This window comes from Adiantum capillus-veneris, chromosome 9, assembly GCF_014529385.1.
Source record: "Adiantum capillus-veneris isolate H3 chromosome 9, ASM1452938v2, whole genome shotgun sequence".
NCBI classification, from domain to species: Eukaryota; Viridiplantae; Streptophyta; class Polypodiopsida; order Polypodiales; family Pteridaceae; genus Adiantum; species Adiantum capillus-veneris.
Genome location: NC_140939.1, coordinates 37,214,131 through 37,286,219, shown reverse-complemented (window position 1 = coordinate 37,286,219; position 72,089 = coordinate 37,214,131). Strand labels below are relative to the sequence as shown.

Below are 72,089 nucleotides of genomic sequence, written 5' to 3'. Positions count from 1 at the left end.
TTATTAAGGCCCAAGCCCTCCACTATGGACCCCCATGGAGACCAATGTCTAGCTGCGTTTTACAAAACGATTGCTTATTCACATGTTGTCTCATGTCTTTTGCAACACTATCGCACATTTGGCTGTTGTACCATTAAAGTTTTGTGAGGGTTTTTATTGCTAGGAATATTGAGGGAAAAGAAGTTTACGTGGGATTTTGAGATTTTATTAAAGAAAAAAATTTGATTCTCCGAAGTGATTAGAAGTGATTTTTGATACCATTTCCTAGGTGCAATTAATGTTTGAGATAGCCTTTTCCACCTTGATATTGGTTTAATCTTATAGAAGATTGTGCATAGCGTTAAAAATTTCTAGTTATTTAGCACTAAATTCCCTTATTTAATAATATGAAGTTTCATAGATGTCATACAACCTTCCCTTTGAAATATTTCCTTGCCATGATGTCACAATCATTGATATAAGTAAATGTTGAAGGAATGAGGCAAGGAGCCCGAGGCACACATGACCCAAGAGCAATAACTCAATAATGGAAAAGATGCTCTCACAATGGGAAGAGGGTCAAACGCCACATATATTCTAACTCAATAATGGAAGAGATGCTCATACAATTGGATGAGTGAAAAAGAGGGGTAAGGGCCACCTATATTCATAACTCCTATGGATTTTTAAAAAGTCATTTGTTTTCTTTGAATATTCCTTTGGAATCTTTTCGGATCTATCTCCAAGAATTCCAAGAATCGTATACTTTTTTAACCACCACCTAGGTACACTTACAATCCGCTTACTCTATGACAATGCCTATTTTCCAGATACCATGCTTGGCCACAATGAGGACAGATAGAGGCTACTTTTTCACATGGGAAAAGGTAGAGAGAGAGAGAGAGAGAGAGAGAGAGAGAGCATTGCACCACTCTCTTGATTCTTCAAAGCAAGAAACCATGGCATTAAAGAGAAAGCATTGCACCACTCTCTTAATTCCTCAAGCAAAAAACCATGGCATAGCCTTGGCCTCCATCTCTTGTCTGCAAACCTATATAGTGGCCTTTGAGTCACTCCGGTGTGTGTGTGTGTGTGTGTGTGTGTGTGAGAGAGAGAGAGAGAGAGAGAGAGAGAGAGAGAGAGAGAGAGAGAGAGAGAGAGAGAGAGAGAGAGAGAGAGATGGATGTATTTTACTTGTACGATTCTTCAAAATACGTCTCTACATAAGTAATGTTCAAAATTCTCCTGCGTTATGATCGTTGATTTAGCCTTGGTTATTACAATGGGAGAGGGTTCTCTCAAGCATGTCTATGGTGAGCTTTCAATGTATTCCTTCCTAACATTTGGATCAACATTTCATCCCTTATACTCTTACAAAGGGGCTAAAAACCCCTACATCCTGATCTTGTGTAGACCTAGATTCATATGCAGGGGGGGTAATAAGCAACAAAAAGAATTTTTTGGTGTTTGCATGCACATCATGTTTACTTTTTGAGAAGTGTTTCACCTATGTCCACACTTGCATTCATGCCATTAAATTTTTTTCAATGGATGTCTTGTTTGCTTATAATTTTCCTTTAGAGCATACACAAAAAAAGTTTCATACATCAACTACCTTGCACCCAAACCTTCAAACCATACTGTCTTGCACTTAAATATGCGTACATCATACATGTGATTGAATGTTTGATGCTCTGTGTCCAAGGACTAAGATATCTTATTCATTGATCAAAGTCCTACATTTTGATGCATGCATATAGGCTATACCCACATCATGGCTAGCATTGACAAGGTGACAAAAGTGGACCATTGCTTTGTGGAAGTGATTGTATGCATGAGCTTATATTGGTCAAGAGAGGATTTCATTAAAGGCCCTTTGTTGAGCTAATGGCATACATCGCCAAGTTCGTTGAGGCTTTAGGAGAGATTGAATTCCTTGGGAGGAGGATCGTATTGAGGACATGATGGCTTCCTCAAATTTCATGTAAGGTATGGCAAGCTCAATGCATATTTGTAGCTTTTTAGCAATAGCTTTGGCCATGCATTTGGAGTATTAGGATCAACTATCAGATAAGCTTTTTCATGTGGATGATTGCGCATGAATGATTGCTTGTTGGAACTTGAATTGAGATAACTTTCTACAAAACATAAAATCTACAATTTAGCAAAACATAGAATTATCATAAATTTTGGAGTTGCTCATCTCATGATAGATTGATAAAATTTTGCATCAGTAGTAATCTACAAAAATTTGATAACTAGCAAAACGATCAAAAAGTAAGAGTTATTATGTTTTCGAATTAATATGTGTTGAGATTCTTGTTGTGAATCTTTGATTTGGTTTTTTGCATCATATACAATTTGCCTTGTATATAAGAAATTAGATCAAGATTTAACTATAATGAATTTACATCACATTCAACTAAATTTGCATTAAGAAGTAGATGAATTGATGGATCTTTGTATATACACTTTATATGCATCACATGCAACTTGATGCATGTGTAGGAAATAGATCAAAGTTAAAGAGATAGACCCATACCTTTCTTGTATGGTTATCAATGAAGCTCACATAGTACATATATCCACCCATATATGCAGTCTTTGTCGGATCCCATACATCTGTATGGGATCTCTATTTACTAAATCCAATACATTTTTGCTTACATGCTTGTCATGAGGAAACATCGCTTTTGCGTGCTTCCCAATCTGACAAGCCTCACAAATTTTTTGTATTTCAGTAAATTTAAAGGTTGGAAAACTTCTAACCATCTCCTTTTTTGCATCGTCTTTAGCCTTTGTAAGTTTACATGACCAATTCGTTTGTGTCAAATCTACCTTGTGCAAACATGGTAACATTCACCTCAGACACATTTACATTCAAAATAAACATTCTGCCCACTTTCTTTTCTTGTGCAACCAACTTTCCACCCTTCTTATGCTCTTTGACAAAGAGAATATCAGAGTTAAACCTGGCCTATAAGCCAATGCTCAACATTTGTCCAATAGAAACTAAATTCTTTGTGATATTAGGTACATGCAATACACCATCAAGTACTTTACCATATGTCATAGTCAATAGTACAAGAAATTTCTTATATGCATAATGGGATGTGCAGTATCTTCGGGGGGAGAGAGAGAGAGAGAGAGAGAGAGAGAGAGAGAGAGAGAGAGAGAGAGAGGACTACATGTAAAACCTATATATCGTGTTTGTTCAAGTATTATTTATAAAACCCCTTAGCTATGAATTTCTCTTTGATAAAAGGGACCCTTTTCCTATTCGATATATATATATTTTTCAAGATCGCCTTTTAAACTCCTTTTGTATGTGAAATGTGAGAAAGTACATAATAGAATAATTCCTACTATTGATTCCACATGATAGGCATTTTTTTTGTTGTGATCAAACCCCCAATGTATCATTCCCAGTCTCTAATAATTGGGACTCTGTAAAATTTGCATTTCCTAGAATCACTCACCATGACTGGTCATGTGATTTGATGCACCCGAATCCATATACCAAACATTATCACCAAATTTTTCCATGTTTGTGGTCATAGTATTTAACATGTGCTGCACCACAAATACCCTCTCAGCCTCATCTACCTTCTTGCTAGTGGTTGCATAATTTTTTGGATGCCTGCTATTTGGGCAATCACGCTCAAGGTGACCATGTCTCCTGCAATCCCAACATACAACCTTCCCATGTTGACCTGCATTGTTACAGTGCACATTACCACGCCCTCTTGGACTTCCCCTACCTCAAAAGTTTCCTCAACTAGGTATATAGCGTTTTGTCTCTAAGCATTATTTTGTTGTTGTGCTTAGCGGTTACCTTGTCCTTGACTACCTTTATGACATGTATCACGTCCTCTTCTTCTTTGTCTATTGTTAAAGAGGACTTCTTCACAATTATTTATGCCCTATGTAGAGGAGTCTTTGTCAAGATCCTTCTCTTTCACAAATAATAAGGACACCAAGTTTGTAGATGTGGAAAAATTTCCTCAAAGATGGATATCAATCTTAAACTATTTGTATTATGGACCCAATCCTCACATACATACTTTCACCTTATCATCATCATCAATTTTAACACCAATTGATGCAAGGAACTCACATATGTTCTTTATATTTAGTGAATAATCATTGATAGACAAGTTTTTCTTTTGCACTATATGTGGCTTAGTCTTCAACTACAACTTCCTCACTTTTGTGTTGGTCACATCCAACAATAGTAAGGTGTCCCAAGAATTCTTAGGGGTATGAGTATCTTGTATGTGCACAATCATAGCCTCTTGCACACTCATAGAAGCCAATACATGACCTTTCAAGCTCCCTAGTTCCAAGCTTTAAACACCTTTGTCTGTGTAGTAGTTGCACCTTTCTTTGGTAATGTTGATGTTGTCTCATGCTCACCATCAATGTAGTCCCAATATCCTTTATCTATAAGGAAATCAGTCATACTAAACTTTCAAGCATGGAAGTTTTTCTTATTCAGTTTCTTGCTAATAATTTGGTTGTCCATCATTGTTGGACGACATGTTTCTAACACTTTCACCAAGTCTCTGAGTAGACTATTGAAAATAGTCAGTTACCACTTGTAACCACAACATGTGTACATACACATGTTTCAAAATACCAAACAACATTTGTGAGCAGTGCATCCAAAACAAAACTTTTTGCACTACCAAAAGGTAGATCTATAGAATCTCGAACCTTAGCGATTCTGAATGCAAACACACTCTAACTTTAAAATGGGGGCCGAAACACACCCAAAATGGAAATATTTCTGCAGACAAACCCCGAGTCACACAATATCCAAAAATAAGCATCTCAACCAAAGATCATTTGACGATGGCTCTCAAGAATCCCGACATTGCTACTTTTGCTACTCTTATTTGTTGCTCCAAGCTCCTCAGACACAATCACACTCTAATACCATGTTAAGAGATAGAGAAGGAGAGATCTTGAGCTCTTGTAAGCACACACATGCACATAGATGAAGGCATACCTTCTACTTCCTCTTCTTCACTCTCTCAAGTCTATAAAGCATAAATGGGAAAATACAGCATAAGGGAAAGTAGTACAACGGTCTAGTGTGAACCACTAGTGAGTGATCTGGATGGATAAGTGTGCCATCAATCTGATAGGTAGACCAAGTTGGTGTATTCAAGTTTTAGTATCACTAGCGACGATATAAGTATCCACCAAGGGACGCCAATGATAATGACTATCGGTGATAGTCATTTAGGAGTAGTACATGTTGAGCTTGACATCTCATCAATCTTCTAGAAAGAATAGATGCAGTATGAGTATAATTTTTAACTTTTTATCTAAAAAATTGAAATATTCATGATACATAATGCAAAAATGTGAAAAAATAATCACCAACGGACATGACATTATAGCTACTTAGAGTTAAAGAGAGTTTGCTTATGACCAACCAAGGAATGTTAATGCCTATGGACTAACTATGTATCTAAGGACTATGCAATAGGCTATACACTTAGTTTAGCATAGAGATAGACAATGGTTTTCACCACAATCTATCACTATTTTATGTATGTATAAATAGTGAAAGCTCAAGCACTTTTCTTATTTTTATATGTGTAGGCTAGAGCCAAACTAGATTACTACTCAAAGCACAAAAGTATAACTAATCTATTCTCAAAAAACATAGAAAAAGAATTTTGGAGATTTTAGCTCAAGTGCTTTTCTTATTTTGATATGTGTAGGCTAGAGCCAAACTAGAGTACTACTCTTGATACCTTCAAAGCAAAAAGTGTAAGTAACTTACTCTCAAAAAATGAGCAAAAAATGAGCAAAAAACATAGAAAAAGAATTTAGGATCATTTAGTTCTATCTTGTGTTGCTCAAGGGTAGCCTTGCAGTTTATGTGCAGGTGAGTCATACTCCTGAGGTGAAAGATACCTCTTGTTATAGTTGGTAGTATTGATCAACATTTTATCAATCGATATAATTATTGCTTGATACAATATCAATCAACATGTAAGCACTTTTGCGAGGTTTTAAAAACTTGGGATGTGTCTTCAAATGATACGATTGAACAATGGAAATAAACATTCAAAACAACCATTATTCACATATACCATGTACTATGAATACCATTTAATGCAAAATTAATAGGATTTTCCCTTTAGGTAGGCCAAAAAGACCTCCATAGAGACTTCCAAAAAGACAACCCTCTCCCATGAGCATAGAATTTGAAGATGGCCCTTTCCCCCCCAAAAGCTGCCTGAGTGCATATGAAGCTCATCAATAAATCATACTAGCCTGTTTTGTTCTAAGACATACCTACTAACTAGTAATAATCTGACCATTCTTCAACGAGCATTTTAATAAAAATACAGTGAAGTCCTCCTTTAATAGCTTTACATGATGAATTTTCCACACATAATTTCAATTAACTCCATCCTTAACCATTAGGATGCCTAGCTGCACTTGAAGGACCTTAAATGGGCATACATCAAGTATGCAAGAAATCCAGAACAAATCAAGGAAGTTTTGGCTTAATTTATTTATTGATGATCTTCATAATTATAATGAGATGAGTTAATCTCTTGCTAATTTAGATCCATTAGTTTATCTTTGATATTGTTAACAAAAGCACTAGGATTAGTCCTATTTACTTTTGTTTTAGTTGTTGGCTCCTTCATTGTTTTTGTCAAAAAGTTTTTATGACCACCACATGGGGCTAAATGTGTTGATTTTTTATCGGCACCCTTTCACTTCAAATTTCCAGGTTTGTAGGAATTTTTGGGCATTTTAGTGTATTTTTGAAGGGTAGCTCACATTTTCATCGATTGAAAATGAGCTAAATATCAACCCTTGGGTTAAGTGTTATTTTCAAGTCAGCTTTGCATGTACATCTGCTCTAAAGAAAATCCATTTGAGTTTCATGCTTTCATTGCACTATGGCAATCAAAGATTAAGTAGCTCATGGTTTAGTTTGAATATAAAGATCTATTTGTTTTGAAGTATGCTGGGCTATCCAAAAATCAAAAGCTGACCATAACCCATGTAGTAATTGTATTTTTTATTTTATCAGACGGGCATCTTTGTCAATAAAACTTTTTTTAGTATTAAAAGTTCTAGCATTTAGGATTTATCTTGTTTTTAGTGAATTTAAGAGAGCAATTTAGGTTTTGTAATAGAAGTCCTTCTATATGGTTTGCTAGATCTCTTGGAGTCAAGCAAGTGACAAGGTATGTTGATTTGTTAGCATGCATCTATAAGGTAAGCATAAGTATGAATCAGCCATGTGCAAGCATATGCTCATATGATTTTTAATTTTTTGATTTTTCAATATGTATTTTTCATAAAAGTGATGTCACATATCCATCAAGAAAAGTAAGGACTCAAATTTGGTTCTTGCAATAAATGACATGTCAGCATAGAGAGAGAGAGAGAGAGAGAGAGAGAGAGAGAGAGAGAGAGAGAGCAATGGAAAGTTTATTTTCTCCTTTTCCATACACTTTTTTCAAAAATCAAAATATCTCCTTTATTACAAGGTACTTGTTAAAAAAACCAAAATTTAATAAAATAATGAAAGCATTTCAAATGTGTGAACCTTCTGCATTTTTGAACACTAAACTCTATTCTTTGAGTGTTTCTGGATGTCTTTTCATAGCATTCCTATGCCATTTTTCCCCCAACTCCCTCCTGTGCCTTGTCACACACGAATCTTGAAAGTTCTTCCTCCATTGTTGTAACCATGAGCTACTTAATCTTTGATTGCCATAGTCATGTCTTGAGAGGCTAATAGCTTCTTCACATAGAGCTTCTACAAGGAATCTAAGAGATGTGTATCATATGCATGTAGAGCTCTCATGAGAGTATGAGCCCCTCCACAGAAAAACAAACAAAGTGCCATTTCTAAAATTTCAAAGGAGAACTTTAGTTCATAGGGCATGAAAAATGTGTACCTTTGGGCGGACAACAGAATGTATACCAAGCATCCCATCACAAAGTCCACTCCACATTTCAAGGATATAACCTCATTGGTGAACTATATGGGAGATGGCCACAATGGTTTGTATGGCTACACTAGGTAGTTGGCTACACACAAAATGGTATTATGTAGTGAGAGAGAGATATTCTTGAGACATTGCATGCAAAGAGAATGTGCACTTATACCAGGCAATCATGCAATGTGTTCAGAGATCATCAAGGAGCTTATGGAACAACTCAGAGAAAAAAACATTGCTAGGTCCTCAACAAAGAGAAAGAAGATTACAAGACATCGAGGAAAAGAGTACAATCCATCAAGTAACTCCATCTATCCTTCCCTATTTTAAGTTTATAGGGTCTCAGACATACCTCTTACTTTTGAGATGCATGCTGAGATCCTTGCTTCACCCGACAAGGAAGTAGAGCCCATCACAACCACTTCCACTACTCCTACAATCCTCATATTAAATTGGAGAAACATTGTTGGCCTCTTGGATGATGTATTGCTTTCTTCAATTCATTAGGCAAAAGAGGGAATTACATTGTTTGACTTGGATTACAAAATGAGACGAGAGGGTAAGTGGAAAGAGCTTTCATGTTGCTTACATGTCTTTGAGAGGTGGCACTACTTCTTGTTGGTTGCTAGATGAGGGTGCAATTTTTCACGTCACACCACATTGTGATTGGTTTAGCACTTTCTCTACTGGAAGATTTGGTTGTGTGCACTTGGCCGATGGCTCCACGTGTGACATTGTAGGAGTAGGAGTTGTATGTATGTCATTGACCAACGGTGCATCATATACATTTCATCATGTGCATTATGTTCCTCAGTTGAGAGAGAGTTTGATCTCAGTAAGATAGCTAGTAGATAGTGGATGTCATATATTTCTTAGAGAGAAATCTTTCCAGGTGCAGTTTGGATTTTTAGTGATTAGCAGGGGAGTCGGGAGTGGCTTGGTCTACCCTATGCATGTATTTGAGGTACAAGATAGCAAAGTCTTGATTTTGTTGTTGGCATGTGATCAGTGAGAGACAAGACGTGTCTCCTTCACGAGTGAGGTTCACCATGCTCACAAGACAAAACATATAGCTGTGCAAGACATGTCAGTGGACTTTGCAGAAGTAGAGGTGGAGCGAGATTGCTCCAATGAGACATAGCAGGTGTTGTCAAAGTTTGTGCAGATAGAGGTAGAGGAGGTCTACTCCCTAGAGATACAAAAGAAATGACGGATATGAAATCCTTTGATATACTCATGCTAGAGGTTGATCAGTTGATGCCATGATGCATAGTTCCACCTATGGATGAGAGGGATGTAGCCATCCTAGTGTGAGTATGACACATCTGTACGTGAGAGTAGTCTTGATGTTATGCAGTGCACATAGATAGCACTGAGGAGGCCAGTAGAGCCAGGGTTGCACGGATTTTGTTAGTGTCCGAGCATCTCATGTACCAGGAGCAGAGTTCAAATCCTATGCTCTAACTAGGAATAGAGCTCATGGGTGGACGCCAGCTATAGCAGTCAACTTCATTGTGCAAGGCTAGTGCAAAATAGTTTTTGCCTCACGGTGCGTGTAGGTCATCGGTCTTGAATAGGATACGAGTCCCAAGGCCTACCAAGTGGGCTAAACTCACTGCGACAAATTATGTATAATCGCTACTATGAAGCATTGTATATGATCAAAACACAATGGATACAAGATCTTCCATAATGGTTTTTGACACAATCTTCATTCTACTCTCAAGCTATATTGAATCTGTGAAGTTGTTATCTGGTTTTGAGTTCGAGTGTTGTGGGTCTTCTTGTAATTCAACTTCCACATCTATTATCAGATTCTCTTCTATTTCGTATATAGTGCATTGAGATACACCGACATTGAACTCTTCTTCATCTTCGTTTTGACAATCATACAACCAGACTAGCATTTCCTCCTTGTAGCCAACACTTTTGATATGATGCAATATCTTTTCATTTGCAAAACACTTATACTAATTTTTTTGCTTTGTCTATTAATAATATGTTGCGAACAGTGTAATGAACATACTTGTACTCCAGTTTCTCTCTGAATTTGAGTTTGTTTGCACATTGTGCTAGTACTTTCATTGCAAGGGGACGTAAGGTCGAGTAATGCTCTCCACCATTCATCATCCACCACTTCCATGCAGGTTTCTCTTTTGCCATTGACTGTACAAAATCATTTGCAAAAGGAACTTCTTTTAGTTTAAATGCACTCATTTCTTTGATACAATCAATTTGGTCCTAAACATTGGAGTAGAACGTGTTGACCACGTGATAGAAATCATTGACCACCTCTATATTGGACATCAGATCTAATTCCAATACTCCGGATCGAGTATGTAAGCCACACTATGGAGTGGACTATGAGCGCTCTTCCATCTTGCATGAAAATACTTGGCCAAGATTCTTCGTTGTTTGACAGAGAATGGTAGTCGCCACTCCTTCTCTACTACAAACTCTTTTAGCTCCTCAGGATTTTCAAGACTTTGTTGGACTGACCACCATGTCATCCACACTTTGTACATGTTTGGTGTTTTCTGATCAATGTTGTCAATTGCAAACATAAAGGGCATCATTACATGGTATGCATCCATTACAGTCCTCCACCAAGCAGTCTTGTTTATGGCCCCACATAGACATGTAATTTTTTCTTTCACTTTTTCTTTCTACTCAAGCTGCCATTTGTCACGGGCCGTGCAATTGAAAGTGTCAATCACAACGCACTTATTGCGTGATTCCAACGTATAAAAATGCGTGCAAAACCGAGTTTTAGCAAGAAATTTGAACATCACTGACATGCACGTTCTGTACAAATCGAGCACTCTTTATCGTTTCAAGATAAATTTCACAACTTATCGTGCTGTGTCAATTATTTTGGCGAACCATGTGGTTTCTTCACTAGTGTACCAATCCTTCAGCACCAAGTTTAAGATGTGCATATGACAACCATTGGCAAAAATGTGTGGAAAGCACTTCTTTGTTAATTTGCAAGAATTTTTACAGTTCTTTGCATTGTCCATGACTACTTGAATGACATGTTCAGCTCCGATTTTTTCAATCACATTAATCAAGACCTTAAAAATGTATTTTCCACTTTTAATTGCACCACAACTGTCAATCACCCTTTATGAACGTTTCTCTCCTTGGACAAACCAACATTACAATGATTAGTGGTCTTCTTTGAACATTACACCAACCATCACTCACAATTGTGCATCCTGAAAGCGAAATATTCCCAAGTATTATTTTTAAAACGCACTCTTTAACTTCGATGTAATATTTGTTCAAGAGAACATTTCGTATCGTGTTATACGAAGGGGCTGAAAATCATGGGCCAAACTCACCAATTTTCTTCCAGACAACCTTCCAATGATTGCTGTCTACCATGACTAGAGCACTTCCAGTGAAGAAAATCGCTTTGGTGAGTGTGGTTTGTGCTTCTTCTAGAGACTACATTCGAAAGCTTTGATGCAATGATTTTTGTTGCATTTACCTAAGTCCACCTTCATTGTGATGCTTAAAAGGAACACTCCTTGACATTTCCTCTCCCTGTGCAGACTGTTCTGCAAGGTTAGTTGGTGTCATCACAAGATCAGCGAGTTAATATTTGGCTATGACTGCTCTTGACTTGCATCCATAAGAGAGCTATGTATCTGCTGTCTCTTGCCACCCTTTTTGGTGAGCTCTTCTCTCAAATGCTTTGCAATTGAAGGTGCCTGAGGATGTTTACATTTCTTACAATTTTTTTTAATGCTACCCAAAAAATGGTCCCTAATACGTGGTGCACCGCCTGATTTTTTAGTGAAGCAAAATTTACATTCCAACTGAACCATTCTCTACCATCTTTAGATTGAACAAGCGCTTCATGAAAAATATCTTATTGGATGCCGATGGTTTTTTCGTAGAGGCCGTCAAGTGACTTCATCAAGTCCTTCGTGGTCTTCATCTTCAAATGTTGAAGGCCACCATTGACGCCAAGCTTAGCCAAATTGTTCCTAACGCCTTTCGATCAAGGACAATCCATGTTTCATCTGCCATTGTTGCGGGCTTCTTTCCAAGATCCTCTAGTGGCAAATAAAAGTCCTTATGGTAGAGATAGTTTTCAATCTATATCTTCCAGTGTTGGTAGTCTTGCCATTGAACTTCTTGATCTTGATCTTCCCTTCCTCCATCATTACTCCCACTCAATTCAAGGAATCCTTTCCTTGAGATACTTTAGCTACTATCAAACCTTGCTCTGATACCAGTTGTTAGGAAATAGGATGTAGCTAAGTTGATATTAGAGTAGTTTACTTAATGGAGAAAGATAATTTTCACACACGAGAGATCAGTGAGTGGAGATGGAGATGGAGAGAGAGAGAGAGAGAGAGAGAGAGAGAGAGAGAGAGAGAGAGAGAGAGAGAGCACAATATATGTGGTTCAGCCAATGTGGGCTACATCCACGGGAAAGCAGTCACTCAATGGATTTAGTATTTCAAACAAGAAGTAGGTTACAAAGGGATTATACCCTTAATGGAGCTCCCGCCTTGCTTCACTTTCACCACTTCACATCAACTTCACAATGCACCACAATACATTTTTTGTGTAGAAGAGGCCTCCTTTTATAGGCCAAAAGGGATGCCCTCTCTCATGAGAGGCAGCCGTGTGTAGTCGTCCTTGTGTAGACAAGTACAAGTTGAACTCTCCAATGCGCCCATGTGTGGCTGCCCTTGAGAAGACAAGTACGCCTTGAAATCGGCCACCAGCCATTGAATTTGGCCACCGACCACCACCCATTGACTTTTGACCATCGGCCACCAGTCATTGACTACTGGCCAACCTATCGGCTGTTTTTTGACCACTTTTCACCATAATATTCCGTCGAAAAGGAATATTCCGATGAGATTGGCCATGAATTTTTGGTTTTCTAGCGAGTGCTTTTTCTTCATGCATGATGGCTTCTCCTCATAACGGGGGCCTTACAATGTGCATTTTTAAAAATAATTACAAGGGGTAAATCAAGCTCCATACTTAACACTATTCTCATTCTAGGTGGTGGTTCTCAATTTGGAAGGATCATGCTACATGCTCACTGTAAGACCGCGGGGGACTGGACCATGCAACTCTCCACCTAACCGTGCCATATATAGACTCCTAGCCCCTAAATATAGCACCCCTTGACCGCATGCCCATCCTAGCCCTTGGCCCTGCCCTTGGCCTGACATTACTCCCCCCTTGGAGAAGCGTTTTCGTCCTAGAAAACACAAGTGGTAGTATCTTCGTAAGAACACTGATGTTTTCCTTATTGGCATCCTCTACATGGGCCAATTGTCCATATGACCGATACCTGGTGCAGTGAGGAGGTTCAATGAAACCAAGAGCAACATCTTGATTTTCAACATTGTTGTCCTTTTGCAACCACCCGTATCTAAATGGTAACTCATGATAACTCATGTGAGTATCTTGAAAAGCTCATAGCTACTGAAAGATAGAATAGGGAGTGTCCTCATGTCAGACTTCTGAACCTTTTGGAACACACAGAACCACATGTTCACCCCTAACAAAGGTTACATGCCAACATACTCTGTCAGCACACCTACTAAGTCCTTGACTTATGAAACTGTCGGTATCCAACCCCACCACAACAGGTGTTCAAAGTTGAAAACCTAACCGAAGCAAATTCTAGAATAAGGAGAGAATCACCTATTCAGAATGCATTGTGCTAACGTATGCTCTTAGCAGATCCTTTAGCACGGTTTACTAACGTATGCGCTTAGCATATCCTTTAGTACTAAATAGAATACTTGTAAGCTGCCCATCCAACGTGGGATGAATAACAGCAGTAAGAGTGAGGTACTTTCCCCAACCACTTAGAGACAGTCTTCCACGACTGACGACAAACTATGACTCAACCATTGAGTATCCAGCCATATACTCGATATGGAATGGAGACAACCAACTAGGTTGAATGTAGATTGGAGGTTCCAGCAACCAATCACTAACATCCATACTCAGCCATCACCTTGTATGGCAGGGTGTAAACTCATACAAAATCTGCAAGAGAGATTGCACTAGCAATGAAAAAGGGTGCAGAAAGAATAAAGTCCATGGATTTGCATGCCGCTCCAAATAAATTTGTGTTAAACACTAGGGCCCATAACACCTAGTGTGCATGCATTTAACACAAACATATCCAAACCGCAATTCCATGAGGAGACTTTCCACGATACTTACGTGAAAATCTTGCAACAAAGTTGGACCATAATAGAATGTGACAACCCGGTCACACCTAGGAACCAACCATGAGACCTTCTCATGAACGTAGCATACTTTGCAGCAAAAGTTAGACCATAATAGAATGTGACAACCCGGTCACACCTAGGAACCAACCATGAGACATTCTCATGAACGTAGCATACTTTGCTATATGTAGAAACGACCTTCCGTTAAGGTGGTTTCACAGCACTTGTAATCACAACAAGTCTGTACTTAGTACCCGACAATTTTTGGCCACTGAAATTGTTCCTGATACTGTGTGCGTCAATTGGTCTAATGAACGGATGCGACCAGCACCTAGGGACTTCGTCGCGACACATCATTTCGAATTGGGCGCCAGTGTCAGTCCCAGAGACTCATATTCTCCACATGTGGAATATGTCTCAAGTAAGGATGCCAAGAAAAGTGACATCCATCAAGTACGAGCTGTACTTGTGTGTGGAGGTAACTACGAACACTCTGCGACGCGAGTGAGAGGGACCCTCATTATCATGCTCCACACTGGCTAAACCAAACTCCTTGAGTTCCTAGACCATGTTGTATCCCATGTAACAACATGTGCCAAATCGAGCCCTACAAGTAGGTTCGCAACAGCATAAGGCAAAAAGGTAGATTGGACACTTGGCCCAAAATACTTTTTGCCGACATGCCCTTGGCATGGCTCTGTAACATTCAAGCGTACTTATACGTCTTGAAAAAAAAACAAGCAAAGTATACCAAAAAATGGAATAACACCAAATTAATAGATGCGTACCTGGAGGTTTGAACGGAATGTTCACTTACCAGTTTTCAAACGGAGAGGAGCACGTCTCCTACCTGAAAAAACAAACAGCATTGCACTGGGAACCATGGGTGTTGCCCTCGCAATCCAACCCCTTTGGATAAAATCCACATAGTCAAACCCTTTGGTAAGACCATCTGTAGAAACTGCTCAACTAGCAGGCAACGGTAACCAACATAGTTAACCGTGTACATAATGATTGGAATCAACTCGAAAAATTGAATTCGTCTGCTATCGTGTGGTAGATTGCGAAATTCTTTCCTTGAAAGTTAACTGGAAGAGATCAAATTGTGATCCTCGATGCCTATGGGGTGATTTAGCAGTCACCCTCCGGGTCGTACCCCAGACAATATGTCCGTAGACACTCTGTAGTGCTATAGAGAGAGCAGGGAATCCACACAAGTGAACTGCCTAGCTTTGGTGGACAGCCATGCTGTCGCAATTGATTGCTCCATCCATACTTCCTTGTAGAGATCAGCGGATGTGAGTTGAAGATGATAAAAAACTCAACTTGAGTGTCGCACTGAAAACATGTAGTGCAAAAATGACACTGTAAACATCCTGAATGACAAAACCCTTGCTTGTCCATTAACGTCGATGTATACTTCCCTGGGTAGATCTGTTCACTCTTGAAAACAATCACCCAAAGAATGCCAATAGTTGGGTCTTACCCTTGGCCTGACAATGGCTCTTAGCCTGTGTGGCTCATAGCCCTTGTGCAAATTAGTGTTCAATGGACGAACCGATGAAGACTAATTTGAGTAGCATTGTATCCATGTGCTAGGTGAGAGTTAGAGCCCCTTGGCTCAGGCTGACTCACGAGCAAAACACGTATCAAAAGCTTCGTAGAAGATTTTCATTAGCTATGCCGTGCATACATAATCTTAAGCCCTTGGCAAAAGTGATGGCCTCAAACGTGAGATCCCAAACCATAAGTGCCTTGCACAATCTAAACTGGTAGGAATTCTGTGAGGTGATATTCCCTATTTTGTGAGTTTTTTCAAACTCGTGTGCCACGGCCCTTGATGACAAGTCATTGGGCAGTTCCTTGGCACAAGGGAGAAGCCTTGCTTCATGTAAAATCGTCAAAGCACTTTGCTTTGCACAAAGCAGTAGTTTTCCAATCAAAGGTGTAAACATGGAAAAATAAAAAGAACATAAAATTGGCTAACCTGGTCGTTGCTGTAACCAGTTGGCCCGAGATTCCGTGGAAGAAACAAAAACTCGCGTAAAAATGGCTCATAGCCATATCTGCTACACGGGTGGGAGCTGTCGTATGTACATATATGTCCCTTGTATGATATACGCCCTTCTGTCACGTAATAAAATAACCTGCAAGCATATTGCCAAATCCTTCCCAAGTTTGTATGCTCATAGCATATGCCGAACGTGGGGAATCTCAATGCAAGATGCGTAAATTGAAGCTTTGCTTCACATAAATTGAAGCCTTGCTGATAGCCAATTGATGTTGCTGGTGAGATACAGATAGCATGACGGAAAGAATCGACCTTGTCGAGCGATTACAACTGAAATTAGCCATGCCTATCTCCTTGAGATACTGCAAAATTTGCCCTTGGCCTTGCCTATGAAGCAAAATGTAACCTTTGACGAGCATGATCTATCAAGGTACTTAAGAGAAGCCATGCTTCAGATAACTATGTCCGGTACATTGCCAATAAATGCTATTGACGACAGATGTCATAGCGAACAGAGTCAACAGTGTCGACCATGCACAGAGAATGGACCTTGTCCAATTGTACCTTTTATTGAAAAGTAGAAAAATACTTATATGCATACCTACGTAACTTGATTACGGAAAGCAAAGAGACTCCTATCTGTTTTGCAGGCTGTGATAATTGGTCGGCCATGCCGAGCACTTTGTCCTGATGTGCCAATGAAAGATAGGCGAGAAAGAAATTTGCATGACAAACTATAGGCCTTGCCTACACTTTCCGTACTGTAACTAGAAGTCGTCCTATGCACCCCCATGAAATGGTCATACCATACAATCGTAAAAATTTCCCCAATGAATATGCTCCTAGCATACTCCAAATGCTAGCAGGACAAAAATGAAAGCCTTGCTTCGGACATTGCCCTTGTAAGTATATACATGCCATGCATGATAAAAAGTCGCAAGGGTTAACTCTGGAGTGGTGTACTCAACACCACAGTGGTGTATGCACTTAATGAGCCTTGCTCAATGATCAGAACAACAGGTTGAAGACCAAGTGAGCCGTGTTTGAGCATACATTTAACAACTGCACACTGAGAATGAATCAAACAAGAAAAGTGCAACAAATCATCGTACCTTGCCTTTGAAGGTCAGCGACGAATATTATTTATGTCGTCATCATCGTAGCTTCTTGAACGCAGGAGCTACATCACCATTGATGCTTCGGCAACTTCAAAAAACCATAGAAATTCCTAGAAAACACGACCTTGCCGTGCATGATACTGACTTGCATGTCCTTACATGCCCCAATGATGGCGATCGTGCTTACCCTTGTAAGTCGGATTGGCCACATGGCTAGTGCTTTACTCAAGCTGCTGCCAGTCTGCCTTGTGAAATTCTGCAACCCGAATGACCTTCCTTGTCCAACTGAGTATTGTCGATATCGTGTTGCTCGCCTTGCATGCTTTGACAAGTCGATGTCTTGTCAAAATTGTGGTTGGTGTGTCAAATCCATGGTAATGATGTCCGAAGAACCAGAAAATTTGTTGAAGGGAGGATCGTGCAATATGAAGCCCCTCCTCCTAACAGCTCGAAAATAGTTAAGCTTGGCTTTGCTGTGGGTGAACGGCCTCTTCAACACTTAAGTCCTTGGCCCTTGGCCAAGTGTGAAGGTCAACCAAATTAAGCCAGCGATGGCAGCGGCTGCCTGCGCAGGAAAAAAAACAGAGAAGACAGCGCGCCATGCCGACTTTGTCTACTGACGATGCTGCAATGGAATGTGTTCCCCATGAGGAGGCGCTCCCGTTGAACCTAGCCATGCAGGCTTTTTTGCGGATCGACACCCTGCCCTGTTGTGTGCAAGGGACCATTCTCGCGATGGTTGGAGCCCCTATTCGGTGCAGCCCGTAGGGACCTTGCCCACGCCATGGTAGCCTAGCTCCAAGCAGATCGAGAGAGAGAGACCCTTAAAGAGACAGAGAGACCAATATGAGAACAAGGGGACGTTTGACATGCAAGAAGCAAGCCCCTTCTTCTTCCCTCCTCCATGGCCTTCCCCTCCCCTAGATCTGATACCAATGTAAGACCGCGGGGGACTGGACCATGCAACTCTCCACCCAACCGTGCCATATATAGACTCCTAGCCCCTAAATATAGCACCCCTTGACCGCATGTCCATCCTGGCCCTTGGCCCTGTCCTTGGCTTGACACTCACTCTCATAGAAAGCGGAACTGTCATACAAGAATAGAAAAGAAGATCAAGATTTTTACTATGGTCAAGGCTTTGCCAAGGACAGTCTCCATTTCCCTGCCTTCCTCTTCAATGTGCTCCTTCGCAATGGTAATCTAACTAGTGAGGTTTTCTATGTTCATATGAGGCTTCTCTTATTTTTTGCCAATGTAAATGCATCTACTTGCCACTCTTCAATTTTTTGGAGTTGTTGTGTTGTTTCTTGAATGTTTTTATACAGTTTTCTTTTGCTTTAAAAAAAATATTAGGATTTATAGCATGTAATGATCTGGTCACTCTAGCAGCTGTTCTAGGTTGGAGATTAAGAGTCAAATGTAAGATCAGATTCAATATTAATGACATATTCAAACTTCAAATGAACATAAGGAAATCAAACAATGAAAGGAACCGAAAGTACAAATTCAAATGTTGACATAAAACATTGGTACTGATATATTTAGATAATGGATCAAAAGAACAAATGGTACTAAATGTTGGATTACAACAGAGCTTAGTTACCATTAGAGTAGTAGCTTAACGACTACAAGGGACTAGAGATAGCCCGACGGAGTGCCAGGGTCCCAAAATGAAAGTAGCAGACCTTATTTAAAGGTTTTTGTATTAGTTTTTGATCGATTGTCCATTGTTACAACTAATAATCGTAATAACTACAGGCAATTGCTAACTTGACTATGTACAAGTGCCTATATAGAGGTAGCTCCCACTATCTACAACCTCCTCCCCTTTATTTGAATTTTGGCATATTCCAAAGTTCTAGATGCAACACTGATGTCACCGTTTGGGCTTGCATCTATCTAGAGCCTTCTTCAAAGTGGCCCTCTAGACGGTCTGGGGTGAAATCTAAAGTGCTCCGGGTTGGCCACTCCCTTGAGCACTTGAGCCAATGTTCTCCTTCTAGATGATCCAATAGATGGCTTCCTGCTCTTGCTGCTCCCAATGTTCAGTCATCATTTCCTCCTCCTAGTTTGCTGGCCAAGTCCTTCTCAAGAATTTTGGAAGCATCTACTGAGAGTTTTAATAGCTCATTTGTATACTTGATTAGAATGCTATCTTGGCTTCTCCATTGCATCATCATCCCTCTGAAATTGATCAATTCATCTTCTAACTCTGAGATAGTGGTTGTCTGCTCTATCTCATTTAGAACATTTTCCCAAAGTGCCCACAACACCTTGCTCTACTCATACCATTCTCTAATCTGATCCACAATCTTGATGTATCTGTTCTAATCAGCTAGTTCATTTTACATGGGATACAAGGCTAGATGGAAGCATGGAAGCTCGTTACTCTCATTTGTAAGGCATACATGAGATTAGGTGAGTCTGGCATACATGAGAGTAGGTGAGTCTGTAAGTGCTTTTATATAGTTCAGTATAATTCGATTCTCTTGCTGCATCATCTTCCTAAAGATGGAAACCAGGTGAAATAAACCTTTTAGTGCAGTCTCCTATTCTCTAAGACCCATCTTGGTTCGTGGCCCTCTAATGTGGACGTATTAGAAGTCGCATGGAAATCTGTAGCTTCACCACTAAAGCTTACATCTTTCTTTCATTCATAACAACAATGAAGAAAATATTGGCATGCGAATAAGTTTAAGGTCAAGAAGTTCAAAAAATGTGACTTGGTCTTACTGCATTAGTCAAAATTAGGCCCGAAGAAACCCAATTGAAAGATAGCATGGTCAAGACCATATGAGGTGGTCTAGGTCTTCTTGAATGGCACAGTCAGATTGAAGGGTTTATCTAGGTTGATGCTGCCATGGGTGTACAATGGGGCAAAGATTACGTTATAATATTCTAGATCAACAAAACCTCTAGCACCAGATGGGCAAGAAAAGGAAGCATATGATTCTAAAGATCCCCCACGGAATTTGTTCTTGGTTAGAACAAAAGGCATAAGGATAGGTGAAGAAAGGGATGCAGGCAATGATCTAAGGCTCATCACATTCTAGACTCGGATCAGGGATAATCAGAGGGCATTTGAAGCTCATAACAGTTCTTGGTGTTGCATGCATTAAAGACAATATCTTTTTGGGTATCCTTGTAGTAATCATCATAGTAGCATGCCAATGCATGAATGCCACGTCAATAACAATGACTGCTATACTCTCGAGGCGTGCAAAGAGTGGAGCATTCATGACTCAAATCAAAATAGCTATGAGGAGAGTGTGCAACCTCCTTCACCTATGTAGGCACAAAGCTTCTTCCTACAAATGCTTCTTTTGCATCTACTTCACCTCCAACAACGACACATTGTCACCACACTTGAGTATTCATGTGCTTTGCATTGCCGTCTTCTAGTGGGCTCTCTTTCTCCACACAAAGCTTGTTGCAAAGTTTAGAAATGGTAAAGAGAGGTGAGATTTTTGTTGAAGACATGCAGGCTATGTTGGATGAGTAGATTCAAGCCATAACTAAGTTCCAACAAGTATTTACGCCTTCCGAGTTACAATCCATGGTGCCTCACCAGAATATCAGCAAATACGTCTTTCAAGAATGAGAAAAAGAGATGTTAAAAACATGGAGTATGCAAGTTGTGGTGGAAGCTATCAGGTTTTCTTTTGATGCCGCTATCATCCAGCAAGTCATATACACATCTGAGTTGACACAAGGACAATCACTATCAATGGAAGAAATATTCGGATGACTATTGCCGTGATATCCCATGTGTTCAAGTTTCCCTTTGAATGGAAACCCCAACCTTGCAATGCAGACACCATTAGCAGTTTTTTAAACAAAACCGCTCAATCCAGGAAGAGACACAAGGACGGTCAAGGCATTCCAGTCTCCATACTGGAAAACACAACAGCTTACAAGTTCGCTAGTAAGTCAATCAACTTAAAGACCAACCCTACTTATGTATTAAAAAAATTATTCAGTATGCTTCTTGCCCAGACCGAGAATAGCAAGGTAGCCATTAATCTGAGTTCAAATCTTTTCAATAGTGTTATCGCTAAGACTCAAAAGTAAAAACACAAAATTTGTTCAACGCCTCGTATGTTTGGCGGTTCCTCTATTGGGCAACCAGTTTTCCACCACATATCAATGTCCACAATATGATGTTGAAGATAAGTGGAGTTGAAGTACTAAAGGATAAGACAAGAAGTTTGAAATCCCAAACAAAGCAAATGGCTCTAGTCATTGTCGGTAAAAAAGGGGTTCGGTAAAAGCAGAAGCTGGAACATTTGAGCCATCCACAAAGAAACAAAAACTAACTAAAGAATTTTGGGATCAGCTTAGTGCTTGCAGTAAGAAATCTGCCACCACCTCTACTATTGACAAGAAATCGGATGTTGTAACTGAGCAAACATCTATAGTAGTTGTATTGTATTGTCTGGCACAACTCTAAATACTGCCATCGAATTGCAAAATATTCCAGAATAGGGAGACACATTTGAGAAAACCACCATTGTTACATCCACAATCATTGAAACAATAGTCGATCGACTACAAGCACTTTAGAAGAATCAATTGGTGGGCAGTATGGTGATGGATTCATCACAGACATTACCATTGCCATAATACAACATTAGATTGCACTTTAGAAGAATCAATTGGTTGGCAGTATGGTGAGAGGGATTCATCATACAAATTACCATTTCCATACAAGGTTCCCGTGCTCACTTGTAGAACCAATAAGAAACCATTACAGATGGATGTGTAGTGACAATCTAGATGGGCCTAAACACAATTGTCAATGCTATTGGACAAATGATGAAAGCACAAACTTAAGCAGTCTAACATCACTCGTTTGGAGGAAGAACTTGAGTGAGAAATAGTCAAATTTGAAGCACAAAAGAAGGAAATCATTTCAATAAAAGGGTATCTGATTGGAGAGGAATGTAAAAGGGACCATAATTTAAAGACCATTGAGGAGCTCCAACAACGAGTGGAGTACTTGAACGTATAGAATTATAATCTAAGCATTGATAAGTGGAAATTAACCAAGGATGAGGCTACATAGCGGGTACAATTGGATTAGAAAATTGTTGCCCTTAGCCATAATTACTACTAACCCGACTATGTACAAGTGCTTGTATAGAGGCAATTCCCACTATCTACACAACATTTGTCTCAACATTGAGTATGGTTGAAAGTGTACTCACCACTCCAAACACTTTCTACCAAAGGGCTTATTTCTCAATGAGCTCGTCACATGCATACGCCCATGATCATTTCTTGGTCCACCAGGTAGAGTTTGACACTTAATAGATGCTTTCTTTGGCACTTCAAGGGCGCTACACACGTTCCCAGATAAATCTGACATCCCATATTCATGTACAACAAGAAGTTCAAGTCGTAGACTCTTGAAGGCATCTATAAACTGTACAAAAATTTGTAGCTAGCCAAAAAGGTGAGCAATGAAAAAGGGGCAAGCCTAAAAGAGCAAGCAATGAACCCGAGCAGCAAGCAACCAAAAGTTTCAAATATGAATTTCAAGTATATGTGCTAAAATTATAGAACTATCCACAACCATTAATCAAGGAGAGATTGTTAAGCCATTTGCCATGTCTCAATGTTGTCGTCCTGGTTTTCCATGCAAGTGCTTCATAGAGGTTCTTGCACAATAATTGAACTAAATGAAACTCAAAGGGAAATAAAAGAACCACTATAAACCTTTGTGTGTGCGCACACGTGTGTGTGTGTGTGTGTGTGTGTGTGTGTGTGTGTGTGTGTGTGTGTGTGTGTGTGTGTGTTTGTGTGAGATAACCCACGCACATTGTATGTAATGCATTTAATGCGACTGTGCATTAGAAATCATATGTACAACGGCAAGAAACACATGGATCAAGTCGAGATGCCCATATGGACATCTCCATCCACCACATCCATGCCATAACCCATCCGCTGAGTGAAAGCAGGAGACTTGTCCATAGGATCTGCCTGAGAGGTGGAAGCCTCACCCAAAAGCACATCCTTATAAGAATGCATCGCTTTTTCCCAAGCATCAATCAATGTGCGATTGTCATTGCAAGGAGGCTGTTTAAACGACACATTCTTGTTGGCGTTAACCAGAGGAACATAATTATGGGAGGAAGTTGGATTACGAATTTTCATCGTCTTTTTAGGCACTGCCCATGAGCTAACATCACCTGACCCAACATTTTTTCCTTTCCCTGCATTTACATTCCCAACATCAGCACACTGCGGATTTTTGTTTTTCCCTTTGTCTACATTGGGAATCACCTTCATAGTAGAAACTCCAGTCAATTTAGCTTTACCAACAGATTTGCCTATAGGGGCAGGGGCAAAAGCAGGAACAACCGAAAGAGGGGCCCGTAGAACTGATTCAGGACATTCATATTGCATGTGATCAAATCTACCACATCGAAAATAGGAGTTTGCAAATTTGCCTCGTTTGAGGTTAAAAGGATGCTTGCCAACCCATGGATCCCCTGAATCCACCATAATTCCATCCGGGGTATGCTTGTTCGTATCCCAAAGAATGAAAAACTTATTGGTATTCGCATCCAATTTCGGAGGGCAAACTACCTTGCCAAGTTGAGCAGCCAACACGGCATTGCGAGGGAAATCAACAATTTCCCCCACACAGGACATTTGTGAGACGAATAAGGCTTTGATAGTCCTTCTCAGTGCCCATGGTAGAACATGAGTCATCTGCGTGCCAGAAAAGAGCGGAGACATCTCCAACAAAAGGTTTCTATCTTCAGTGTCTGCCAGTAAAACCTCATAGAAACCCCGAGCACCAAAATAAACTCCTCGGATAGGCTAGCATTTGAGAAGGAAATCAACCCATTGTCCGACATCTTGTGCAATGGGCATTTTGCCCGGGAAAAACAAGATGACCGCATTCATGGCATATTGCGCGACCGGATCCATAAGGTCATGTACTGGAATTTGCACCTCAAGGACAGGTGCCTCACATTCCATGCTTTTCGGGCCTCTTCAAAGTCTTCATACATACAACTTTTGATTTCAGAAGCACTCTCTGAGACATTGTCCATGGCTTTACGACGCTTGAAAACACTTCTGACATACAACAAGCGAACCACGAGCGAAAATCAAAACAAAAGAGTTTTTTTTGTATTTTGATTTGTTGTATCTGTTTATAGTGCCCTCAGAAATATATACATCTCCCACAGAGGACATACATCTCGCAAAATAAATGCCTGGAAAATTGTATACTTTCACGGACTGTTTAGGGTTTAGGGTTAGATTGAATACTGTCTGGAAAGTTGTATACAATTACTGCCTGGAAAATTATATACTGTCACTGGCTGCAAATTTTCTGGCGCAATTGCTGTAGCAGGCCGCACAGAGCTGACAGTGGGCGAGCAGGCTCAGGGCAGCAAGGGCGAATCACCTGCAGGCCGGACAGTTGCGCAGAGCAACTGGGAGCAGTTATCTGATCATTACACTGTTTTGTTGAATGTGAGTTTTGGGCAATCTCTTTGTGATCGACCTCTTTCTAGAAAATGTCTGCTACATATTAACAATGCTTATCTCACTCATGCAGCTTTTCGTGACATAATTTTCAGATATTATTCCCCCGCTTCTTGCTCACATGCATTTTGATCTTGATGATGCCTAGTATTGCTTTGTTGTGAGGGTGCAAAGTGTCATTTATGATTATGGCACGCATTACATGCAGTGAACTCAGGGTGATGTTAAGGATGCGAAGCAAGCTTGTCAACAGTTGCAAGTGTTGGCTGATTTGCGGCCTTTGTCTGACTCTGAGATGTCGGAGTTCTGCGAAGCTTGTGTGTGTATTCAGCATAATGATAAGCGTAAACTTGCTAAATGGCAGACGTGTGCCCGTCAACAGGCTTTCATGGATAAAGACTGTGCTTCGAAGCAATTTTTTAAGCATTTGCATCATATGAGGGTCTCGGAAGCAATTAAGCGGATTATGCTTTCCCCAGGTGTTCGGCCTTCTTCTAAGCAAGAACTTGTTGATGCCATGGTTTTGCATTATTGACAAGTGTTTGCTGCTCCTTCTCAGGCATCCTCGGTTGCTTGCCATGTGCGTCAATTGATGCTTTCCTTTGTTCATCCGATCATATCCCCACAGGATGCATGTTGCCTTGAGGACCCGTTCACTGCCTCGGAATTGCATAGTGCGTTGCTTGCTTTGGGCCGTTGGCGGTCTCCCCGTTGGGATGGGCTTTATTGTGGAATTCTTCCTCTCCTTTTGGGGGGCTCTTGAACTTCCATTGCTTTTCATGATAAATACAGCATGGCAGAAACAGGATTTGCCACTATCTTGGATAGAAGGTTTACTTAAATTACTGCCTAAGCAAGTGCTTTGCGAGCGATTCTCTCACTGGCGCCCGATTACTTTGATGCCGGTGATCTACAAGATATTGGCTAAGATGCTGGTGCATCGCATTAAGGACCATCTTTTTGCAGGACTCCATCAGGCTCAATATGGTTTCATTCCATGTCGCCAAATTATGGACAATTCGGCTAATGTTATGATTGGAATGGAGTATGCTAAGTACACTCATCAAGATGTGCTGGTTATGCAAGTTGAGATTGAAAAGGCCTTTGACAATGTACAATGGGATTTCATTGCTGCCACGATGAGGTGCCTAGGGTTTGGTCCTAAATTTGCCAATGTGGTTTATTTTTTGTATGCATGTAGCATGTCTTCGGGTAGAGACAGAGAGGGAGGGAGGGGGGCGGGGGGGGGGCAATGACTTAATCTTCATTGAAACATTGCTTTGTGATATCGCATCCCATCCACTTCTTGCACTGTAGTGTGAAACCAACGTAGAAGCTTAGCCAATTGAAATTAAGCTCCAAGTTGATGGCAATGTGCAAGAATCAAATAGCTACCGTTCTTTAAAGAGCCATCATTATATTGGTCTATATTAGTATTAATCAGGATTCAAGAAGTGTGAGCATGTGGGTTCAACTCTGGACAGAGGCTTGGCTGGGGGTTCTAAGAGCAAAACGGGAAAGGTGCAAATCTTTGTGTCTCAAAGCCGGGGCATTTTGTGGTGATGGTTGTGGGGGGTGGGGATGCCCGTTTGGAGAGCTAATTTCGAAAGCGGAAGGAATTTTTTTATTTTGCAGGTATATATCTCACTGTTTTCAGGCACATGAGGAGGACCTGGACAATGATAATTACATATAATCTTCATGTGCACCTACAAAATTTTTGACAAACAATGTGCTCTATGTGTGATCTAGCGGTATTTACAAGCCCCTATGCGTGTGAGGTTACATGAGCAACCCATTGTGGTCTCTCTTGGTGAGCCATTTACTTGTCAAAAGCCTACCATGTGAGTAGCAAAAGTAGTATAAGCAGGTCTTGAAAATGTCTAAGGTATACGCCTTCACCCAGGCACCAAAAATAAATGTCCATCAATTTCAGAAAAACAAAAAGTATGCTTTTTCTTATACATTTCGTCTTTAAGGCTTTCTTTTTGGCCTCTTTTTTCCTTGGACACGATAAAAAGGTGAACCGAGAAAACATTCATCAACTATTACTGGTGCAATGGCATTTCTTTATCTATACATATACACATGAGAAACAAAAACTCTGACAATTGGATCGACAAAGACGACCACCCACGCACATGAACTACATCCATTTCTAGCCCTTTGTCCATAAACACATGTCCATGTATACATAATAGGAAAGCCAGCAAACGTTTTTGCATAAGCTGTAAAAGTTTGAAGGCGACGAAATTCTTATAAATCTGCCGATTTGGGTGGAAGCTTGGAAGGACTCTTTACTCTATATAACCCTAATAGCAAGATGAACATGGAGAGGAACCCACGATAGCTTTCTTGCAGCACAAGCATAATACTGTCCAATGATCTCTACTGGTTTAAAGTCGACGTGTGCTTCAAAGACATGATTGAAACCTGGCACTAAGCATGTTGTGACTCATGAAATTTTTCACAAAAATATTTTTGTTCTTACTCATTAACAAATGACAAAGGCTTCAATAACTCACAAAGAAAGCAACTCTGATTATGAATAATAAGATAGTCAAGATACATCTTTTGAACATCCAGCTAATGTCCATAGAACTTGCACGGAAACCAGCTACAAACACAACTACAGTCGCACACAGGTGTGTGTGAGTGCATTCACAATGTCAATTCTCTTGCACACCGACATTCAAAGAAGAAACTTTTTTTTGGCACCAAAAAGCCTATAGTTATAGATATTATTGTTTTAGTGTCGGCCTCCTTAAACCTTTAAAGGACATGCACTCTCAAACTCCTGCTGTTGCTTTCTGCAGAGCTTAAACTCGTTGCCATAGTAATCCATGCATTTAGCAAATGCATCCATCTCCTTCGGACATTTCTCGTGTAGTCTTTTAAGTCTGAAATTTATTACAAGAATAAAGATGAGAATACTTCCCTAAATTCTTCACGAGATGCAACATGAAATAACCAGAAATGAAAGTTCTCGTTTTAAAAGTTTCGCTGTGGTAGAGACCTAACATACATCCAGATGAATTGAAGGAATGCCCAAATTTTCCTATAGAAGAGCGCAGTCATCAAATCATAGTACTTTGGAATCAGACATTCTTTATGACTGGAATAAAAAAAGTTTAAAAAGAATACACACTTTACAAAAAACTATACGAAAAGCACTAAAGAAGTTACCAACAAATTAGTGTGCTACTAATCGGGCTTTGAGGCTTTTATTGAATTTACTACTGATTATCTTGAGCATTCGAAAGGAAGAAACATTGAAAATAAACTTACTGCAACGCAAAAATGAACGACCATTTTTCATGATCTTTTGAATGAGCATCCTTTCTCAACAAGTAAAGAAATAAGATGGCAAGATTGAACAACAAAAGCAGATTCATTAGAACAAAGATGAGAAAATCTAAATAGTTGAGAGCAAGCATATTTGAGTGACTAGTATACTATGACATCCCCACTATCACTATATATGCCTCGATGCATAATAGTGGGTGTAATTAGGTGTTCATAATGTCAAAACTGCTATCACAAACGGAAGCACACACGAATAATCAACAAGCTGAAAATAAGTAATCTTTCAACTCAAAAGAGATGCAAAGCTTCTTAAAATATTGCGTAAGATTTCAGCTGCGCAAAAAGCAACCTTTCCGTACAGCCCTGCCACGTCAGTCTACTGCTGTGTTTTGCACCGCAATATCCGCCGTAATTTTCGGGAATCTGTACCAGCCTGTCGGCGCATTTGGCGGGCCTGCTTTTCCGGGGTGTGTGTGTGTGTGTGGGTGCTCTGCTGCCCACTTGATGCTAGGGCCATGCCACGTCACATAGTTCACTTGTAATAAAATGACAACTATCTCAGCAATCCGATGTCACCAAGAACGTCGCGTCGTACCGACATCACATCAATCTAGTGGAAAATCTACGTCTCGCAAAGTCTCCAATAGCCAGTTGGGTCTGGCTTGGGCCCCAAAGAGAGAGCTACTGGTACATTTGGCTCTACCGCTGCAGGATGGTGAGAACCACCGCCATCTGCATCATCTGGGATGGGTGCATTGTCCTCTAGAGCCTGAGGGATATGAATTGAAGGAGAGGGTTCATCTACCTCAAGAAGAACATCATCATCGAGATCCCGCAGTATCGGCAAATCTGGGATTTTCGTGGAAGACTTGGGCGGAAGCCCCCTCTAAAGGAATATCCTCGTCGAAGACCACATTGCGGCTTACTACAACGTCCTTCTTCACCGGATCATAGAGTCGATATCCCTCAGTTCTAGCCAACAAAAAAATTTATGGTGGACTTGAAGTCAAACTTCCCCCTCTGATTCTTCAATACATGGGCGTATGCATCGCTCCCAGATGAGAGACATGGGGCTTTCTACCAATACACAGAGGTCAGAGATTGGTGTACAGTGTCAATTGCCGTCGCAACTACCTCTGCCCGCAAAGATTCGATGCTCAAGCATGGTCCATGCCGTTGTGAGCGGGATGGAAACACACACAACGCCTCTATAATGACCCGACACACACTCTTGGGATGATACATACACACATTATGGGGCACCACTCGGCTTACACAACCAGCCTGGCCGAGACAGGAAACACACAGACGGAGTGAGAAGAGAGAGATTTCCCACTTGCCCACTCAACACTCACACATACACACTCACACACACACACTCTCAATTCAGCTCAAAGGAGGCAAATTGGTGTTGTTTAGACTCAATGAACCTCAGCCCAACACCAATGGGGCAAATAGGTTACACAGTATTGAGGAAATACACCAGATACAACCACAAAGTTAAGCAGAGGCTTCACTCACCGGAGAAGATTACACAAAAATACAGCAGAAAATCTGTGAGGAATTTGGCAAAATGGACAGCGCCATTGCGTCCCGAACGCCCAAAAACCCCACCCTACAATGTCACAGTGCTCAAATCCGACCTCGGATGAGCAGTTTAGGGCCAAAAAATGCTCCAAAAACAACAAAAACACACTTGCGACTGTTCCTCCTCTCTTCTCAACGTTTTTCTGGTCTTCTCTCAGTTTTTTCAGTTCCCACACTTAGCTTTATTAGTTGGGCACCCGTGGCCTTTTAGATGACCCCAAACAGACCCCGAACAGGGCAAAAACTGACCTCGCAGTGCATAGTTGTCACCTTTTTGCATCATCCGCACACCTGGCACTCAGTTTTTCCAAATAATGCATCCCGCAACCACGTGAAGTGGCCCCAAAAAGAGGTCCTCATGATGTCCTTTCTGCATAAGTATCACAAGAAAACACCCACGTTGTGTCCATACTTCTCCGCGTGCAAGTATTGACCCTGTTCGACCTCCTGACGCCACACGATGCCATCTGATGCACCTGCTTACCTCATGTCGTCGACCCGCGGATAGCTTCCTCGAGAAGTTTTACGCGCTACCAACTCCTCCTTATTGTAGAAAAAACACAGTGATACTGGTAATAGTGAAAATCGATGCACTATGTACACCCTGTCCTACCTGTACACATGTGGGCCCCACGTAACCACCTGGCTCTGAAAAATGGGCAATTCTTTATTTGATGCACCATGCATGTATATGTACATATGCCAAATCCCTTGCTCCAAAAAACTCCTGACATAATTTGCCCATCCCCTAGCCTGCTAGATCATTCATGATCAGCAGCAGCAAAGAGAGATATGAGACTCGCCGCATCACAGGTCTTCTCATCCCTCATCAACACTGCTTGATCCACAGACAGCTCATCTTGCTCCACCATAATCAATCTAGCATGATACAATTTAAGACGCAATCCATTTACCCTTGACTTATGTAGAACACCATCCAGGTTAGCCAGTTGATATGTGCCATTTGGAAAACAGTCCACTACCTTGAAAGGGCCTTCCCACTTAATTTGAAACTTCTTTTGGAAGGTGTTGTCCAGCTTACTGTTGTAGAGCAAAACCAAGTCATGTTTCTTGATACCCTTACTTTTGACCTTTTCATTTATCTTTGCCAAAGCCTTATCCTGCATCTGCCCATAATGCTCCAATGCGCTCATCCTATCCAACTGGACCTCTTGTAATTGCAAGAGCCTCTCTTTGAATGCATCACTAGGCGGCCCAAGCAACTTCTCTAACATCTTGACCGCAGGCAACTCGACCTCCACAGGCAATAGTGCTTCCTTTCCATACACCAAATGAAATGGAGTAAACCCTGTACCTGTCTTCACCGACTTACGGTAAGCCCATAATGCACTAGGCAATTCCAAATCCCAATTCTTTCCTTGGTGCTCTGTCACTTTAGAAAGAATTTGTACCAACTCACCATTGAATCTTTCATTTAAGCCATTACACTGCGGGTAATAAGGAGTGGTATGCTGGTGCCTAATCTTCATCTTTGTGCATAAGAAGTCTAGCAGTTTAGCTCTAAATCCTGGCCCCTTATCTGAAAGTAGCTCTAATGGCACCCCAAACTTGCAACATATTTCATCATACACAAATTTTGCCACATCCTTTGCAGTGATCTGTTTTACTGCTATAGCCTCTGCCCATCTAGAGAGATAGTCCACTGCCGTCAAGATATAGCTTTTGCCCTTGCTTGTGATAGGTAACGGGCCTCTGGCATCAATCCCCCACTTTTCAAACACATCAAACGCCATAATGGTTTTTCGTAGCTCTGGCTTCAACACTCTCTTCCCAAATGCTTGACACTTATTGTAAGACCTACACCAATGGTGAACATCCTTGTGCAAACTAGGCCATACATACCCCTCTTGCAAAATCTTATGCAAGGTGATCTTTAGAGCAAAATGGCCACCACATGCGCCTTCATGATTCTCTTCCAACACTCTGTAAAGCTCCTCCCGCCAAGGTACACGTCTCAACACGAGATCAACCCCTTTCATGTATAAGACATCACCAATCAATTTGTACCTGTATGCTCTACACACAAAGCCATACTTCTTAGACTTCTGAATCTCCTTTGGAATGATTCCTGTTAGCAAAAACTCTTCTTGAGCCAAACTTTCCCGGCCATGATAAAGAGGTAAAGTGGTCCTCAACACAAATAGCTCCCCAATCATGCCTTGAGCTCCTTCATGTGCCTCTCCATTTAGAGCACGTTCAATGTGTCTGATGCTCCATGCTTCGAACTTTTTTAACAGGCCTTTAATTCTGAAGCACATTTCCTTCAATGAGGTGTTCTTGCTCTTCCACACACCCGGCACTTGCTTTACCACTAACAAGGCATCACCTTTTATGCTCAACCTTCGAACCCCATGCTTCAAACAAATGTGTAATCCGGCTTCCAGAGTAGCATATTCAGCCTCATTGTTACTATGAGCATCCAATTTGAACCCTCTCTTGCATACTAGCTTCCCCTCTGGATCATAAAGTGCTATACCCCCTGAAGCTGCATCATGGCTCTTTCTGTATTAACCATCAAAGAACAACACATGTGCATTGCTGATCTGTGGCACTTCTTCAACTACCTTTCTCACCACCTCTTCCTTAACAATAAGGGGATTCTCCTTGTAGGTCAACAAATCAGCTAGGGTAGCCCTTGTAATATCTTCCACTAGAAAAGAGAACTCAAACTCTTGCAGCTCAATTACCCATTTCTTTACCACATTTGACATGTTAGTACCATTAATTAACTGTGGCAAAAAGGCATAACTCGTCAAGAAAACAAAAGGCCGTGGTAGCAAGTGATGACGAAATCGTCGACAAGCAAATATTACACTGGCCATCACTAGCTCTATTTCCGAGAACTTTCTCTCCGCTACCAACTTCACTCGGCTTGCACAATACACTGGCCTCATATAATGGTTGCCCTTCCCCTTTTGCAATAGCATGGCTCCAATGGCATCATCCCCTACTGATGGATTTACATAAAACACTTTCTCCCAATTAGGAGCCTGCATGGCTGACAACCCCCCTAACACCTCTCGAAACACTTCTTCACACTTGTCATCCCACTGCAATGGATCATGCTTTGCCACTTGCTGTAATGGATAAAGAAGCTGCGAAGACAATAGAATAAACCGTGCCATGTACTTCACTTTGTGTATAAAAGTTGCCAATTGCTTCGTACTCGTAGGTGATGGAAGAAGAATAATAGACTTAACCTTATCTGGATCAGCCCAATGCCATTTTCTGACACCATGTGGCCCAATAACTTCACCCTTGGCTGTGCTAGATGACATTTCTTTGGATTTAGTTGTCCTCCACATTCATCATATCGAGCCAATACCATCTGCAGCTTCTCATGGTGTTCAGCCCTACTGCTATAAACACAGAAGTCATCCATAAAAGCTTTAACACAACTACCAATGAATGGTTCCAACACCCAATTTGCTCTCTCTTGATAGAAGGAAGGTCCATTTGACAACCCAAATGGCAATTTTGTGTAGCAATAGCAACCCCATGGCGTAATAAAAGTGGTCTTTGTGCGGTCTTTAAGAGCAATCTTCAATTGAAAATAGCTTGAAAAACCATCACACACACTTAACCTCTCATAACCTGCCATTGAATCCAAGATCTGATCGATGAATGGAAGAGGATATGGGTTCTTCTTAGTGGCTACGTTTAAGGGTTTAAAATCTACACAAATTCTCCACTTCCCATCCTTCTTTGGACTGACTAAAACTGGACTCACCCATTCTGTGGTCTCCACAAGGACTATGAACCCTGCCTTCAACAACTTGTCCACCTCTTCTCGCAAGGCTTCCATTTGCTCTTGACCCATCCTTCTTAGCCTTTGCCGCATTGACTTAGCACCTTCTTTCAGCTCTATATGCATCTCTTCGCCCTTGAACCCTCTGATCTCTTCATATGAAGTAATGAACAAATCAGGAAAACTAGCCAGCATGTGCAAATATATATCCTTCTCCATAGCTGAGAGGTCTCCACTGATCATTTGTGTCATCAATTCCTGCTTCTTTGACAACTCAACCTTGGTTTGCATCAGCCCTTCAATCACTTCATAAGGCCCTTCACTTTCATCTTCAACCTCATTCGCAAATGCAACTAAACCAAACTCCTGGATTTCTTTGTCCATCAAAAGAAATGCAACATCAGCATCTTCATCACTGCGGGTAGTGCTATCACTCTCCTCATCTGTCACCGTGGAAGAGTCTTCATCACTAGACTCATCCTCATCTTCATAAAGCTCCTCTAATCGTTTCCTTGTGTCCATATTATAAAGCTTCTTGGTACCTGTCTTTCCATAGAGGCTAATCGTACCATGTCGCCAATCTTGAACAGCTCCCACTGCACGTAACCATGGTCTGCCCAGTATAATAGGATATGCTCCCAAACCTGCTGGCATCACATGAAAATCGACCACTGCCTTTGCATCATATGCCTCCACTTCTAAGCTCTTTACAACACCCAAGCATTTTACTTTTTGATGATTTGCCAATCTGATCCGAAAACCTGACACCCCAGCCACTGTGAGACCCATCTTCTCAACGCATGAGTGTGTTATGACGTATATTTGGGCTCCGCCATCCACATAACCTTGTCCCAAATTTTTCCTTTTATGCCACACATCTACTATTGGACAAATGTCTGGTAGCTCATCCATTGTCAACACCTTTACTGAACCTCTCTCTGGCTCTTTCTCCATTGGGTTAACCATCCTCTTCCACTGTCGCTTTAGCTTAGGCACCATCTCTATAAGCTGCCCAAAAGTAACATCTGCCTTCTTGCTCGTCAGATCCTCCTTCAAGTCATAGCTTAATTGCCCATCCCCTAGTGGAAAATCTGAAACATGAAACTTTCGACGAGCTCTCCTTTTCCTCTTGGCCTTGACATCCTCGCCTTCATGGCTCTTTCCTTTCTTCTTACTAGGACCTGGGGCACTTCTTCCTTCCTTATCCTCTGTGGTCCTCTTCCCAATAGGCATCACTAATGTATCCTCTAGCTTTGATGCCTTCTCCAAGGTGACTACACTTAGCACTTTTGTCTTTCCCTTTTCCTCCTTGGTCAGTCCACTGGTTCCTTCGTCTCCCTTAATTTCGATGCCATAATCATTTGACCTAGTTAGCACCTGTCTTGGCAATGGATACATCTCTCCCCCCATCCTTGGTGGCTTATCACATTGCCGACTGATGTGACCGAACTCTCCACAATTATAACATGTGGGCGTCTGCCTCCAAAACCTACCATTGCTTTGTCCAACACCATTCCTAGACCTTTCTTCACCTCCTGGCTGATTTGCAAAGCTCCCTCGACCTCGATTATTTCCCACTTGACCTAGCATGTTTAGGCTGAGATTCTTCATCAAATCTACCACTTGCCTCATGTCTTGCCTTAGCCCATCATCTTGCACTGCTGGCATAACCTGAGTAGTAACAGGAACCACTGGTTCATGATGAACCCCTGACATGCGACCTTGTAAAGACTCTATAGGCTGAAATTCAGACCTCATAGGCAAAGACTCCACCCCTAGCTGGCTCATTTTCAAGTTACAATGCTTTGAGAACCCCTTTGAACACACGTGCAAGAACCCAAAACTTTTGACTACCCAATCCCCAGAAACTTCAATGGAGCTCAACTTTAGATAAGCACAAACACATGCATATCAAATGAGTTTTCATAGTTGATCATCGGAATTACAACAGGCAAAGGACATTCCAAGATCTCTCGTAATCTTCTTGGCCAGAACATAAAGACTATGCGCTGCTGGAAAAAAATCTTCCTGGACACATGAACATTTATCTGGATTCTTTGAGTTAAATGAAATGGAGTGAATTGAGGGCCATTTTGATCATCCATTAAAGCCAACCATGAAGCTCCCAAGAAGGCACACCTGACTTAACCTCTGATTTTGCCAAAATTTCAGCAACATAATAGCATAAATGGCTCAAAAGACCAAAAAACCAGCCATCATAACTTGGAAAAATTTTGGCAGAGTTACCCCAGAAATAGAGCAGTAGGAACCCAAAATATAGACTGTATATATATGCATAAACTGTCAACAATAGAACCCGAGCATCAAGTAGGACTCACTAGTACATAGCCTATGGCGAGGTCACAAAAAGGGTGCTCCAGCTACCTGTATCGCCGAAAAGATCTCCACATTTGAGAATCCCCCAGCTCAATAAAAACCTCACGCTATCGACCCTCACACGAAGGCTAATGCAAATCGCGTATAGTCAAGTCTCAGAAATGACTATCTTTCAAACCATGTCTCAGAAATGGCTGGGACTGCCAAATACAACCAAGTATGGCTCCACAAATGCGTACAATGGCAGTTTCCACAAGTAACGTACACTCCAGCAAACAATGTGCTCAAATAGGCGCCAAGTGATGCATACCCACAACAACTGCAAGTGACATCACTGCTAGTATATCACTGTACTCCAGCTACCTGTACCTGTGTGAATCACTTGTACGTGTCCCTGTAACCTGTAACTCGTAGCCCCGAATCTCGAAGCTTGAAGCTCGAAGCAAAAGATACTCGAAGAAGATCCTCCGTGGGGGCGCCAAAAGAATGTGAGCGGGATGGAAATACACACAACGCCTCTATAATGACCCGACACACACTCTTGGGATGATACATACACACATTATGGGGCACCACTCGGCTTACACAACCAGCCTGACCGAGACAAGAAACACACAGACGAAGTGAGAAGAGAGAGATTTCCCACTTGCCCACTCAACACTCACACATACACACTCACACACACACACTCTCAATTCAGCTCAAAGGAGGCAAATTGGTGTTGTTTAGACTCAATGAAGCTCAGCCCAACACCAATGGGGCAAATAGGTTACACAGTATTGAGGAAATACACCAGATACAACCACAAAGCTAAGCAGAGGCTTCACTCACCGGAGAAGATCACACAGAAAAACAGCAGAAAATCTGTGAGGAATTTGGCAAAATGGACAGCGCCATTGCGTCCGAAACGCCCAAAAACCCCACCCTACAATGTCACAGTGCTCAAATCCGACCTCGGATGAGCAGTTTAGGGCCAAAAAATGCTCCAAAAACAACAAAAACACACTTGCGGCTGTTCCTCCTCTCTTCTCCACGTTTTTTCTGGTCTTCTCTCAGTTTTTTCAGTTCCCACACTTAGCTTTATTAGTTGGGCACCCGTGGCCTTTTAGATGACCCCAAACGGACCCCGAACAGGCCAAAAACTGACCTCGCAGTGCATAGTTGTCACCTTTTTGCATCATCCGCACACCTAGCACTCAGTTTTTTCAAATAATGTATCCCGCAACCACGTGAAGTGGCCCCAAAAAGTGGTCCTCATGATGTCCTTTCTGCATAAGTATCACAAGAAAACACCCACGTCGTGTCCATACTTCTCCGCGTGCAAGTATTGACTCCGTTCGACCTCCTGACGCCACTCGATGCCATCTGACGCACCTGCTTACCTCATGTCGTCGGTCCGCGGATAGCTTCCTCGAGAAGTTTTACGCGCTACTAACTCCTCTTTATTGTAGAAAAAACACAGTGGTACTGGTAATAGTGAAAATCAATGCACTATGTACACCCTGTCCTACCTGTACACATGTGGGCCCCACGTAACCACCTGGCTCTGAAAAATGGGCAATTCTTTATTTGATGCACCATGCATGTATATGTACATATGCGCAATCCCTTGCTCCAAAAAAATCCTGACACCGTCTCAACCATTGTCTTATTCTTTCGCTCCACGGCTCCAATCTCTAAGAGCAATCCTTCAGCTCCACAACTCCATTATCTGAGAGCAAATCCGATATTCGCAAGCTCCCGCTTGATGCCATGATCTGCACAAAAATGAATGAATGCTTTGGAGGCAAACTCCTCACCTTTGTCCGATCAAATTTTCTTCGACACTTCATTGCTCTACTTCTACACAAGAGCATGCCAATTCTAGAAATGATGAAATGCCTCTTACTTGTACGGTAGAAAATATTCCAAAGTAAGTGGCTTGGCATGTGAGTGCTTCTGAATAGCCTCTCTATGTTGCTTCCCACGAATGCAAGTAATGAATTTCCCATGCTTACTCCCAACATCTTGTAAGCCTTGAATCATATGTTTACATAAAATATGACGAAGAGCATCAATGTTCAAATGACCAAACCTATAATGCCATAGATCACTTGTGGGAGTGTCCGTCACTAAAGAAAGAGCATGGAGCCACTTGACATAAGATGAAAACCCACCTTCGGAGCATAAAGAACCTTGGAGGTACGCATACAATTACCATATACATGTGGTAGTGATGTGTGTGAACACACTTAGGATTGTCGGGCATTTTTTCCCTCACTAGGAGGTTTTTTCCCCATGCATTGTATAGACGCCCATCACTCTAGGGCTATCTTATCTTTCCATTGCACACTAAGTCTCTATTGTGTGCCTTGAACTTCCTTCGTCTTCTCCAAGCTCTGTGTGTTTTCTTGCAACCCTAATTCTAACAGTTGGTAGCAGAGCAGGTTGCGTCCTTCCGAGCTTAGTCGCCAGCAGCTCCAGCACACGCTTGCTCACTTTCTCCGATTTCTATGAGCTTTGGTGAGCGTCAGCAAGTCAACAAATACTTCGGGTGAGCTCATAGAGCTTAGTCTGCTCAGATTTTTGATTCGAGATCATTTTGGCCTCTATTTCCACTACAAACAATGCTACGCACGCAATTTCGTCATTTTGTGCAAAAAAATTCTCAATGCCATTTTCTGCATAACAGGTCCCTTACAGTCTTCTACAGGTTGTGCTATATAGCACATGTTGGTCCCGCTTCATTTCTCCTCTTTTCGCTGTGAGATGAGATATGTGGAAGTGGGTACCCCCTCGCCCCATAAATAGGTGCCCAAGGGGAGGTAGGGCAAGGCCTCATAAAAATCCCCACGACCCAACAGAAAAATGATATATGAAAATATATGAGGGCGCCCGCACATAGTGGACGACCGGTCCCAAACTCGAGCGGCCGGACCAAGAGCAACCTAGACTATGGGTGGCCAGCCCGGAGACATACTAGCCGTACAAGTATGCCCTAGACCTATGAAGCAGCAGAGTGGTGTAAGTCTAACAAGAATCTCCCTTCGTCATCCAAAGATGGTTCCAAGCAGTTCGTATATCCCGTACGTACTCTAGGGTCAGCCAGAAGAAATAAAGAGCCTTTTAAACTTCAATCATTTGACTAGAGCTTCTTTCCTCAGAAGAAGAGTGGACCACCATGTTCGAGCATTTCCTTTGAGAAAAGATGCAGCCCTCCTAATCTTGGAGTGCTTTGAATAGTGCCCTCCAAAGAAGGCTATGTCAAACTGCTGGATGAAGGCCAAAACACTCGGAGCATCTCGGAATCCAGAGAAGGATTCAGATTTTATCGATTGTCTATCTTCTTTAAATTCTATAGCTTTCTTGCTCTTGTCTTCGAGGAAGTCATATTGGTTGGCTCTGTAGAAGTGCTAATTCTTTGCATAAAACATATGGTCATCTGAGTCCAAACTGTCAGAGGATGACTCCTTTGTAGAGCTGACAGAAATTGGGCGGAATCTGGGTTTCTTTGCCTTTTTCTTGCCCTTTTCGAAGCTTTGCTTTTTGCTTCGCTTTTTGCCCTTTTTGTCCTCCTCGCTTGAGTCAGAAGAGCTAGAAGAACTGTCAAAAGAAGAGGAAGAAGAAGAACTGGGTAGTCCTTGAAAGCGTACACGCTTCTTTTGCTTTCTTGCAGATGCAAAAGAAGATTGATGGGCCAAATAACGAGGGTAATCAGTCCCCTTTCTCGGGTATGGGCAAAGGCTGTAACAATCCCTGTGCTTTATGCCTGTCAAACTTGACCTACTGGCATACCAAGCAACTGCGCACAAACTCTTCCACATCCTTCTTGAGTCTCGGCCAAAAGAAATATCTCTCTACCCCTTTCATGGTGGTAGCGATGCCGCGGTGACCCGTAAAAGGTGGACAGTAACATTCAGTCATAACCTTTTCCCTCAACGGCTGTGTAACGCACAACATGGTTTTTCTCATCAAGTAGCCATCTTGAATGGAATACCCCACTACTGTCTCCCCATCCCGTATCCGTGTGAAAACGTCTGCAAAATCTGTATCTGTGGCATATTAGTCGACCATATCCTCGAAGCTCCTATGATGTATCACGAAAATAGCCAGAACTAACGGCTTTCGAGACAAAGCATCTACCACCATATTCTTTTGTCCCTGCACATGAACAATCTGGAAGTGAAACTGTGACAAGATGTTCGCTCACTGCATCTGCTTTTCTGATAGCTGCTTCTCTAACAAGAAGTAGCGCAAACTTTGATGGTCTGTAAAGACAGTAAAATCCGCTCCGAGTAGGTAGTGCTGCCACTGAGTAAGAGCATGGATAACTGCCAAAAGCTCTTTCTCATAAATCTTTGTTGTCATTTCCGACCTTGAGAACAGTCGCCTCTCGTAAGCAATGACATGGCCTTCTTGCATTAAGACCGCACCCAGACTACGACCACAAGCATCACAATATACTTCAAATGACTTCTGCAAGTCCGATAAAGTCAAAACTGGTCCCGTAGTCGATTTCTCTTTCAAAGTCTGAAAGGCAGTCACCTCTGTGGGTCCCCACGAGAAAGGGACTCCTTTCTGTGTCAAGATATGCAAAGGGGCAGCAACCTCTACAAACTTTCGAATGAACCGCCTGTAGTACAAACACAATCCCAAGAAGCTTCTAGCTTCATGGACACGGGCGAATCACAGATAGTCTCTATCTTGGCCGGATCCATTTGCACTCCTACTGCTGACACAATGTGTCCCAAAAAGTGTATCTCTGGTAGGAAAAATTCACTTTTCTTTGCATTAATCACTAACTTGTGATCTCGTAATGCCTGAAAGACCTGAAGCAGATGATCTCTATGTTCTGCCTCATTCTTGGAGAAGGAAGTGCCAACAAATAGCCTGTACAATCGAAAAATCTTGTCTATCATCCAGTTAAATGTCGCAGGAGCATTGGTTAAGCCAAAAGACATCACCAAAAACTCAAATAACCCAAAAGTCGTTCGAAAAGCTGTCTTGTAGACGTCTCCCGGCACAATTCTGATCTAATGATATCCACTGTTCAAATCAATCCTGCTAAAGCACGAGGATCCCTGTAATCTGTCGAGTATATCATCGATCCTAGGAATCGGAAATCTGTTCTTGATGGTGATTTTGTTGAGAGCTCTATAATCGATGCACATTCTCCAAGATCCATCTTTCTTCAAAACCAACAACACTGGAGAGCAATACGGTGAAGTACTAGGCTGGACAAGACCCTTTTCCAAGAGGTCTTTCACTTGGTTCATAATCTCTTCATTCTGTGCTCGGCTCACAAGGTAAGGTGGCCGATTCGGTGGGGTGCTTCCAAGTATCAGATCAATGGTATGATCTTCAGGACGAGCAAGTGGTAACTCGCCTGGTAAGCCCTCTGAGAAGCATCGGCGTGAGAGTGGAGAAAATCTTGACATTCTTTATCAAGTTTAGACATATTTGTCCTATCCTCATCACTCAATTCTTTCATAAAGATCGAGTAAACAAACAGACTGGACTTCATTAATTTAGAAATGGCCGAAGCCGATACAATAGGGACAGACTCGCCCTTCCGTTTAATGTCAAGTACAATGGTTCTGCCCTTCTCTGTAGTCAATGTCGCTTTCCTCACCTGATAGTCGACCACGGCGTTGTACTTGTGGTACCAGGGAATTCCCAAGAGAACATCACAACCTTCCAAAGGCATTATGTAAAAGTCCGCCGCGCCGCCAATTCCGGTGAAATGAAGTTGGCCTTGGCTCCTCCATCAAAGAAGATCGGAGCCTCTTGGTCTTTCACTTTGCCCCAAGCCCGGCAAAGTTCTGTACTCTCGTCCATTGTGTTGGGATCGGTACCCACACAATCTGGAACCAGTCCTGTTTTCATCTTGCCTTTTCTTCCACGTTCCTCAGCCGCTCTCGAACTCTCAAGCCTTTCGTCGTCCTTGTCATTCTGTTCTTTCTGTGCCTTTTTAGGGCACTTTGCGGAGATGTGTCCATGTTCCCCGCATCCAAAGCACTTCCCCTCCTTGATGAAGCGAGCTCTCTCCTGAGGAATAAGCTTGGGTTGTGCATCCTTCTTTTCTGGGTTGCTCTTTCTCTTTCTACTTTCATTTGTTGAAGTCTGTTCGGCTCGTTGTGTCATGACCTCATCGGTGGGGTAGGTCAGACTACCAGAGTGAATGGCAAAACCCCGTTTCGCATGACATCAACTCCTGAATAGAAGCTGACTTCTATTCCAAGCAGTGATCTCGGATCTCTGTAGGTAGACCCAAGGTAAACCGCTCAATTTGTTCTCTGAACGAGATCTTTTTGAATGAAGAGGCGGGTAGAAAAGAGCTCCAAAATCTCTCGCAATAAGCGTCCAATGTATCTTTCTTGGTCATCTGAAGATGGTTCCAAGCAGCTCGTATATCGCGTTCATACTCTTGAGTCAGCCAAGAAGAAACAAAAAGCTTCTAAAATTTCAACCATTTAACTGGCGCAGTCTTGTTTAAAAGAAGCGTGGACCACCAAGTTCGAGCATTCCCCTTAAAGTAAGAGGCAACTCTCTGAATCTTAGAGTGCTCTGAGTAGCATCCTCCCACGAAAGCGATGTCAAACTGCTCTACAAAAGACAAAGCCTTCGAAGCATCTCTATATCCTGAAAACGTGTCAAATTGAATCGATTGTCCACCTTCCTTAAACTCTCGGACTTTCTTGCTTTTCTCTTCCAGAAAGTCATACTGGTTGGCTTTATAAAAATTCTTCTTCTTTGCATAAAAGTTGTTGTTGTTAAGAGTCAGAATTGTCTGTAGACGAGTTCTCTGTAGAACTGTCACTCACTGGGCGAGATTTAGACTTCTTTGCCTTTTTCTTGCCCTTTCCAAAGTGTCGTTTCTTGCTTCGCTTTTTGCCTTTGCGGTCTTCTTTGCTCGAGTCAGATGAGCTAGAAGAACTGTCAAAAGAAGAAGAAGAAGAAGAAGAACTAGGTACTTCTTCAAATCGAACACGCTTCTTCTGTTTCTTTGCCTTTTCAAATGTCGACTGACGACCCAAATAACCCGGGAAGTCAGTGCCTTTTGTCACAAGACGAGCACCACGTGCCAATAGAAAAGAACAGACTGAACAGACTTTTAGCACTTCATTAACAACTAAACTGAAAGAAAGAGAGAGACAACACGCGACACGGAGTGGCGGAATTCCACCCCAGAGAGTATTGGCCCCAAACCTTGGCGCCCCTTTCGGTATTTCTTTATATTGCATCAACACCGTACAAGCCAGTACTCCAGACTCTGCACCTTCTCCAAGAAGCATGCCAGAGAATGAGCCCTAGCCTCATATTTAAAGGCCCTTGGCCTGAAAAGCAATTACAGTAAAAAGCCTTCAAACTCAAAAGCATCTGGTCCAAAAGCAAAGCCAAAAAGCTGCCAGCATAAATCAGGGAAATCCGTGCAGCCTGCCACGTCATCAACCAGTGCAAAACACGAAAATCCGTACAGCCGGCCACGTCATCATGTCAACGCAATTTTTGAAAATATGCCACGTCATCAGTTTTTGGCGTGTGACCGTATCCTGCTTTATTTTCTTCCTTTATGTCACTTAGGGCCCCATCGAACGGGGTCCCCATAAGTTGGTAGGACTTCTTCTTCTGTTACTTGTTCTCTTGGGGTTTAGGCCCCTCGGCCACATCTGTAAGTTGGCTCCATTCTTTAGGCTTTGACACGTCAGCATTTTGTTACACCTTTCTTCTGCTTTTTGCCGTGCTTTATAGCTTTGTTTTGCGCGTCAAAAAGCTGAGCAATCCGTGCATCAACCACCTCTACTAAATCCTTCTCTGAATATTTCTTGTGAGCAGAAGGTTTCTTAAGAGCGGGTTTTGGGGGTGGTTCTGTGGTTTTCTGCCACCGCGCATGGACTTCCTGAAAAGAAGTCTCGCTCATATATTTTGCAAATTTTGGGTCCTTCGCAAAACTGAGCATCATCTTTGTTGCATCGCCGATCAATTGACGACGCTCCATCTCTCGTCGCTCCCCCTGAGTAGGCCGAGGCGGGCCATACTCCCTGCCGGAATCTTCGTTGTGATCCCTTGCCGCATCTCCGGATGCAGAGGGAGTCGACTAATCCTTGCGTGAAGCCATAGGTGCCTGGAAAAAAACTTATGTTCAGATTTCCCGTAGAAAAGAAATCGGCCGTGCTCTGATACCACTGTGACAGACTTGGACACTCGAATCTACCGTGAGCACCAAATAACCACTTCAAAACAGTTTACAGTTCACAATTGATTTACACTGGCCAGGCGGAGTTCCGTGCCTAGAGATATTGGCCCCAAAGACTGGCACCCCTTTCGGTATTTCTTTTTGTAATAATCTGAGTTCAAAGTACAAGAGTGCGGTTGGGTCTCACTCTTAGACTCTGCGTACAGATGCTCTGAGAAGTGAGAGACCAACTTCACTTATAAAGAGTTACAAGGGATGCCAAGAGAAAAGCCCCAAAAGCTGAAAATCAAAAGCCTTGATAAAGATAAAGCAAGGACTCTTTTTCTCTCTCAAGCTTTAATAAAGCAGAAAAGCTTCTCTCTCTTACTGCCTTAGGGTAAATAAAGCGTCGCCCAGAAAGCTGCCAGGCTGCCGCAAAATCCGCCGCAAATCGCGGGCTATTGTACAGCCTACCACGTGTCCTGCTTTTCCGCAATTCCCGGGGCCGACAACCACGTCAGCATTTCTGCCCGCCACAGGGGGGTGTGTGTGCACTGGCCAGCCACGTCATCAGTTTGTGACACCTTGTACCAATAAATAAGTAGGCTACGCCTCATTACTCAGAGCATCTGGACGCAGAGTCTGAGACTGAGCGCCTGCCTACTCTCGTACTTTCAACACAGATTAATATAAAAAGAAATACCGAAAGGGGCGCCACTCTCTGGGGCCAATACCTCTAGGCACGGAACTACGTCGGGCCGTGTCGTCTTTGTGAACTGTTTTGAAGTGAATCTCGTCGCGGTAGAATCTTGACTTGGGGTGTCCAAGTTTGTTACAGATCGGCACCCGCATTCACATATGGCCATGAGACAGTGGAGTATGCACATGCTTAACACTTACCTTGGTGAAACGAACAAGGAGAGTGGATCTCCCGGCCACACGGACCGCCTACAGATATGCGTCGGACTAACCATCCGACCCTAACCACCATCCGGTAGCTCCCCCACGCTGGGGCCAGCGTCCGAGGACGTAGGCGTGCACCTGTAAGACCTAGCGTCCCATACCACCCGGCCTCACCTCCTCGAAGTGACCTCGCGCACTCCTAGCCTCGCGGGCTAACCACTGGGACTCTGCCAGTGAAGGTCGATAACTTCAAATGAGGCCTTGGCCTCCCTTTTATAATAATGGCCGGTCACACTGGCCGTATTCACACTACGTCTGCCCGGACACTGGACGCCCATCCCGCTACTATTGATTGCACAAAGTAGTACAATGACGATGCAATGGACTGATGCAACCAGGGACTATGCCGGTGACGAAGACGGTGATGACGACGACGACTTTAGGGCTGATATATGTGATCTTCTAACTGCTGAAAATCTGCAAATCTTTGGGCTGTTTTGGGTGGCTGAAAATGACTGTTTTGGCTGCGTTTTTACGGCTGAAAATGGGGGTTCTTCTGCAACCAATTAGGGCTGAATTGTCTGCTTCTAATGCCTGCTGGAAACGCTGTGCATCTGCTGCAAATTGGGCTGAAAACCAAAAACGCTGATGCTGCTCTGTAGCGTTAGTAAAACGCTAGGCCAATCTGGTACTTGCTGGTAGCGATCTGCAAACGCTCGTGGTTCTGGGTCTATGGCGATGTAGCAAAGCTGGGAAAACGCCAGGAGATGGGGGTTACTGCTGGGAATAGAAAACGCTAGGGTGCTTGAGGGTGTGGCGAGGATGGGGGAATCAAAACGCCAAGGGTTCCTACTGGGGTTCTGCTGAGAAGGTGCCTGTTGAGCATGTGCTCCTGCTGCCTCTACTGCCAAAAAGTGCTAACTTGGGTTTGCTTATATATTTTCTTAGCAAAATTGCCCTGCCTACTTTTGTTGGAAAGTCACTTAAAAATAATAAGTGAAAAATACCAAAAATAGGGAAAATAGGCTAAATGCACTAGAAAATTTCCCTAACTGATTCTAATGGATTCTGATGGGAATTCTGACGATCATGCTGTGTGCAACCAGAGGATGTGCATCTATTGCTAAGTGACTGGGCATGCACGGTCTACGAATAGACTCACAAAAGTGCCAGATCACTTCTAATCTAGATTTGACTGGACTGACTGAACCCTGGTCATGCTGTAGCTTGTCCACGGACACACAGGGTTGGATGTGTCACGTGAGATCCCCTCCTTTTCAAAGTGAGGTACTGGTACCAAACTGTATGGCATCGAGGGAGATCGCCAATAGCATCCGGAATCCTAGAAGGGACTCTTCGCCGGCCCACTTGGATGTGTGGGTCGTGCGGTACTTGAACTTCATAAAGGTCTGCAACGCTTGCTTCTTTGGGCAGCGCCGAAAGCGAGAGTCTTCTGTGGCTCCTTCAATGCTTCAACGTTGTCGAGAGTCATGCTTCTTTCTTCTTCAAGAATCTCCATGGCTGAAAATTCCTGAAACCACTTCCAACACAAAGCCATGAACATAACTATTCCATGTAAATTGAGTGAAAAAAATCTCGTCTTCCTCAAAGACTATGCATGCGATGTAGATGAACATAGAGACGGAGTGACAACCCGTTCATCAAACACATGCAAACAATGAGATTGAATCTTTCTCCTAGGATCTAGAGCAATCAACTTTGGCAATTCACAACAGAAATGCCCATGCTTGATGCTCATACTGTCATGTACTCTTTCGGGTACTGTCATGCCAAGGAAGAGACATGGAATGTGACTTCCGTGAATGCTTACTTTTCAGCTTTTCATGAAAAATCCGCATACATTCGAGCTCATCCATGAGAGAAATGTGTTCAACATACAATATGTCATGCCTAGGAAAAGGGATCACATAAAGACGATGACTAAAATACAGGAAACGATCACGAATGAAACACTCAAACAATGTGTGCGTATCAATCATGCGAACACATAATACTTCCTGTGAGGGTTCCTTGGACCAAGGCTCAAGAGCCAAGATCGGTTCTTCCTGAATGACCGAATCGTCCTATGGGGGTTCTTTGGACCTGGACTCGAAAGCCAAGATCAGTTCTTCATGATTGATCGAATCTACAACGAGGTTAGCTTCGCTAGAAAAAGAATCCACTAACACATCATCCTTGTGAACAATCACATCATCTTCATGCAACTCATCATGCTTGTGAGAAATCACATCTTGATCATGCAAATCATCATGCTTGTCATTGTCATTCAAATCATCATGCAAGTCATTGTCAATCAAATCATCATGCTTATCATCATGCAAATCATTCAAATCATCATCATGCTTCACACAATCATGCAAATCCTGTGTATCATGCGTTGGAGAAGAAGAGTCTGAGAGAGTCTCCGTTGCCCAAATTTCTTGCATCTGTGCTTGAACTTGAGAAAAGAGTCACAAGAACTCTTTCATGTGTTGGTCACTCTTTTCTTTGAGGGCTTTGTTCTCGGGATCAAATTCTGCTTGTCTTGCTTTGTTCTCTCGATCAAATTCTGCTTGTCTTGCTTTTTCTTCCAAGTCGTACTTACATTCTATGGCTGCCATTTCTTCTTCGTAGTCACGATCTATGGCTGCTATTTCTTCTTCGTAGGCCTTTCTGTCTGCTTCTCTTTCTTGGTCCAACTCCTCCATAGGAGTTAGCGCAATCCTTGACGTAGATGGGGAAGGGGGAGGGTCGGAAAAACCTCTTGGTGGGGAAAATTCTTCTTCGCCTCTCTCATGCTCATCACCTCCAAGCGAGGTATCCATTCCGCTTCGAGTGATGACCATTCTGCAATCGTGGGTTCTTGTGGATTCTTGTGGTCTTGGGTTCTTAAGTTCTCGAGGAACTTGGGTTCTTGGGAGTCTTGGTTCTTAAGTCCACGAGGAACTTGGGTTCTTGGCTTCTTGAGGTTCTTGAGGGTCTTGAGGTTTTCTTTCGCTTGCAAACCGCGTTTGAGAAGAATCTTCTCTTTACCCGAGTTCTACTCTTTTCCGCGAGCGCACCCCTTGGAGGCCTTGCGCTCACACCAAGGTTGCTTTTTCCCACCTCACGTCGATTGGCCGGCCGCTAAGTGCACGCTCCGCTCTCAATGAGTGAAAAGAGACACAAGGGGAGGCTGGACAAGCCCTTCTTTCCTGGGATTCCTGTCACTCTTCAAAAAACACGATTAGGAATCGACACGCCCAAGCGAACTTGGGTTCGTGCGACCGCAACAAGCAAAAAAAATTCTTGTTATTCTTGTGGTTCTTTCCTTGAGTGATACAGAACACTGCCAAAGCTCTGATACCAATGTTAGGTGCAGTGGAATGATTGTTTGCGCTTTGCTCAAGATGAGTGCTCCGAACTGTGCTCAAGGTTCCTTTTAGTTCTTATGGAAGGGAGAGCCTTCCGTTCTTAATGGAAAGTGCTATGATCACGAACAAAGTGAATGGACACTCTGCGTGCAAGTGTATGAGACTGAGAGATAGAGAGAGAAGAGAGATACGACACCAGAGACGTTGTAAAACCCTCCTCCGAAGGCCCCACTCTCGTCGGCGAGAGTGGTCTACTATTGATTGCACAAAGTGGTACAATGACGATGCAATGGACTGATGCAACCTGGGACTATGCCGGTGACGACGACGGTAATGACGACGACGACTTTAGGGCTGATATATGTGATCTTCTAACTGCTGAAAATCTGCAAATCTTTGGGCTGTTTTGGGTGGCTGAAAATGACTGTTTTGGCTGCGTTTTTACGGCTGAAAATGGGGGTTCTTCTGCAACCAATTAGGGCTGAATTGTCTGCTTCTAATGCCTGCTGGAAACGCTGTGCATCTGCTGCAAATTGGGCTGAAAACCAAAAACGCTGATGCTGCTCTGTAGCGTTAGTAAAACGCTAGGCCAATCTGGTACTTGCTGGTAGCGATCTGCAAACGCTCGTGGTTCTGGGTCTATGGCGATGTAGCAAAGCTGGGAAAACGCCAGGAGATGGGGGTTACTGCTGGGAATAGAAAACGCTAGGGTGCTTGAGGGTGTGGCGAGGATGGGGGAATCAAAACGCCAAGGGTTCCTACTGGGGTTCTGCTGAGAAGGTGCCTGTTGAGCATGTGCTCCTGCTGCCTCTACTGCCAAAAAGTGCTAACTTGGGTTTGCTTATATATTTTCTTAGCAAAATTGCCCTGCCTACTTTTGTTGGAAAGTCACTTAAAAATAATAAGTGAAAAATACCAAAAATAGGGAAAATAGGCTAAATGCACTGGAAAATTCCCCTAACTGATTCTAATGGATTCTTATGGGAATTCTGACGATCATGCTGTGTGCAACCAGAGGATGTGCATCTATTGCTAAGTGACTGGGCATGCACGGTCTACGAATAGACTCACAAAAGTGCCAGATCACTTCTAATCTAGATTTGACTGGACTGACTGAACCCTGGTCATGCTGTAGCTTGTCCACGGACACACAGGGTTGGATGTGTCACGTGACATCTTGCCACACATTTTCCTCGATAGGCACCACAACGTTGGCTTCGCCCAATTTCGCTTTAAGGCGACTGACATGAAACACTGGATGTACACTAACATCCGAAGGAAGAGCCAGTTTATAGGCAACTTGGCCAATTTTCTTTGTGATCAAGAACGCACCACAATATCTAGCTGAAAGCTTATAATGCTTGCCTGTTCGCATAATCTTGGAATCCTTGGGTATCTTCAGATAAACCCATTGTCCCACATCGAGAGTCCTTGGAGACCTCTTTTGATTAGCATAAGTAGTGACTCGATCACGAGCCGTTCTTATGCTATCCTTGGCCAATTCGAGCATTTCCTGCATGTCATATAGGAAATCACGAGCTTGGCGTTCCTTGACTTTCTCTAAGCCAATAGCAATTGGGGATTTAGGCTCGAATCCATACATCACCATGAATGGGCTAAATCCAGTAGCAGAATGCTTGCTACTATTATAGGCAAACTCTAATTGTGGGAGATACCTTCAGATTGCCTGTGAGAGACATAGGCTCTCAACATGTCTTGAATCTTCTAACGTCTATTCATCCTCTCAGTTTGTCCGTCGGACTCAAGATGGTCAGAAGACGACATACTCAACTTCGTCTGAAGATGAGCAAACACATCGCGCCAAAATCAGCCAGTGAACTTAGTATCACGATCACTAACGATATCTTCTGGGAGACCATACAACTTATAAAGCTGATCGACAAATAAAACCGCCAACTCATGGCTTTTTACTGTCGACTTCGTTGGTATAAACTTCGCCATTTTTGTGAGTCTATCGACCACAACCCAAATAGCGTCATTGCCCCAACTAGTATTTGGCAAACCAACGATGAAGTCCATGGAAATACTCTGCCACTTGGCATCTGGGATTTCCAATGGATGTAGCAGGCCAGCTTTCCTAAGGCGCTCTGCCTTATTGACCTGACACTGAGCGCATCTCTTTACATAGCTCTCTATGTAAGAGCGTATTCTTGGCCAATAGAAATATCGCTTGACCAAAGCCAAAGTTCTCAGGATGCCTGGATGCCCAGCGCTAGGAACATCGTGACATTCGCACAAAATCCTTTGTCGAATCTCATCGATTTCCGGCACGCAGACTTTACCATTTCTGAACAATAGTCCACCTCTAATGGAATATTGTCGCTGTCTCGTCTCTCCAGCACGACTCACTTGGGTGTCCGGACCACCCAAGCCTGTATGCGAGTCATGCCCCGCTTCGACCTTGTTCCATATCTTGCCAAAATGGCCATCAGAACGACATAGCCCTCGGAGACAGAGATAGAAATCCGTCGAGATTTCAGCCATAGACAAGGCATTAACCTCAGGAATCCTGCTGAGCGCATCGGCAACTCGATTGCTGGATCCTTTTCTATAACGGATCTCAAAGTCAAACTCTTGCATAAGTTCAACCCATCTGGCCTTCCGGCCTCTGAGATCACCCTGATCACAGATATAGCACAAGGAGTGATGATTTGTCCATGCAACAAACGTAGAGCCATACAAGTAGTGCCGCCATTTCCTCAGGGCGTGGACTACGGCGTAAAGCTCCTTCTCATACGTTGGATAACGCATCTCAACGTCAGAAAGCTTCTTACTTTCAAACGCGACAGGACGTCCATCCTAATATAATGCCGCACCAATAGCATAATCACTAGCATCCGTTTCAACCACAAACGGTTTGCTAAGATCCACAATGTGCAATATTGGTGCAATAATCACCAAGTGCTTTAGTGTTCGAAAGCTCTCGTCGAGACGCTCATTCCAGACAACAGGGGGATTACCTTTACGATGAGGACCCGAAGTCTTCGGCCCTTTCATCCCTCCTTTTAAAAGTTGCGTAAGCGGAGCAGCAACTTTAGAGTAATCCTTGATAAACTTGCGAAAGAATCCAGTAAAGCCTAAAAAAGACTTTACTTGGCGTACATTCCTCAGAATGGGTCAATTTCGCACTTTATCCAACTTTTCAGGGTCAACGCGAATTCCATCGCGAGTAATGATGTGACCCAAGTACAGAAGCTCTTTTTTAAAGAATTCACACTTCGAAGCCTTAGCGTAAAGCTTCTCAGTTCTCAATACTTCGAGAATAGTGCGTATATGCACTAGGTGCTCAGACAAACTTCGGCTGTAGATCAAGATATCATCGAGAAATACAACAACAAAGTTGCCTAAAAATGGTTTCAACAGATCATTCATTATCTGCTGAAACGTAGCTAGGGCATTGGTTAAACCAAAAGGCAAGACCAAAAATTCGTAGTGACCATAACGCGTATGGAAACCTGTCTTAGGAATATCTTCCAGTTTGATCTGTATCTGATGATAGACTGATCGCAGGTCTATCTCCGTAAAATACAACGCTCCATGGAGGCGATCTATCAGATCGTCCATGCGTGGGAGCGGATACTTGTTCTTGACAGTGAGCTTATTCAACCCCTTGTAATCCACGCAGAAGCGCATAGTGTTATCCTTCTTTCAAGAAAGTAGCACTGGCGCTCCCCACACGGATTTGCTAGGTCGAACAAAACCCCTGTCGAGATAATCCTTCAGCTGTCGCCGAATCTCGTCCTCCTCAGTTTTACTAAACCGATCGGGTTGCTTTGAGAAGGACTGACTACCAGCCACCAACTCAATGCCATGATCTACTCCTCTCGAAGGCGGCAAGCCAGGAGGTAGATCGTCAGGAAAAACATCCTTGAAATCAGTCATGATTTCTCGGATAAGGTTGGATTCGTCGGAATCCCCAAGTTCGACAGAAGAACATGAAATATTTTTACGAAATTCAGTGACAGAAGGACCAAGCACTAATGAATCAAGCCAAGCAGATAGTACACATTGATAAAAGTCAACATCAGAAGACTTTATTTCTTTATACATTTCCAAAGCAGTAACAACTGGTATTGCAAAACCATTATTTACAGACTTCTGATTACAAAGCGACACAGATACATGAGGCATGTTCTACTTAACAAAACAAGAGAGTGATGTACATAGTCTATATACAATGAGTCTTGTTTATCATAAAACCATGGAATTCCTAAAATAACATCTACTCTGTCCAGGCGCATGATGTGGAAATCCAAGTTCTCTTTGTAATCAACCAACTCGAGCGACAAGTCTGGAAGCATCCGATTCCATACATCCGTGTCCACGCCACGAGCCATCTTTACGCGATACTCATGGTCACAATCCCGCGTCCGCAGGCTCAGTTTCTGCACCAATTTTGCATCCACAAAATTGTGTGAGCTTCTGCTATCAAGGAGTACGGTCACGTCGTGACCATTTATCTTCTCGGAAAAACGGAGAAGATCGTGCTTACCAAACACTTTGGTGCTAAAAGTACAATTACTGCATGAATTGTGCGCTAAATGATGGATTTCAACTTGAACAACATCAGAGTTACCTCAGATCTCGTTGATTTGAACCGAAGGACGGCCTTGCGGTTTCTGCGTCTTTTTCTTCTTAGGGCAATCCTTGATTTGGTGACCCGTCTGGCCACATCTAAAGCAAGCCCCCTTCTTCACTGCATCAGCAACTGAAGCATTTCTGGCTTTCTTCTTTTCCTGAGAAGATCTCGGCGGTGATGTGGACTTATGCTGAAATCGGGGTCGCTTCCTCAAAGCACCCTCACCGGATTGATGGTCTGCAATTCTTTTCTTCTCATAATTCGCTCCATTTATTAAATGGAACTTCCTGGCCTTTGCCACTGCATCCTCGACATTGGTCGGGGCTTTATTCTTAATTAAGGCCCAACGGTAATCTTCATGTAACCCTAGCAAGTATATGTGCACGGCGTGCGTAGAATCCACCTTGCAGAAGGTGAGCGCCTCTTTGAAAGCTGTCGTATATTTATCAAAAGACAGAGTTTTCATCGAAAGACTCTGCAGTTTGGCATAAGCTTTCAAAGGGTCCATTTTGGCGAAATCCCTCTTGAATTCCACACAAAAATCAGCCCACGTCGTAGGCTTCTCTGTCATGTCACGCCACTAGGTAAGCGCCTTACTGCGCAGATAGAGAGGAATCGTCTGAATCCTTCGTTCATCATGCTCCTCATGGAGATCAAAGTATGTGGTCCACTAGTGCAGCCAGTTATTTACGGCCAATTCCGTACAGTCCTTCTCTTCACCTGAGAAATTTGTAGTTTGGTACAGAATTGTGGCAGTCGGACCACCCTGCGGACGCCCAAAAGCAACAATCTGCATCCGCAATTGCTAGAGATGGGTTTCGCCCTCGGAAATACGCACAGTCATCGACTGAGCCATATTTTCGAGAGTAGAGAGTCGGGAATTGAGCCCCTGTACAACCCCTTCGAGAGAGGCCACGCGAAGGTTCGTATGAATATTCGTGTTTTCTAGAGCGGTAACACGCTGGTCGAAACTCTGGAAAGTGCTTGTAATCCATGTATAGAGAGCATGCGTGAATGGAATTTGGATGTTACCTGGCGCGTCGTCACGCTGCACATCTGAGCTGGAGAAATCCATGGCGAAGTGCGTGAAAAACTGGAATTTTCACACGAAACCGGGCCTTTTCTGCACTTTTCGGTCACGAAAAAGTGAAGTTCGAGGAGCTTCATGCGTCGACGTGAGCGTCTGAAGGCGAGCAGGTGATGGCGGGAGCGCGGACGGGTGAGAGAGGGCAGGCTGGGAAGAGAAGCAGGAGTCTAAAAAGTCATTTTTTTGCAACTACAGGTCTCTATAAGTGATTTCTTTGTAATAAGTTGCAGGCTTCACACTTTAAGTTAAAAAATTTAAAGTGTCCAGACTATACTTTAAAAAAAACTCAAGTGACCAAGTCACTTTAAAAAAAATGTCCATGGTCATGTATTAAAACAAGGTAGCGTAAAAAAAAATCCCAACGCTGGCTAGAAAAGAAAACAAGCGCCCATCTGCTGCAAGCGACGCGTGGAGAAAAATATCGCCCCCTTCCAGGCTTGTGGGTATGTGTGCCCAGCACACGCCAGAGGCTCCACCTTGGAGCCAACGCTTGGAAAAAAAATCCACATTGGAAAGCAACGCAAGATCCATGCATACTCTGTAGGTTCAAGGCTCGCTCACAGAGAGAGGTAGTTCTCTCTCTCTCTCTCTCTCTCTCTCTCTCTCTCTCTCTCTCTCTCTCTCTCTCTCTATGCTTCGCACAGAGGGACTCACAGAGAGAGTTCAAAAGGATACAATATGCTGAGTTTTAATCTAAAACCAGCAATTTAATAGGTAATCCTCCAATTTCTATCAAAAATCAATAGAATTCCTTGAAAATTTCCATTTTTCAGCATTCCCGCCTGCCGAATTGCTGAATTTTATAAAAAATCAGCAAAAAGCACATCAAATTTCACCTACAAACATGCTCATGAGAAGAAAACAATCGAGTAAACGGTTAATTCATCAAAAATTGCATGAAATGGTAATTATCCGACTTAAATCAGTCTGTAGGTGTGCACACAGTCCTTCGTGCAGCCAAGCCGGCTCTGATACCATGAAACGAACAAGGAGAGTGGATCTCCCGGCCACACGGACCGCCTACAGATACGCGTCGGACGAACCACCCGACCATAGCCACCATCTGACAGCTCCCCCGTGCTGGGGTAGCGTCCGAGGACGTAGGCATGCACCTGTAAGACCGAGCGTCCCATACCACCCGGCCTCACCTCCTCGAGGTGACCTCGCGCACTCCTAGCCTCGCGGGCTAACCACTGGCACTCTGCGAGTGGGGGTCGATAACTCCAAATGAGGCCTTGGCCTCCCTTTTATAATAATGGCCGGCCACACTGGCCGTGTTCACACTACGTCTGCCCGGACACTGGACGCCCATCCCGACGGCATCTGGGCTAGATCCCCTCTCCTGTGAGCGGGACATAACACTTGGGGTGGTCATTAGTGGGCCGGCATTTTCACTGAGGAGAGCAACAAAGACTAGACTGACCAGAGCCTATGCAGCGTTTGGGTGGATTGGAGAGGATGTGTTCACAGATTCAGTTTCAGGAGCCTCGAACGAAGCCTTGGCTTTTTGACACTCTGGTGGCTTTCGTATTGCTCGATGGAGTTCAGATATGGACGATCACTGGACCATCATAGGAGATCGGGTCTCACTGATAAATGGGGAGACATGGAGAAGCCTCTGGTCTCTATGATCTCGCACCTTATTAGAGCCAGGGCTTCACTATTACATGACATTATTCGAGCGGAGCTAGCTACCCCCCCACTAGTGGTTGAGGCGCTTACCAGATCAATCTCCTTTAAAGTTTATACACCACCTATGGGACCTCCCCAAAGATAGATATGCCCGCCTAAAATTGAGTTCTCTCGATAGTTAGCTATGCACGAAGATACAACGTGCTGGTATGGGGAGATGACATCATGGTTTCAGTTACATGGGTTCAGCATGGACAGATTTCCCCCTTCCACTACTCATTGGATGCACCCTCTCTGACTCTTACACAGTCTGAGATCACCAGGCTCATCCGCTAGGACCTGACTCAGCTCGATACCAAGAGGACTTGGATACAGCCGGCACAGGAGCCAGGCATGAATATGGCTTTTCTATAGAGAGCATCTTCTCCAGTTCGCCGAGGATGGTTTTCTGACGCATGGACACCCACTTATTGCATGGGATACGATGTGCTATTGGCCAGATACGCACATCTTCACACCAACTTCGGGTCGAGACTGGTAGATACAGCGGAGTACTAGCAGAGGCCAGGATATGTCTACTATGTCACATGGAGCCTGAGACAGAGTTGCACTACACATGCCACTGCCCAGTTTACTATGAGATACGAGGCCGCTTTCATTGCCCGTTCAGAGAGGGCTTTGGACCGCTCTCTAGAGTCATGGGGTATGAGCACCAAGATGTCTGGGACAGTTTTTGCCCGAGCTGCACAGACACAGAGAGAGCCTGATGAGGGGAGAGGCTAGCTAGTCTCAGAGACGGATCACAGATTTCTTTAAAGCACACTTCGCAGCCGGAGGAGCAGTTACCACAGCAAAGCTAACACTCTCCTTTCAAAAGAAGAGCCTCCTCATTCCGAATCCCGATGGCATTTGAAGGCTCCCTATGTGATCACCCTATGTTCTCAAGTGTATGGTCCAACTTTAGGTGCCATATTAGTTCTTTTAAAATGCTGGAATTCCTAGTCTCCAACCTGCCTCTTGGAGCTAGTTGGCTCCATGTGCTACCTTTAAAGAATATTTCAGTCCAAACAAAAGCTCTTAGGACACCATTGCAGATCATTGCTATTGAACAATAACCCCAGAAACTTGATGAAAACCTAAGGTGTGCTTCCACACGGATTCATCTTTGTGCTGCCAAAGGGCTTCAAATTTCATGCGAGTCTAACATGGGCAGAACATCACAAGAAGCACAAGCTCCATGTTTTTCTGATTGATAGCTGTTGTACATCCTGACACTCATCTCATCTAATAATGCATAACACAGCTAGCGAGGGAGTTTCGGCAATATAGTACATTTTTCTCTTCAAAAAGCAGAGTTTGTACATGAACAAGATCAAGCATAATTGCAACTTGGAAAAGAACGAGAAAGGCCCGGGTGCATGCGCACAAATTAACAGAGAGAGAAAGAAGACGTACAAGGACAGTGTGCAACGGGTGACCTCGAGACCCCTGTGAATGCACTTCTCGGGGTCAGAATCCGCACGCTTGCAGATAACAAATGCCCTGTTCTCCTCACGGCAATAATGGGAGAGATGCTTGGAGGCTGACATTAGCACCGCAGATGTGGTAACGGGCACGTAAGGTGCCACCGCTGCTCCCTCCTCGCTCGCCATCGCTCCTCTTCCTCCACTTCCTTCTTCTTCACTGCAGGCTAAGGTCGGAATTCCTGCACAAAGAAATCACGATGCGCCGAACGCCTCGAGTTCAAACCCCACGGGCAGCTAAACGTTGCCTCCCTAAACCGAGCAGCATGGGGCAAGATAATACACTATAAAGAAATCCAAATCAAACTAGAGTGCTTCGTTAGCATGCAATTAGAGAGAGCTTCCCTTTGGTACCTGCATGTTCTCATCGAAGCATTGAAGAAGAGTATACATTAGTAAAAAGAACATAGAAGTGAAAGCTCAGAGAGAGAGAGAGAGAGAGAGAGAGAGTGAGCGCTTTTTTTTTTCGACAAATCTTGTTAGCATAAGTGAGTAGAAGTCACTCATACATATAGGAATGTATATATTGTTTTCCTCTCATGTAAACACTGAACAAGAGTATACATCCGTAAAGAAGAATGTAGAAATGAAAGGTGAGAGAGAGAGAGAGAGAGAGAGAGAGAGAGAGCTTATTATTTGTTTTGCACAAATCTTGTTACGCTAAGTGAGTGTAAGTCACTGAAACGATTTGATGTAAATAGTATGCCAAAAAGTTGATGAATTAAGAACGGAACTAAGCGAACGAGAGTTGGAAAGACTTTGAATGTAGCATGCAATGACTTCTTTACAATGAAATGGACAAAACTTCTGTGGAGAAGAGGAGGAGGACTAGATAACAACATATATCAGTGGGAGTTTTTAATGCAGGAAGAAAGGGTTATATCGGTAAGATGCTCTTCAAAGTTGTGTGTGTGGCTAACTGGTTGACAAAAAAATAGCGCGAAATGAATTGTTTAGCTGACTGAAGGTGGTTGGGGACCACGTTAGAGTAATTTAATTCTATATTCTCGAGTAGGCCGAGCACGTCCGCAATCTGCACGAACAACATACAATGGTGTTTTGTGGAGCAACTAGCCAGCACGGCAATGTCGATGGTGATTCGTCGACTGAGTGTATTCCAAGTGATGTAATGTGGATGCCATGGGGTAGATGGTTGAATTGGCCATGGAATGAACTCACTCCATTTATGCATGTAGTGTCTGAGCACCCGCTCTTGCAAATTTGGGTGAAGACAGTATTGCAACTTATACATTGCAGTTTCAAATTCTGGCTGCTGCTCAATCAGAATAGCTGGAATCGGCCTACCCATTCTAAACTGAAAAGAAAAAGCATTTAAATCAAAGAAGTTGATAAGTTGTCATGTCTATCATAGTTTGAACGGAAAAAAAAAGACATTGTTGTAGCCAATGATTAACACTATATGACAAAGACAGTAAACAAAACAATGAAATAAAGATGGCAGAAGTTCGCAGCTATATTTTCTTGTTTTTTTTTAAAAAAAATATTTTCTCAACCTTGGTGGATGTCCAATACAAACATTATAACCTAATGCAGTTGTTGTTTTGTGTTGTTTAATATAGAAATGTTCTAAGTTTCTAGCTTTATGTATATTGGTACTAGTTGCTAAAGTGGTAATTTCAAAATTGTCCTCGAAAGGACTATGTGCCTGCATGTCCGCTCGCATTCTCTTCGAAGGATTGCGCTTGTGCTGGCCAATGCGTTTATGGATGTTATTCGTAACTCCGATATATCTCCTATCGTTTTTCGTGCATCGTATATTGTAGACTATGTATTCTTCCCACGACGTTGCTTTTTCTGGGGTGGAAGGCCGATGCTTGTCTCTGGTTGTTGATGAGTATCTAAATCTGCAGTCCATGCAGATTGGTTAGGTCAATAAAAAAATGACGGTGCTACGGAGAAATGAATGGAAGCTAGTGATACTTGTTATCCATACTTGCCTTGGTCTATTGCAACTGGCTCGTATGGAGAGGCTGGTTGGCCGTAATTTACTGCTTTGTGTTCGCTGTAGTGCCATGCTACCTTCTGGATTGTGATAGGTGGATTAGTTGCGTTGTGCGTGTGGTTTGCCGAAGTCATGAAATTTGTCAAGATAGCGGCACAGTTTTCTTGAGTAGCTTTTGAAAGTTCAGCCAAATCAATGTTGTAACCAAACCGCAGCTGCTCCATCGTGTACAATGTAATTCCTTTAGTTTTTGTGTCGAGGAGTTGTTGTGATTCAACATTACACAACATACGCTCATCATCCTCGTATTGGATATCAAGCTCTTCAAGTATTTGCTTCATGAGACCTGCAGGATGTAGTAGCAAGTTGGTTAGCATAACAGACAGAAGGCATTATATTTTTCTTTTCTAATAGTACCTGTTGTCATCCTGTCTGTGTTTGGTGTGGCCATCGTTTGGTTTAGAGCTTTATATCTTGCGTCGCACTTATTCATGAAGTTGCAACGCTCTTGAAAAGTATGGAACCCCTCAATATACGCATGGGGTTTCTCGCCTGTTGAGTTAGCCAATCTCATCTGCTTAGTCGTGAGGTAAAATCTCTTAGGTTGTATCATTGGTTGTGTTTCCTTTGCATTGTTCGTGTATTGCTTGAAGAGCTGCACAGTAAGATGAGTGATTGATTTGCATGTGTGTACATAGGCAGATGCAAGATCAGACAAGCGTGCAAAATGTACCGTGTTGTGATCCATTGTTTGATTCAGTTTCTTGCACGTAAAAATAATTATTTTGATGATCTCTTACAGTATTTCTGAAGCATAAGATCCGACAAACGTTTAAACGCAAAAGAATGAAGTGAAAAAGGGAAGAGCAATAAATTTACAAAAGGTGGATCAGAGTAAGCATGGGTGATAGGGAAGATGTCTTAGCAATGCAACATATTGAACATGACAAGTCGACAGAAGAGAAGATAAGCAGTTGAACAAAAAAATTTGCTTTATATACAAGGCAGTTGCAAGGCGATTCAATCAGTTTAATAGAAAGAGGAATTGATACTGAAGAGGGGGTAGGAAACTTTCACGTTTAGATGGTCAAAAATCTAGATGGTGTGAACATCTCTGGCGTAGGGAGATGTAGTAAATGTAGTCGGGTTCGCTTAGTGATGCGTGATAGCATCATGTATAGAAGGCCAGGGGCAAAAACTTCTTTTACAATGAGCAAGACGTTGGTGTTGATTGTTGCGCCTTGGGACTTGTGTCCAGTCATAGCATAGGCAAGAGCTATTGGGAATGTGGATTTATGGTACCAGTGCCCATTGAATGTCCGCCTACTATACTTTGATCGTTGAAGTGTAAGTTCCTGTTTGGATGTGTCCAGTGTGACTTTGATTGCTTTGAAGCCTCCTTCTTCATCTTGGAGGAATTCGTCTACGCGACATATTGATCCATTGGCTGCTCCAATTTTTAAGTCTATGTTCTCTGTTATCAGTGCCTTTGCTTCTTTTGCTATTCTGTCAATTGCGTGGAAGTCGGGATCTTCAAGCCATGCTTGGAGCTTAGGGACGTTGTGTGCATTCGTCTTGAGGCCGATTTGGATGATGTGACTATGCCGATGGAAGCATTCCAAGAGAAGGTTATTATAATATCGAACGTCACTCTTGTGTGTGAAAATGATTGTCATATTCCTATCCATGTGTTGCTCTATTTGATCCTGCTTTATGATGCGGTCGCCGAGCGCATTGTGGATCTCTTTCTTTGTGGGGAGCTTGACTCTTATTGTATTGAGGAACTCTAAGAAAGAGATATCTTTTGCATGGCGCACTGAGTAAGACATAATGTACGTAGTAGCAGTGGACCAATAAGTGGAGCTTTTGATGTGGCATGAGTAGCACTGATCACTTTGATGCCTGCATACTGGCGGCAACTGTGCCAAATCACCGAACAAGAAGACCTTTTTATCTTTGAATGGGTCTAGCAGTGTGCCATTGGTGACATTCACAATTTGTCGTACTATGAGATCAAAAGTTTGCTTTGTCAACATAGAAATCCCGTCTATGATAATCGTGTTTGCTTCTTTAATACTGACGTATCTGTCATCAGTTTTGGAGATTGACAGGGGATATTGTTGTGTGCGCACTGGTATCTTGAATTGGTAATGGACAGTTGTTGTGATGTTGCTTAACCTCGTGGCTGCTGCACCAGTCGAAACAGCGAGTGTGACAGTTTTTCCTTGCATTATGAGTTGGCTTGTGATATATCTTATGAGGAAGCTTTTGCCACTCCCAGGAGTGCATGTGATCACATGCAGTCCACCCTTTGCTGCTGTTAGCTTCTTGTAGATCTCTGCTTGTTCAGATGTCAGTGACGCGTTTTGGACGTTTTGAAGCTCGTTCAGAAGGGCAGAGATACGAGATGACGTGTCCTGCTGCTCGTACTGTGTTTGCACATCTGGAGATTGAAATGAGGTAGCCTTTGTTGAGGATGTCTTCTGTAGTATCATGTTGTGAAATTGGTGTATTTGATCTGTCGTGAGCATATTTCGTGTTGTGTACTCAGTGATGTACATCTCAAGGTCCTCAGCTGTCAGTATCAAATTTCTAAGTTTGCACTCAAGATAGTATGACCTAGACATGTTCTCCGGTGAGAGCAGCTGAGATTCATTTCTGAAGGTGATGCTCTTTAGCAACACGTTGTAAAAGAAAGCCTCCGGATGATGCCCTGGGTGAAAGTCTGTGAAACGGACCAATCAGTGTTGCCGCTGTAGCGATTGGCTGTAGGTATTCTCCTCTAAAATACTTTTTTTCCTTTCTTTTCCCTTCATCACAATGTAATTCCTGTGGAAGTCGTAGAATGTAAGCTTCTCCAAAGTTTGTGGTCGTGCGCAATACAGATCAACAGGGTGCAGCACGACATCATTGTTGTGAGAAATGATTTGTTGTCGTAGTGTCAGGGGTGACGAGTCGACGTATTGGACGCTATCACTCTTTGAAATGATTGGGATTTGCAAACAATTTAATGCCACTTCTGTTGTTGAGATAGGTTTCGACAGTAAAGAGGCTGAGATCAACTTCAATTTTACAGTGTCAAGGCCACCTAGGCCTAAGCGCTCTGCATCTTCTAAGCGGATGTTGAGATGGCCCATTGGTTCAGTTTGAGTACATACTTCAAGAGGTAGTAGGACAGTGATGAATTGGTGACCCGCTGTATATTCATATGTGCACCCCATAGCAAAATCAGTGTAGGGTGATACGGTACGACATTTCTGTCTTCATGTCGAGGCCTGAAGTATTGCCATCTGTGATTTTGTTCGTTAAAGACTGGATTTGGATTTGGCTCCACATGAAATGGAAACCCGTGTTTACATACTCCATCTCTTTGACCGTGGTAACAACTTGTACGGCACTTGTGAAGTTGTTTCCTGAGCCGGCTTACTTTTGGCAAAACCACAGAGCTAGTTTTTGTCGGGATGTATGCAGCTATTTCAGCAGATAGTTGCTCTTTGTCTTCTTCATGCATCCACAGTATGACATGAGCATGCAATGATCCTCTATTTTGGACCTCATATCTAACCAAATGGTGTTGCACATGGCCCAACACACCTTTCGCAAGTATATATTTGGACATAAGCATTTGGAACTTAGAGTGGAAGGTGAGGGTGCATTCGACTGGGCATTCTATCCAAGTGAAGGAGGTGTTCAACTGACGTGCAATTAGCTCGATCGTGTTAATCTCAGGCCATCTTGTGTCTGTGACCTCATCGGCAGTGAAAGTTAAGAAGAAATCAGGCATTCCCCATTTGTCCACCATTGCTACCAAGTCCTTTAGGTTCTTGCGGTGCCACGAGCAGAAACCTGGCATGCTGGAAGGGGTGTTGTACCGAAGCACATGTCTCATAGTATCTTCGTTAGTTGCTGTACGATTGGCCCTCTTGTAGTTGTCAATGTCCTTTTGCAACAAGCTCGTGTGTGTATTGTTAGCCAACATAAGTGCCTGCTTTAGTTGGTACATTATGAGCAGGTATGGCTTGTATAGGATGTAAACGGAGAACAGAGTCGATGCACGTATCTTTACATATATACTGAAGTTGATTTTACCATCATACTGGCCTTTCCCAAAAGGGAACATGAATGGAAACGCTGCTGCCTCTATTGTGATGTCGTTCACAGAGCTTGATGTGGCAGGCATGTTGTTGGGATTGAAAGTAACTGTTCTCTCAAGCAATTGTTGACGGCCACGGAGCTGCGTAAGTATCGCTAGCGGTGAATGCTCTTCTCCTGGTTGGTTCAACGATGTTTTCAATGATACCAAACGTCAAACTTGTGTCAAGCTACGCCATCAGTGCAAACGGTGCGTTGTCTTCTTGTTGTTGAATGATCTTGCTCACACTATCTTTACTTAGTATGCAGAGGCCAAGCTTCTTATTTGGTCGTTCAGCCATCGACATGTACTTTTGTAGTACGAAGTTGTTCTCAAGATTGAATGCAAGTATGTCTGCCAGTTGTGATGTAGCTAGATCTTGCTCTGTGAAGGTTGTTCTATGCTCTTTACTCCATGATAGCAGAGGGTTATCTAATATTGAACGTCTGTCTAGTGTACCTCATGCAATTGTTGTCACTGTTGAGATGGCATTGACATATATGTCAATGACGCTCAGTAGCTATATGTGAAGCTGATTTCCATTCAATATTCTTCTTGTGTAGTCTGGAAGTAAGGGCACACAATATCTGCGACGTGCACTTGAGTTCTCACAAGTGGAGCATTGCACCCATTGCGTTTCTATTTGTGTAGCATCTAAGCTGGATACCAATAGACTACTAGCAAACATTGCAATCGATGTCTCGTCTGGAGCTCGAGTACAATCAAAAGAGGCACTTCTTTGGATGAAAACTACACCACAAACAAAGCATATTCTTAAAGATGTGAATATCGCTGCAACGTCTGAACTCCATCGGTATACTACATTGATGATATCAATCCATGATTGTGAGCATGGTAGAAATCTAGCCTTCTTCTTGATTGAAGTGCGATGTCTTGCTTTCGATCTGCTGAGGTGTATCCTACACTTTCGGTGATGGTCCATTAAAGGCTTAAGTCGGACTCAATCTTAATGATTCAATGCGATGAGAACCTTGTGATATTTACTTACTAGTCACGTCTAAGCAACGAACATTTCAAGCGTTTGAAACAACCATGTACCTGGTGCTGGATTGTGCTGTTGTGGGGTTTCGAATTGGGAAGAGGCAAGCGATAGCTGATTTCTTGAATGTCCCTTGCAAAGAATAAGTACGAAGCGTTAGAAAAGTAATAGCAGGTTCTGAGAGTAATCTCATTATTTGTATGTGTTCTTTACTTCTTATGTTATAGAAAAAAAAGAAAACGTGCTGGTGTCCTTGCATGGGGGAGTTTGCACAGTCCTCCCCAATTTTTATAATACGAGGGAACATGCCATTCCCACGACAGCATGCAATTTTCGGTGTGTTCCTTTTTACTGTGTCCTCAGCGTTCAAGATTAAAATGTGGCACTTCTTACTCATCGCACGTTGGAATATGTCGTTGTTGCAAATATAGAGGAGATGTGTCCAAGTTTCTCTTGATGTGTTTGCAGTGAAACACGGTAGAGTTAGGCCATAACTAGTTGCGCCTACAGAAACGAGCTGAGTAAGGTAGTTGAAGGTGGACATACACACAAAACTGCTATGATTGCTACGCCGCGAAGGCGCAGAGGCTTTACTGCAGATGAAGGTCAATTCCAATATGGCGACGAGGCAAACAGTGACATTTTCGACCTTCTACTGCTGGAATGAATAGGGAGGAGCTTGGCCTACAGAATCTATGATATTGAAGAATGCTCTCGCCATGTCGACGAGGTAGGCTTTTTTTCTACGAGCGAGAAGGCCTAGTTATTATCGTGAACACTACTGCCATTCCTTCCAGTGAGACCCCTTTATCCTCAGCATGGACACCCCCTACTCATGCATAATAACTCTCCCCTCCTAGACGTTGCACAAGGTGGACATGGTCTCAAAACATCAAATGAGTTATCCATGCAAGATGCACTAGCAAGTAATGAAGATCTACAGGACAATTGGCAGCATTGTGAAACAAGTAATCACCAAGCAAACAATTAGAGTTGATAAGAGGGATCTGCTAGTAGTGTTTTGCGATGTGACTAGCCCTGGTCTGCTAACGCCATCTGTGTACTCCATGGCCCTCGAGGTCCTCCAACTACTCCTACCGACAGCATGCAGTAGATCGTATTGCATCAACGCTAGTACCACACCTTGCATCATCGCCACAAACCCTGGAGCATTGAATTTTCGAGAGATGTATAGTGCAAAGTGGGAGAACAAATTGCGCAAGAGCTGATTGGAAAAGCCTCGTGACCGATTGATTGGAAAGCCTTGAATGCAACCACATGGCGATTAGCTAGAAATCGCAGGCTACTACTCTCTCATGAACCCACGTGTCCGACTTTCCCATTTAATATGGCTCGTATGCTTTTCGACAGCGCTACGCCATCATATTTTGCCTCATTTGACTGCGGCTTCTGAATTCTCTTCTGACCTCCATCCTTGTGCTAATTTCTCTTTGCCTTCGCACTGTGGTGGAGATCTTAGTGCTTGTAAGCAGGCCCCTTTGAAAGGAAATTCATGAGACAGATGGTCATATTAAGCACGCGTTCTCCAAGGATAGAGTATGTTGACCGCCATGAGGGTTTTGTTTTAACTGGGGTTGGAGACAAGCCTCTTACCTGATATCGAGGCTACTGCTCTTGACATCTATTTCATACAAATGCCATGATGAGAGAGAGAGAGAGAGAGAGAGAGAGAGAGAGAGAGAGAGAGAGAGAGAGAGAGAGAGAGAGAGAACCTGCGAACTGCTTGCTTATTTCATGACTCACGACATCTATTTCATGCTATTACAAATGCCATGATCACACAGAGAGAGAGAGAGAGAGAGAGAGAGAGAGAGAGAGAGAGAGAGAGAGAGAGAGAGAGAGAGAGAGAGAGAGAGAGAGAGAGAGAGAGAGAGAGAGAGAGAACCTGCGAACTACGTGTCGAGAAGGTGGTATGGCTTCTGTCATCTTTTGACGAGCTATCTGAGGGGAACCTGCGAACTGCTTCTGTTGTTACTTCGTTGACGAGGGAACTGCTTCTGTTGTGAGCTGCTTCTGCTGTTTTTAAGTTGACGACGTAGCTTTTGACGGCGTAGCTTTTAGTCATAGTTTTTTTAAGCGCTGTAAAGCGCTAAGCGCTGGCCACGTGGGTTATTGATAGGCGGAGTTTTTTTGAAAAGGATACTACGCTAACAAAGTAACAAGATCTTTGAGATGATTTTCAAGCACAACAACAAGAAATATCCCACCTATATTTAATGATAATTCTACCAAAGATTCTTGTGAAGAGAGGTCTCCTTGAACACGGGCTTGGTAGAAATGTCTTCCTTGATGGACATTTGGAGCCATTACAGTCACAAAACGACGGCTGTATTGCTCTTCTTGGACCTTGTTTCCACTAGGTATTGCTACAAGATTTCTACCAGCATTGATAATTGTTGGGAATAGTGGCACCATGAGTCGAATAGGCGTTGAACAATGGTGGCAGTTGTGGTGGTGGATTATCAACATTGCTTTGAATATAGAAGAGTCTCTAATATTGATAAAGTATAAGCGTTGCACTCATGAAAACTCGGTGTTGTAATGTGATGCTCCCTCCACCTGCCCATACACTATATGTTTATTCATGCTTAATGTGCGGACTCCTGATATAATGATGAGCAGTGTACTTAGGAAAACTCTGTGTTGTCACGTGCTACTCCCTTTCACCTAGCCATATACTATATGTTTACTCACGCTTTCTACCTCTCCCTTGTGCCGACTCTCAAGTAGTGCTAAAATAAAAAAGTAGCTTTATTATATAATTTTCAAGATTTTTCTTTAAAGTTTAAAGTTGAAGAAGAAAATTTACAAAATTTAGGGAAACTTAGTGTAAAAACCTCCATATAAGGTCTCTTAAATTTTCCATCTATATGTTTTACAAGCTTTAAGAAAATGTTTATTATAGCGCTTCTCCCAACCGACCTGTTCGCCATGTGCATGCAGGCACAACCCAGCCGATTCCTCGCCCAAAGCTCGATGCCCCTGCATGCGTCGCAGAAAAAAATCTCAAAGCCTTGGGCCATGAATCCCAATGGTTGCTTGCTAACACAGCTCAACAATCTCGCCATTTTCTCCCATACTCTGCCTTTTGTCTCTCTCTCTCTCTCTCTCTCTCTCTCTCTCTCTCTCTCTCTCTCTCTCTCTCTCTCTCTAGTGCTTCTCATGTAATGAGATTAAAAAAAATTATATGATCACTTCTTAGTGCACAAAGAGAGATCGTCAACAATGGCATGGACCACCCTTGTAGGCATAAGCGATTATGAATTCATAGTGTAGGCTTAGTTCAAGACCCTCTAGAAATAATATTGACAATAGGAATTAAATGATGGTGTAAAATGAAGGAAAGCTTAAAGTATGGATTTGGAGATTCGGCACAAAGTGCATTTGACGTATCCATAGATGTCAATGATGGCACATAAACTTCAAAGTACATGTGTATCTTGCTTCCTTCACCATGTGCATTTGACCTATCCACACGTGTCAAGGATGGCACATAAACTTCAAAGTACATGTATATCTTGCTTCCTTCACCATGTTCATACCTTGCATTGATGTTCCATTGCTACCAATTGCAAATAATTAGAGCTCTAATTTTGCTTCCTCAATATAGTTCTAGAAACAATTATAATTTGTTGTATGGTATGTGCTTATCAAAGTAAATGAATGATGAAAAAAGAAACATTTGTACTAGCTTCACAAAATTGTTGGCTATTAGGCATCACATGTATTTGCCCTTTTTTGGGTGGCACATTATTAAATGTGCTTTGTAATACACTATCAATGAACTACAAAGGCTGCCACATCATTCTTATGAAGATTTCTCTCATATGGACACTACTACTGGCTCCATTCAAGTTCTATTAGACAACATCTTTACAGATTCTCTCAAGAGAGCTTTGTAGCTTTGCAATCATGAGTAAAATCATCACCTAACATCTAGCCAATGAACTCATGTACGGCAGTTCACCGCAAATCACTCTAGCTTACCATTGTACCCTCGTGTCATCCGTGACCATTGTGCGACACCTCTACTATAAAAAAAGCATGTCTAACTCCATCGTCGTGCGGTGTTAGTTGCCCACCGGCCCACTTCTCCTCTGGCGAGGTCATTGCCCATCACCTGGTAGCCCCTTTGCTTTTGCCATCCCCCCCCCCCCCCCCCCCCCCCTTTCTTTCTTTTCATTAAAACCTCCCCCTAGCATCTTCCTTGATTCTCGTTAAAACCAATATGTCAGAATTGTCACTAGATACTTGAGGTGGAAATGGGGCCATTGTGTTTTCTAGAATCAAGGTTAATGAGATGCATCGGCCATTTGTGCTTGCATGGTTTATATGAAATTGAGGGTAATCCTTGCCGCCATGAAGATGCTTGGAATTTACCCTAGTAGATTGCCAATATGATTAGTTTCCAAGGTTTGTCACTAGTTGTTGGCAAAAGTTTACCCACCCTTTCTCCTCAAGCACTTACCGTAGTAATCCATGCTAGCGTGAATTTCTATAACCATTTCTCAGGGGGAGAGGTAGAGCAGATATATTTTTATGTAGAATGGATCGGGAACACTTCATTGCTCTAATATACTATCCTCTCCTCTCACTAGGATGATCTTTGAATCGCTCGATTTATGATTTTCTCGGTGTTTGGTAGAACTCGAACTACTTCATATAATGTTATTGTTTTCCTTTCACACCACTAAAAACCTCTCTCTCTCTCTCTCTCTCTCTCTCTCTCTCTCTCGTTTTTCATACAATGTCTCCCGACACTAGCAAGTGTTCTACTTCTTCAGCAAAGTCCACAACCATTGTAGAAAATGATCCATAATCTCCTAAGGATAGAGATAGCAAGACAACCACTCCACCAACAACATTGAAAACCATGATTATGGCATACATGGTATTGTTGCAAGAGACCGTGAACAAGCAAGGTAAAGACTTGCGAGCACTTGCAATGGAGAATGGCATGCTAAGAGTTCTTGTTATTGAGAATGAGCATTTGAAGAGGACCCATGGAATACATGGGTTGGCATAGATGAACTAACTAGCAAAGCCGATATTATACTTCTTGTTGAAACTTGGAAGCATGATGCACAAAGGATTAATGGGTTGGAGAAATACAATGTACGTTCATTGATGTGGTCAAAGAATCTCAAGCAACGAAGAGGGCAAGGAGAGGTAGCATGTATGATTATGCATTTCTCAAAGTCTTTGGGAAAAAGGTGAACGATGGATTTCTCAAAGTATTTGGATGTGAGTCCTTCATGCACATAGAAAGAAATCCAAGGTTTAGATTAGATGCAAAGTCTTGGAGAAGTGGATTTTGGGTATCGCCTAGAAATCTTGAAGATGGTAAAATATTTAGGAGTAGAGATGTTATTTTCAATGAAGATAATATGTACAAAGATTAATTGGAAAGAAAACAAAAAAAGAATGCACGTGATTAGTATATGGAGCTTGAGGACAATGAAGAATCAAAGAGTGCAAGTGGTGTCATAAAATCTAACATGTGACTAACCCAAATGATTTTCTCATATTAAACTGATCATTTAATCTGGGAGAATAAACGAGAACAAGAGTTAGAATATAGATGTGTGCTTTTAGATTTATCTCAGCACATGACCAAAGGCAATAGGTCCAAATGGGAAATGGTCTAGCAAAGAGCAATGCCAGCTAATGGAGCTTAAAAGACCTTAGGGTTAGCTTCATCAAAGACCTCCAGAGGTTAGTGTTAAAAGTCCTTAGACCTAAGACCTTAGGGTATTGTAGACCTTCAAGTATGTTCGACCTTAGACAAGCTAAGTATGTGCTTGAGGTGCTTTTCGTGCTTGATGACTAAGGTGCTTGAGGTGCTTGTCATGCTTTATGACTAAGGTTCTTGAGGGGCTTCATGACTAAGGTACTTACGGGGTGAGGTGTTCCAAAGTCAACATGGATTCCTACACAGTGGGGCGAGCCCTACAAGTAGGGGCAAGAGAGAGAACACACACACTCACTCAAGGCAAGCAAGTCCAAAGAGGCAACAAGGACACATGTCAAGCTCCTCCCCATGTTTCCCTCAAAAGGTGCCTAAAGCCTATTGGTTGACCTCTAAAGGGGTCCACTGAGAATTTAGTTTATTTAATTAATTTTTCAAGCACTATTCAAGTCCTCTTTTTCAAAGCGGTAAGGACGACACTTGTCCTAATGCTACCCTTGTTGCTTGTTATGCACAAATCTTGTGATTGGCCAGGCTTGAGGAGGTCCAATCATTTGCAAGCTAGAGCTAGAAGAGGGGGTTGACCCAAGCAAGGAGGGGGGTAGCTTGACCATATACCCTCTCTTTCACACTCACAAACACTCTCATTCTCATGGTGTGTTGTGCAAGAACTCCATCTCCTTTTTCAAGCTTGAGAAGTTGAGAGCCTACACCAACAAGGCTTGGCTATGGAATGCAAATCCAACCAAGAGACATGCTTCAATGCTATTCTAGCCATCTTATTCATCTCCATTACTATGCTACGCTAAGCTCTATGAGTAATGGTATAGAGGACTCTATTTCTTTCTTGTATGTTACTTCTTCTTCCTCTTCCCTTCCCTCACTCCCTGCTAGCTCTCTCCACCTTTGAAGGTGTTTGAGGTCTTGGGATTGAGGCCGGGGATATGTTAATGCTTTTGCAAGTTAATTAAGGGAATAATCTTGGTGTATGAAGTCTACCATCTTCATTACACCAACGAGGTCTCAAGGAACACAAGTTTGTATTGTACCAAGTCTCTCTTTATGGGCAATCTATAATAACAAAAGCATTTTGGAGGGGGGACCAGCTCCACATAAATCTGGTCCTCAATGTTGTCAATTTCTTTAACCCTTTCTCTCTCTCTTTTACAAGTATTGTTCATGCCAAGCTAATTAGGTGTTTTCTACTTTTGATCCATTACTCTTTTTATACTCTTTAAGAATTCTCATAAAGGAAATGCTCACTATCATAATTCCAATTTCCGCTACAGTCAATGTTATGGCCATATTCCATTACATTGGTATCAGAGCTATTGGTTTCTCTTTTCTTGTTTAAGAAGAGAGGTCCTTAAGTTTTCCATGAAAGGTTGGACCTGTTCATTGCAAGAGGGTAAGTGGGACAGGGATCTATTATCTTGGTTGAAAAGGACTTAGTTTGAGATACACCGTTGGGAACTATAGACTTAATAATGGAGTCTTTTGGGGCTTGCCTTTGGCTTAACCATTATTGAGCTACTAGCAAGCTCAATAGGAACCATGAAGGTGCCGCGGGAAGCGTGTGCGAGTACAAGTGCGAGAGCACAGAGAGAGAGACCTGCTTTGGGTGGAGCACACAACAATGTTATCATGTTGCAACTCCTTATTCTTTTGTATTAAAGAATAAGTGTATATAGGCTAAGTTGGTAGATGGGTTAGTAGTAAGTGGGATGTCTGGCCAGTTGGCATGAATCCCAACAAACTCCCACTTGAAGGCCAACGCAGCCCAAGTGACATGGTATGTACAACCATGAAGCAATCTAGTGGCTTCAACCTATACCCATCAACTCGCTGCAATGTGTAAACCGCTCCAAAACTAAGCCTTTCGTCAAAGCATCTGTTGGGTTGTCGTCAGTGTGTACCTTGACCAAATCAATGAACTTTTTGGCCAAGAAATATCTCATGAGATGATACTTGACTTCAATGTGTTTCGATTTGGAGTGAAACACGAGATTCCTTGCCAATGCAAGAGCACTCTGACTATCACAATAAATCATTGGAGTCTCATCAATGCCAAGATTTTTTACCAAGCGAGATAACCATACAGCCTCTTTACCTGCATCCGACAATGCAACTTACTCTGCTTTCGTAGTGGAAGACAACGTACAATCTTGAAGACATGACCTCCAAGATACTGCTCCTCCAGCAAATA

The 72,089-nt window shown here is 42.6% G+C and overlaps 1 protein-coding gene across 1 annotated transcript; it reads right to left on the bottom strand.

The window, feature by feature from the left end:
- Positions 1-27,343: 27,343 nt before the first annotated feature.
- Positions 27,344-57,319, bottom strand: LOC147450355 (NADH dehydrogenase [ubiquinone] 1 alpha subcomplex subunit 8-A-like). Its single transcript, XM_086519594.1, has 2 exons — positions 57,011-57,319; positions 27,344-27,726 (listed from the first exon to the last, which is right to left on the bottom strand). The coding sequence occupies exons 1-2, from the start codon at positions 57,205-57,207 to the stop codon at positions 27,591-27,593; spliced, it is 333 nt and encodes a 110-aa protein (XP_086375720.1). The 5' UTR covers positions 57,208-57,319; the 3' UTR covers positions 27,344-27,590.
- Positions 57,320-72,089: the final 14,770 nt, after the last annotated feature.

What these genes read in the sequence shown, in the direction of transcription:
- LOC147450355 (XM_086519594.1), bottom strand. Translation starts at nt 57,207, where the DNA reads ATGGCGAGCGAGGAGGGAGCAGCGGTGGCACCTTACGTGCCCGTTACC. An exon ending in ACCCGTTGCACACTGTCCTT is followed by an intron (nt 27,727 to 57,010) that starts GTACGTCTTCTT and finishes AATAAATTTCAG; the next exon opens with ACTTAAAAGACTACACGAGA.